At 42.9% G+C, this 72,089-nt stretch overlaps 2 protein-coding genes across 4 annotated transcripts; both read right to left on the minus strand.

Moving 5' to 3' along the window:
• Window positions 1–3,045: 3,045 nt before the first annotated feature.
• Window positions 3,046–56,696, minus strand: LOC139654940 (NACHT, LRR and PYD domains-containing protein 12-like). Of its 3 annotated transcripts, none has more exons than XM_071532215.1 (13): window positions 56,579–56,696; window positions 37,078–37,180; window positions 36,856–36,969; window positions 36,645–36,758; window positions 35,574–35,687; window positions 35,367–35,445; window positions 22,053–22,281; window positions 8,898–8,933; window positions 7,005–8,808; window positions 6,727–6,900; window positions 6,358–6,531; window positions 6,166–6,212; window positions 3,046–4,122 (listed from the first exon to the last, which is right to left on the minus strand). In XM_071532215.1, exons 2-13 carry the CDS (start codon window positions 37,164–37,166, stop codon window positions 3,590–3,592), a joined length of 3,507 nt encoding a protein of 1,168 aa, XP_071388316.1. In that variant the 5' UTR covers window positions 37,167–37,180; window positions 56,579–56,696; the 3' UTR covers window positions 3,046–3,589. The 3 variants fall into 3 exon arrangements, with proteins under 3 accessions (XP_071388316.1, XP_071388315.1, XP_071388317.1); XM_071532214.1 differs by lacking the exons at window positions 7,005–8,808; window positions 8,898–8,933; window positions 22,053–22,281; ... (4 more) ...; window positions 37,078–37,180; window positions 56,579–56,696 and adding exons at window positions 32,120–32,293; window positions 48,139–48,312; window positions 50,619–50,792; ... (4 more) ...; window positions 55,322–55,435; window positions 55,533–55,609; XM_071532216.1 differs by lacking the exons at window positions 3,046–4,122; window positions 6,166–6,212; window positions 6,358–6,531; ... (8 more) ...; window positions 37,078–37,180; window positions 56,579–56,696 and adding exons at window positions 41,122–42,170; window positions 47,318–47,364; window positions 47,587–47,760; ... (3 more) ...; window positions 53,160–53,388; window positions 53,928–53,968.
• A 739-nt stretch (window positions 56,697–57,435) lies between these two features.
• On the minus strand, window positions 57,436–69,202 carry LOC139654941 (protein NLRC3-like). The gene is made up of 9 exons (XM_071532217.1): window positions 69,114–69,202; window positions 68,677–68,790; window positions 68,408–68,486; window positions 67,028–67,244; window positions 64,916–66,719; window positions 64,596–64,769; window positions 63,850–64,023; window positions 61,436–61,482; window positions 57,436–60,312 (listed from the first exon to the last, which is right to left on the minus strand). The coding sequence occupies exons 1-9, from the start codon at window positions 69,200–69,202 to the stop codon at window positions 59,747–59,749; spliced, it is 3,264 nt and encodes a 1,087-aa protein (XP_071388318.1). The 3' UTR covers window positions 57,436–59,746.
• Window positions 69,203–72,089: the final 2,887 nt, after the last annotated feature.

Raw genomic sequence — 72,089 nt, forward strand, 5'->3', positions numbered from 1 at the left:
CACTTTTTTATCAGAGATTTATCAAGCTGCTCAACACTCACAAGCACATAAGTAGGCTACAGTACTCCCCCCCCCCCCCCCAAGTAAACTGTCAGCCTGTCAGAAACACTGCGGGGTCTTTACCTGGTGAACTCACATCCAGATTAAATCAAAGAGACTTTCTATAGAAAGTTTGACAAAAAACACTGAAGAAAACGCTGAGAGAGAAGATGCTGTTTTTTCTCCTTTGTCAGTCCCGGGTGTCTGTGAACACTTCACCTGAGGTGAAATCATAACTTCAGTATCAAAGTCCAGAAATTTCAGTTTGATAAAACCTTCTGTAAATAAGTAACAGACACAGTGGACGGACGTGACGCGCATTATATAAAAAAAAACAAAAAAAAACGTTCCTTTCCTACAGCCTGCATAGTAATCCTGTTTTCTCTAAGAAGTTAAACAGTTACGCCATTAACACACCATGTATTTCCACTAGGCTTCTTTCATGCTGCCTGTCTCAAATTCTAGCTTAAAGGTGGAGATTTATTGCTTCTATCTTCTATCTGACTAACAGTCTAGATTTTTCTGATAAACATAGCTGTGTGTGAAACTCATTACTTTCAAAATCAAAAGAAAACTGAGGTGGAAAATGTCTCGAGTCAAAGTCTGGTCTGAAGAATCTTGTTATTGGAACACTGTTGGTTTTTACAGTTTGTGCATGTAAACGCCTACTGTTTTATACCAGTCACTTTCCTGTCAGTCCAGAAGGGGGCGCTGCTGATCTCTGACAATAAATGTTTCCTGAAACTGCCCTTCATAAGAGTACAATAGTACAATATTATCTCCTACAGATCACCTATATACTACCACATTTACCATTCTACTGCTGTATCAGCAGGAAAATAGATTTTTGAACAGACTGCTCCTTTACTTTAAGAGCAGAAACAGAAAGCAGAGCAACAATATAAAAGTACAGAAAGCCAGCCGACCTGCACACATGCTGTAGTCAGCAGAATCCAGCAGAGGGCGGCCTCACTCCACACAAAAACCTCATCCAGAAGAGAACAGAGAGCCTGCCATTATCCCAAATGAGACATTGACAAGGAGATGAACTCCAATCCAGAAAACTGAGCATGTTAACACTCTCACTGTCAGCACTCTGGACTAAAGACAGTTTGTTCAGGCTGGAATTTATTGTTTCAGCTTTTGATCCAAGGACGGTCAGTCAGTGATAGATAGATAGAATGATAGATAGATAGATAGATAGATAGATAGATAGATAGATAGATAGATAGATAGATAGATAGATGCCTTTCTGTTCCAGTTTACGGGTATGAAGTTACCCCATCTGTCCACTAGACAAGATCATGGAGTTAGTGTCTTTGTAGTCACATATCAGCTTGTTGAGGAAAAAGTTCTTGAGTCAGAGGTTTGTCTAATTTGAATATATATTTATTAATAGGAGTCTCATGTGAGGAAGAGATGCACACAGCTCAGAGGCTATACACTTCTTCAAAGAGGAATAGAAAGACCAGTCCTTTATGTACCGTATCTTCCAAGGATGTACAGGGTGTGCTGACATTAGAACAGATAAGTTAGGGCTTCCACAGACATCTCAGGGACATCCAGGAGCCACTCTGATAACAAGACCTCAGGCACAGTTAGTTATGGCGCACAGGTTACAGTGAGGTGACCATTCATCATGAAACAGTGCATTCCCAGAGGGGGACCCCAGTTCAGCTGTTCATGTGTGTTAAATTTTTCTTCCACACAGCTAAATGTTTCTTGGGGGTTCAAGAGTTAAAAGCAGCTTAGAACATACAGAAGAAACTACAACTACACCATCTAAATAACTGAATGTGTGCTGCTTTGTTTTCATGAATAAAACTAAATACACACTTACACTTGGAAGAAAGAAAGAAAGAAAGACAACATTAAAATCACTGGTTAAACACACACATACTGCAGCGTAGACTTTAAAGATATTGATAAAAAATACACAAATAATACTAATTTTTTTGCTGTTTTCCTTTTAAGCTCAGAACCCTTCTGTTCCAGTTTACAGGTATGAAGTTTCCCCGTCTGTCCACCAGAGGGCGGTGCGCACCACAAATTTATTTATTTCATACTATAATGGAGGAGGGATCAGCAAAGAGCTCTCACTCTGCTGCTAGTACATGCGTGCGTGCGTGCGTGTGTGTGTGTGTGTGTGAGAGAGAGAGAGAGAGAAAGTCAGCTCAGTCATGCTGTGTGTAATATTTGGAAAGATTCAGTCAACTTTGTCCGATTTTTTTGCAATAGTTGCTGTTGCAATGTTGGCCTGATGGTGGCGCTATGGAGTGTGATCAATACTTCCAGAAACAATATAGTTTCAGCCCTACAGGCTTGAAGCTCTAGTGACAATAATAATAATTCACTTGTTTTCCAAGGTGTGAATGTTTCCCAGCAGTCCCATGTTCAATCAGACTCTGACCTCTAGTGACCGCTCTGCTGTACTGCAGCTGACCAACAAACCTCTTAGGGGAATCATCAACGAGCGGCCTCAAACTGGGGTCCGGGGACCGCCAGGGGTCCTTGAGGGGGTCAAGGGAGTCCCCATTAAAATAAGGTATAGTTTAGTTTCACTATAATCTCAACTCATTATAAATGATCGCAATTAGAGAAAATATAAGAATGAGTGTTGTAATCCCAGGTTTCACCACTCTTATCTCCCCATGAACCGTGCAGACACTTCTACAGTTCAATGCTGAATCAAAAACTAAAAATCCAGACCATATGGGTCTCTGACACTAAATCTGACCCAGTTGGTTCCACATTAAATCAGACAGACAGACAGATAGATAAATGGCTGTGTTTTACAGGTTTTAAAGCTGTAAAAAAAAATATATATATATATATATATATTGTAAAATCAACCTGTTTTTTGAATAAGGATGGATAAAGACAGTTCCAAAATGGTGTAAAAGTGGATAAATTGACGTCTTCAAAGGGTTTCATATCAAATATATTTTTTTATTTTTGGAAACATAATTACATATTTAAGTCAACAAATTATGCTTAAAACTGCTTGGTTGAAAAAAAGAAGATTAAACAATGTTCATTTAAGGGTTAGGGTTAAGCTTTATTTCTGGGAAACGATTGTAGAAAACAAGATAGATGTTTATCTTGGAGTGGAGAGATTAATTAAATACCAAATAAAACAAAAGTCCAAAGGGAAGATATTTGAACCTGTCAATCATCAAAACAGATTCTCAGATGAGCAACAATAACTTGATTCTTTCTGGTTAAATATCTAATTTATTTCATTTTCCAAATAAAATGTCCATGTTCCTGTACATGTGTGATGTTAAAACCAATTTCAGTTAGCCAACACACAGAATACACTCTATTTACAGACTGATGGATCATGTTTGTTTACTGTGAAATGAGAAGTAATCTTATATAACAATACAAACATTATTAATATTCTGTCTTTAAGTGTAGGTTGCGTGTGTATGTGTGTGTGTGTGTGTGTGTGTGTGTGTGTGATCCTGTCCAGACTGAACTATCATTTCAGCAGCTGTCTTTGGTCAGCAGTGTGAGTGTTTCTCTACACAGGAGGCGACTCTCCCTCCTAGATCTGACACAGAGACACTGAGGACCCAGACCCAAACTCAAACCCAGGATAGAGTGGTTCAGTGACTGTGGAGTGGAAGGTGTGGATGTGGATCAGTGTGTCAGAGGAAACTCTGTAGAAGGACAGAGAGCCAGCAGGCCAGTCCAGATACACTGCTACTCTGTTAGAGTCAGAGGAGGAGAGGGAAGATATGACTGTTGATCTGTTATTGTGACAGGCAGAGTAACCATCATTAGAGCAGAGCAGACTCCAGGACTTTTCATTCCCTCCAAGCCTGCAGTCATCACTGTCTCCTCTCCTACTGATTCCTCTGTATGTCACTCCTATACAAACCGCTCCATCCCACTCAACCTCCCAGTAACAGCGACCAGTCAGACCATTTCTACACAGAAGCTGTTTCCAGTAGTCAAATCTCTCTGGGTGGTCAGGATATGGCTGCTCCCCTATCACCTCTGTCACCGTTCTGTTGTCTTCAGACAGGAAGAGCTTTCTGTGTGCTGTGTTTGGGTCCAGAGTGAGTTCACAGGCATCTGTTGGCGTGAAGAAGACACAATATAGCAGCAGCTTTTTATCTAATAGACCTGTTGTATTTATTATTTGTTAATGTATTCCCAGTTTACATATTGCTGTGTCAATGACTTTACATCTGTAAGAGCCATTTATACGGAAACTAATTTGGATCTAGACTTTATATATTTCATTATCGAGATGTAGACAATTCTGTATTACTATTATTTTCTAACTTTTATTCAGCTGGTGTACCTACATTCATAAAATGCTTCATGCATAATCTTAATTGTCTTAAATGAATGCATCTCACTCACTGGTTCATAATTATAGCAGTGAAAAGTCATCTTGCTTCTTTAATTTAGTGGCGATAAGAAGCTGTTGAACATGGGAGCAATTTTTTTTTTCAGTGCTTGATTGGACTAATTAAATAAATAGTTAAACTAAGATCATGCAGTAAAGAATGTCTCCGTAGTCAGAGATCAGCTATTTGTTTTTTGAGGGTTCAACAGTTAAAAGCAGCTTAGAAGATACAGAAGAAACTGCGGTGGCCCTGAGGGGCAAAACACAACAACACAAAACACAACAACATTTCACAAAACACGACATTTCACAAAACACAACGATATTTCACAAAACACAACATTTCACAAAACACAATCACATTTCACAAAACACAACAACATTTCACAAAACACAACGACATGTCAGATTACAGAAAAGGTGGGACAACACTTTTTGTTTGTGACTGGACAGAACCCAAGTCCCTGGCGACAGTTCAATGTCATTTCTTGTTTCTATTGTGTACTACTCTCAGCAGTGTCCTTGCACGAATTTTAAACTGAGTTTGAAAGGATGGAAGAGGAGATTGAAATCATAAGGGAACATTTTAACAAAGGACATTCATATGATGTAATTCTTGATATGCTTTCAATATATCATGACATTAAAATGTATGTATGTATGTATTAGAATGTACTGTATTACGCCAACACTTCTAATACAGTTAATAAAGTTGCTTTTTATTACTTTGGGGTTGTTGTTTGTTGGTCTACATTTGAGCCACATGATTCTGTGGGAGAACCCGTCTATACAGCCAGATATGGCAATGCAAAACTGTTTTACAGTAATTTGTCATACCTGTCTACATGCCACAAGTAATTTGGACCCATAGAACAGTATGTGCGTCTAATAAACATACGACATGTCCGCGACAAGGTTCCCCATGGGCTCAGTTCACGAAGCATTCGCATTACCGTCTCCCTTTTAACACAGAGGCCATGTTTCTGCTTTAAAGTCAACCACAAGTCAATCATCTGTCCAGGTCCCACAGCTCTGATCAGATGGCCCTTCTGATGTCACTTGTTGAAGAGTAGCCACCCTGTCTCCTCAGTCCTAATTCTTTCAAGTGTGCTTTCAAGGTTCCATGGGACATTTTAATGTCATGATATATTGAAAGCATATTAAGAATTACATCATATGAATGTCCTTTGTTAAAATATCCCCTTATGACTTCAATCTCCTCTTCCATCCTTTCAAACTCAGTTTAAAATTTGTGCAAGGACACTGCTGAGAGTAGTACACAATAGAAACAGGAAATGACATTGAACTGTCGCCAGGGACTTGGGTTCTGTCCAATCACAAACAAGAAGTGTTGTCCCACCTTTTCCGTAATCAGACATGTCATTGTGTTTTGTGAAATGTTGTTGTGTTTTGTGAAATGTCGTGTTTTGTGAAATGTTGTTGTATTTTCTGAAATATTGTTGTGTTTTGTGAAATGTTGTTGTGTTTTGTGAAATGTTGTTGTGTTTTGTGAAATGTTGTTGTGTTTTCTGAAATGTTGTTGTGTTTTGTGAAATGTCGTGTTTTGTGAAATGTTGTTGTATTTTCTGAAATGTTGTTGTGTTTTGTGAAATGTTGTTGTGTTTTGTGAAATGTCGTTGTGTTTTGTGAAATGTCGTTGTGTTTTGCCCCTCAATGCCACCGTAAGAAACTGCAACTACACCATATAAATAACTTATTGTGTGCTGCTTTATTTTCATGAATATAACTAAATACACACTTACACTTCCTCAGACCTGGTTTCAAACTCTGGACTCCACCATGGTCCACACTAGGGGGATGAACAGATGATGTCACTCATATCCAACATTAAACAAACAATATTCCTCAGCTTCTCAGTCTGAGAGACAAAATGGCTGCCAACTCTAACCCCTCTATTAGACACTGCCTCTGCCTGGCAGCAAGCCTCTCCATACCTGAGAGAGCCCAGTCTCCATTTTGGATCCTCCAGTACAGCAGAGAGCAGCCTCACTCCTGAGGCTCCTGGATGATTGTAGCTCAGGTCCAGCTCTCTCAGATGGGAGGGGTTGGAGCTCAGAGCTGAGGCCAGAGAAGCACAGCCTTCCTCTGTGAGCAGACAGCCTGACAGCCTGTACACACACACACACACACACACACACCTTAGAAATCTAATCAGGGAAAGCTAAATGTTGGTATCACAACTGGTTTGAGAATAACATGGGCAGAAAAACCTGACACAGGTTAGGTGTTTATTTACTGATATTAACCTGAATGTAAACCAGGATTTAACTGGTCATGTCTTGAACAGGTTGAGGAATCCTGACCTGAGAGTCTCCAGTCTGCAGTGTGGACTCCCCAGTCCAGCAGAGAGCAGCTTCACTCCTGAATCCTGCAGGTCGTTGTTACTCAGGTCCAGCTCTCTCAGACTAGAGGACTGGGAGCTGAGAACTGAGGCCAGAGCTTCACAGCTTCTCTCTGACAGCTGACACACACTCAGCCTGAAGGAGTGATGAAGACAAGAAAAAATGAAAATATTTATGTTTTTCTCTTCTGTACAAAATATCACAATATATTTAATATCTCCAGTTATCTATGAACCTACAAAGATTTATTGGAGGCTTTGACCACTGGCAGCAGTCTCAGAAGAGCCTCCTCTGAAGCAGAGTATTTCTTCAGGTCAAACACATCCAGATCTTCTTCTGATGACAGTAAGATGAAGACCAGAGCCAACCACTGATCAGGGGAGAGTTTGACACTGGAGAGACTTCCTGATCTCAGGTACTGTTGGATCTCCTCCACTAGAGAACGGTCATTCAGCTCATTCAGACAGTGGAACAGATTGATGCTTCTCTCTGGAGAGGAATTCTCCCTGATCATCTCCTTGATGTACTGGACTGTTTCCTGATTGGTCTGTGACCTACTTCCTGTCTGTGTCAGCAGGTCTTGTAGGAGAGTCTGATTGGTCTGCAGTGAAAGACCCAGGAGGAAGCGGAGGAACAAGTCCAGGTGTCCGTTTGGACTCTGTAAGGCCTTGTCCACAGCACTCTGGTAGAGGTGTGTTAGTTTAGATTTGTCGCTTAATAATATAGAGCACCATGATGTTGATTGTGGTTCTGACAGTAGATTGACACCATTGTTGATGAATGACAGAGAGACATAAACAGCAGCCAGAAACTCCTGAATGCTCAGATGGACAAAGCAGAACACCTTGTCCTGGTTCAGCCCACGCTCCTCTTTAAAGATCTGTGTGAACACTCCTGAGTACACTGAGGCTGCTCTGATATCAATGCCACACTCTGTCAGGTCGGCTTCATAGAAGATCAGGTTGCCTTTCTCCAGCTGCTCAAAAGCCAGTTTTCCCAGAGAGAAAATCATCTCCCTGCTCTCTGTATTCCAGTGTGGATCTGTCTCAGCTCTCCCACGATACTTGACATTCCCCTGTTTGGACTGAACCTCCAGGAAGTGGATGTACATCTCAGTCAGGGTCTTGGGCGGGTTTTCTCTCTCACTGGTTTTCAATACATGGTCCAGAACTGTAGCAGTGATCCAGCAGAAGACTGGAATGTGGCACATGATGTGGAGGCTTCGTGAAGTCTTGATGTGGGAGATGATTCTGCTGGCCTGCTCCTCATCTCTGAATTTCTTCCTGAAGTACTCCTCCTTCTGTGGGTCAGTGAACCCTCTCACCTCTGTCACCATGTCAATGCACTCAGGAGGGATCTGATTGGCTGCTGCAGGTCGTGTGGTTATCCAGAGACGAGCAGAGGGAAGCAGTTTCCCCTTGATGAGGTTTGTCAGCAGCACATCCACTGAGGTTGACTCTGTAACATCAGTCAGGATGTTGTTGTTCTGGAAGTCTAGAGGAAGTCGACACTCATCCAGACCGTCAAAGATGAACACAACCTGGAACTTGTCAAACCTGCAGATTCCTGCTTCTTTGGTCTCAGTGAAGAAGTGATGAAGAAGTTCCACCAAGCTGTACTTTTTCCCTTTCAGCAGATTCAGCTCTCGGAAAGTGAATGGAAATGTGAACTGTATATCCTGGTTGGCTTTGTCTTCAGCCCAGTCCAGAGTGAACTTCTGTGTTAAGACTGTTTTCCCAATGCCAGCCACTCCCTTTGTCATCAATGTCCTAGTTGGTTTATCTCTTCCAGGTAATGGTTTAAAGATGTCTTCACATTTGATTGTTGTTTCTGGTCTCACTGGTTTCCTGGATGCTGTTTCAATCTGTCTGACCTCATGTTCATCATTGACTTCTCCACTCCCTCCCTCTGTGATGTAAAGCTCTGTGTAGATCTGATTCAGAAGTGTTGGGTTTCCTGCTTTAGCAATCCCCTCAAACACACACTGAAACTTCTTCTTCAGGTTTGATTTGAGTTCATGTTGGCATGCTGCATCAAGAGTTTCTAAATGAACAAACAACATCAATAAACAGATGTTATATTAAATGTGAGAAATGTGAATATTTCCCCATAAATGTGTTAATTTCACTTACTTACTGATGTTTGGAAAACGGGTCCTGTGTGTGCAGCTAAATGTGAAACAAAACTTTTGATTGTGATTTTGTGATTTTACACAAACATTAACAAGATAACATAACAACCAGATTATCCATGGGGATTGTGTTTATTGTAGGAACCACACGCTCCAAAAGGGACAAAGGACCATAAAACTCCCGCCTTCAGCTCATTCAAACAAGGCCTCACGACCCCCACTTAAAACATCTGTACTGTAAGGGGTTGGGCACCGGTGGGCTCAAAGGTGTGACGTCATCTACACTATATAAACAGCTGTTTACAGTTGTTCTATCTCTTTAGACTGCGGCTCAGCTGTGATCACCAAGGAGACAACTTCTGCAGAACTTCCAGGACCATAGACTACGAGTACTAGGCCTCTGATCAAGGTTTAACCTTACTCGAACTTAGTCTGTAACTCCTGCAACGGAAGGCGCACATGCGCCAACATTACTATAAGTAATTCATCTAATCGTAACCTGCGGAACGTGAGGCGACCGGCTTCCCTCTTCCTCCGTACGACTCCCGTCGACGAACTTTGAATTCAACCGAATTCCCCAAACTCCAGGACAACTGACGAGTTGTACCGGACGGACGTTTGGCTGTGGGCCAAAAGCAACGCACCGCGGGCCCGACAATTACGCACCAGTGAGGACGACTGTGAAGACACAAAGACGCTCCAAGTAAGGCTGAATCATCTGGGCAGAATTAGATTAGCTTTATTAATAGTGTGCAACGTATATTGGCTGTGTGAAACAGAATAACCTACCTCAGTAGAATTATTGAGGACGATGTTGATTGTACCTTTGGTATATTGATTGGTAATTACCACTGAGTCGGTCCGGCTCTAAACAAGTTGGTAACGCGCGCATAACTCTCTCTCTATCTACTAACTATTCGACTGCTCTACTAATCTCCGTTGTTGGACACAACTCCATAATTTCCTTCTAGTTAACTTTGACTCCGTTTGATAACTCGGGAAAACTAAGGCCTATAACGGTCCTCGCCGTTAAGGCCTCAGTTTATGACCCTTTGTTCTTTTCCCCCTCTCTCTCTTCTCCCCCACACACATACACACATACACACACACATACACACACACACGTGCTTACATACCAACACACACACGCACACACACACACACACACACACCCCTCCCTAAACGCTCCCATTGGGGACATATATTCGTTGTTGTGTTATTCTTAGATTTAGTGTTATAGTAATTACTGTGTGTTAGAAACCTGCTCTTGAATTGTGTTAATTGTTACTGTGTGATACATCTTTAGTACAATAAATCTGATTCATTGATGCATAGTGATTTGTTTATTGTCTTCATTTGTTCATTGAAGCCATCCTCTGCTATTTGAGAATTTATAGACCTTCAACCCTTGAATTGATAGGATAACATACCTATAACACTAGGTATAGTATCTAAATCAATTTAAGTCACTTTTATCAGAATTTGGTACAATTTCCTAAAATAAATTGAAATCCCAGATCTGAAATTAAATTTTATGAGACTGATTTAATTTAACCCTGCTGTACCTACATCATTGGCGTACCGCGTGAGGCATAGTATTGTTGGCTTCCCTGAACATTTGAATTATAATAACTATAACAATAAAATAAAAGAGTAATAAAACCTATTTTCCTTAGAATTAAACAATCCCCAAACCTACCGCCAGGGGGCGACCCCGACCTTTTAAAGGTAGAATACAACTGTGCTTACAGACAGCTGTACTGTGGTGATAGTTTGTAAATTCTCTCGGGAAAATATCAACCAACAATAAGTGTGTAACCACTCTAATTATAAACTATAATAAATAATTTTCCCCTTGGTAACTCATTTGGTAGGAACTAACAATACTACATGGTAAAATTAATAAGTATACAGGTCATAACCTATAACTTTCAGTAAATTACCCAATACAGTCTGGCTGCCTTAAACAAGTAACCTTTGGCTGGCAATACAGCAGAACACTGTTAGTAGTCTGTAGTGAGAAAAATTGCAATTAGTCTTGGCAATTTCCCGCTCAAAGTGATACACAGTGTGCTGCCCCACCTGTGCATTTTGTTGCAGCGCTGTCAAAACTTTTTTTTTAGTTTGCGCTCACCAGCGGTTTTAACCGCCCTCTTTTAGCTTACTGCTTACGGCCTAAGCTACATTTGAGTGACACATTCACTAGTGGGTACAGAGTACCCTACTTCTCATCTCCTCGCATACAAACTAAACTCGTACAATGAGTAACCCGGCCTCTCAGGCCACTGGAGATGCAAGAGGGGACCTCCCCGAACTAGAGAGGATCCCTATTTCTGAATTTGTGGCACAACTCATTAGACTGTCTGAAGCAGACAAGAATGAGATAGAACAACTCTCACCTGACGATTGTCAGGAAGAGATTAACCTCCTAACCCAACGTGTACAAGAACCCCGAGGTACAAATATTACCGTACAAGAGGCCGTGGGTAGGCTGTTTTTACTTCATAACCGAGCGATGAATTTAGAACTAACAAGCCTACAGGAGGAAAACAGGAACTTACACGCAGAGGTAAGAATGCTCAGTCAAGACACCCGCCGCTTGAAACGCGAACTCAGTCTGGTAAGTGAAGTTCCCGAGAGGACTAATGCGGCTCATTCCAGGGTAGAGAATGAGTTCACTCCAACAGGAAATGAGTCCCTACCGAACCTTTCTAAAGAACCCAGAAACGGCGACTCTGGGACCGATACTGAGGACTACCACACCCGCCGTGACTTGGCTCGTTTCACTGCGTCTTCCTTCGCACCCTCCACCAGGGGGCGCTCGGCAGAGAGCCACCGACGTACATCACAGCCCTTGTCCTCCCGCAGAGACAACGAGGTGCACTTCACCTCACCCTCCAGAAACAGGGTAAGGTCTGATAGTCCTCAGGGTCCTCGTTACTCCTCCTCGCGCCGTGAGAAGAGGTCATACAGCCCCATTTCAACCTCCCGAAGGAGGCTAGAAAGACCATATCGCGAGTACCACAGGGACGTATCACTCTCTCCTCCTAGGTATCAAGACTATGAACGTGGTCGTCACCGCTCATCCTCGCGGCCGTTTGAAGATGACTCCGAGTCCAGCCATTCAGATAGTGATCTCCCACGCGGAGTACCAGACGCACCTACGGGTCTCCGTGTGCGACAGCTGGACTCGCTAGCCAAAGACATAGAACGCTTTGACCCAGAGGACGGTAAGCATAACGTGGAAGACTATTTTAGAGAGATCGAACACTGTCTTTCTGACTTACCTCACGCCACGTCGCGTGAAAAACTCAAACTTATTTGGAAAACCACGTCTAGGGCTGCCCATGCGTTTATTGAGTCCCAACCTCTTTCCATTCGGGATAACTTCCGTCGACTGCGTAAAGTCATGACGGAGGAATTTTCTTCCTTTGCTGACGAAACATCAGCCACCATCTCGGCCATTCAGATAACCCAGAAGCGTTCCGAACCCCCTCGAGCCTACTTTAGGCGACTGAAGAACGCATACTTCCAAGGCAGCAATGCACCAGGCATTGAAAACGATCGTGGATTTCGGTCATTATTCCTCCACAACCTTCATCCTTGTGTACGTACACACGTTACACTCATGTGCCGACATGGCACTCCAGACATGCGGGAAATCCGAAAATTAGCTCAGATGGCTTGGGAAACCGTCATTCGGACGGCCGACCGACGAGAAGAAGATTCCCGGGTCCTTGAAGTCCAATCGTTTGGAAACCCTCGGCTAGAACTGGAGGGCTCCGAACCGCCCTCCACTAAAAACTCTGGTGCTAATGTTAACTGGAGTCGATCGGGCCGTCGCGAGACAAGGAATGCTAAAGATAAGCAGATCAAAGCCCAAAAGAAGGGAGATGAAATGATGGCCAATCGGGGCTATTCCTTTAAAGGAAGACAAGGCGAACGTGGCTACAGCCAGAACCGCCAAAACAGACGGGATGGACAAACACCCATCACCAACACACAGCTTAAAGCTGAACTTGACTCCATTAAAGACTTTATTGTGGAGTTCAAAAAGGGGATGCCTTCCATCGCCGGCCCAGCACCAAAGAACTCAAAGAACCACACTGACAAAGATGATGGTGCTTCTCCGATCGCATGACTAAGCCGAGAGACCCCTCCCTCACCGCCAAAGGTTTACCTGGTCGGTTGGGGAAGGGAACCCTCTGAGGAGCGCCATGACTCCTCAGAAACTGACCAACCCCTCTCGGTTCTGTCAGTCACCCAGTCTGCCCCTCTTTTGCAGTTTCTTGGGGACCTGGTCCACAAAGGAAATGCCAAACGCATCTACACTTCAGTCTTGATCGAAGGCGTCCTTCGAATAAACGCTTTACTCGACACCGGGTCAGAGATTAGCTTGATGTGTCTCACCACCTTCACTGAAGTCACTCAATCAATGAGGTCTGCCTTCCAAAACCCCAAAGTCGAAAACTGTAAGATAAACATTACAAGTTACACGCAAAACCAAGCTCCCCTCACTCAGCGAGTTTGGTTAGAATTTGGCTTCCAGGAGATGAAAATCACACATCCAGTGTATATCTCCTCTTTCGACACAGAGGAACTGTTGATCGGACAAGATCTGCTTGATAGACTGGCCCCACTAATTGACTGTCGTCAGGGACAACTGTGGGCCCAAGTCGCCATCCCAAAACCCGTCAGCTCAGTAAAGCTCAAAAGGCCTTCGCCGTGCGCCGCAGTGGTGTCTAGTCAAAAGCCCCAAAGCCCTCTTGCTACTACAGGTCACGCCTTGACCGAGTCAGACGTTGAAGGGATAAAGCTAGAATCAGAGGACGAGGCTCGGGAGCCTGCTCCCTTGATCGACGCGAAAACCCCACCTCCGACACCTGCCCTAGCTGACCATGAGTCATTTCTCTGTTCGTTGGGGGGTTCTAAAACCTCCCTCTACAGCCCCTTCATCACTAATGGCATCCAGGCAAATGGAATGAAAGTTCCAGATACTATCCTAACACTTTGGTCAGAGAAATCTGCTGTTAGTGAGAGCCTGTACTGTCGATTAAACCAGAATGAATCACGCCCACCTTTTGTAAAGAAAAGCCACCGGCTGCTGTCAGCTACTTATCCCCAGACCCCAGTCAAAGGGATTGGCATCTGTGCCCTCTCACTCCAAGTTGGGAAAAGGCAACTTTTTCATTTCATGAGCGTGGTTCCTCAGCTGTCCCACTCCATCTACCTGGGGGCCGACATTCTTGTTCGGTTGGGAGCACAGTTGGACACGATTAACCACGTCCTCTGGTCTCAAGCAAGTACCAAAAACGCTCAACTGACGGCGAGCCCCGAGTGCATGCGCTCAGGTCAAACCATTCCTCAGGCATGTCAAGTTTCAAGCGAGTTTGACGTCATCGTCCCTGCTAGAACGGTTGGAGTCCCCATCAGGCTCATGATCCTTAAGGGACAGGAGCTCTACTGCTCCGGTGCCTTTTTCCAACCCTCTTTTCTCTTCCTTGAGCTCAACCTAACGGTCTGCGGGACACCGCTGTTGGAACTTAAGAACCGTTCCGCTTACCTGCTTGTCCAAAACCTGACCAACACCAATATACATGTGACCGCGCGCCAACCCTTAGGGCTGATAATCGACAGCTCCTTTCATGATTTTGAGCTCACCATCCCGGTAATTGGCGAGATCCCGGAATCCCTGTTGGGACCTGGAAGTCTGGAGGAAACTCTCCTCACACAACCGACCAAGATGATCTCCATCGTTCCCCATGAAGCCATGGGTGGAGATACCATCTGTAAGGTTGACTTGAACCAGGAAAATGACTTGATGGTTTATACCATCTCTGCTCATAACGTCGACACGGCGGCAGGTGCCGACAGTGTCCCTTCTCCAGGTGAACCCTATCCTGGCTTCCAAGCGGAAGTGCAACAACAACTTGCAAAAGCTGACGCTCTGCAGACCGATGTTGAACGACAGGAACTACAAGCTGTGTTCTATGATTTCCAACACATCTTTTCCAAAGATGCATATGACTGTGGAGTCACTGACCTCCACACGGTGCGCATTCCCACCGATCCCAATGCGCCCTCATCATTCGTACGCCAGTATCGGATCCCTTTGGCCGCCTATGAGTCCATACAAGAAATCTTGGACGCCCTCCTAGAGAAGCGGATCATTCGTGAGTGTAATTCCACATACAACTCACCGTTGTGGCCAGTACTTAAACCTTCAGGAAAGTGGCGTCTGACAATCGACTACCGAGCCCTGAATAAACAAATCCCTCTTTCACGCTGGCCGATGATTCATCTTGATCTTGAACTTTCCAAAGTCAAAGGTGCTCGCTTCTTTTCCACGGTTGACGTGTCCAATGGCTTTTGGACTTTGAGGGTCGACCCCGTTGACCAATACAAGTTGGCTTTCTCTTTCGGAAATAGACAGTTTACCTGGAACCGATGCCCATTCGGTTACTCAAACTCACCGGCCGAGTTCAACATTTTCTTGCACAAAGCCATGAGTGACGCTGCTGCACGCGGAAATCTCATCTACGTGGATGACATTCTGATGCGCAGCCAGACCTTCCAAGGTCATTTGACTGAAATCCGTCATGTCCTCAACCAGCTCTCCACCGCAGGTGCAAAACTCTCATTGACCAAAGGCCAATGGTGTCGCACCAAGGTTGAGTACGTGGGCCTTTTGGTTGGAGCCGAAGGCATTGAACCCCAGAGCGGGAGAGTCCAAGCCATACAGAATATCAAAGCTCCGACCACGGTCTCTAAGTTACGAAGCTTCTTGGGAGTATGTAACTACTCACGACAGTTCATCGAAGGCTACGCAGAAATTGCCAAGCCCCTGACCAAACTGCTCAAGAAAGACAAAGTCTTCGCCTGGAAAGTGCCTCAGGAACAGGCCTTCCAAACACTAAAGCAAAACCTCTGTTCCGCTCCGTGCCTTGCCTACCCAGACAAGGACAAACCGTTCCACCTTGAGGCTAGCTTCTCGAAACACTGTCTCAGTGCTGCCCTCTCACAGAAATATGACCAAGATAAACGGGTGGTTGCATACGCCAGCAAACCACTAGACGATGTGGAGCTAAAGTTTTCAGACTGCGAAAAGGCCCTGCTTGCCACAGTCTGGGCAGTTGAACATTTTCGCAGCTACGTGGGGGGACAGAAAATCATCATTGAGACATGCCACCAACCTGTCTCGTTCCTAAATAGCCAACGGTTGAGAGAAGGCAGAGTATCCAACAGCCGCATTGCGACTTGGATGATGGCACTGCAAGGTTACGAGGTGGAGGTAAAATACGCCCAGAACCACAAAATGGTCCTAGGGCAGGGATTGGCCGAGTGCCAGCATTGTGACTGTGAAAGCCAGCCAGAGGCCTCGCTTTCTGTGGTCACTCCCTCCTTACCTTCCAATCATCACTACTATGACGAAAATGTCTGCCTGGATCTCCCCAAAGTCTTTGTGGATGGCTGTTCATTCCATCATGAGAGCCAGGTCCAGGCTGGAGTGGGTATTGTGTGGATAAATCGTGCCATCAATGAACCACAACAATATCGACTTGGGTCTAAGACCAGCCAGTACGCAGAGGTTGCTGGGATATTAATCGCCATGCAACAGGCCGCCAGAGCCAACCTTACCGAGTTGGTCGTCTGCTCAGACTCCAATTATGCTCGGCACAGCTTCGTTACCCACTTCCCAGTGTGGAAAGAGAATAGCATGAGAAATGCTAGGGGAAAAGAGGTCAAACATTCAGAGCTCTTTCTGGCATGTGACAAACTGGTCGTAAATCAGGGGATAATAGTGTACTGGAAGAAAGTCAAAGGACATTCCCAGACACCAGGCCCCGATAAAGACGGCAATGATGAAGCGGACCGACTGGCCAAGGCGGGCGCCCTGAGTGGTACCCCCTGGCAATTCCAAGAGGATTGGCTCCCAGAGGCCGAGACCCGTGCAGTGAACGCTGTCACCCGCAGTCAAAACCGCGGGGGTCAAAGCAACCCTAACAACGACCAACAAACCTTATGTTTGGGTCGTAAACCTGGCGATGAAGATCTTGTCAGCATGCAGCAACAAGATCCAGTGGTCAAGACCATTTACCAGTTTGTGTCAGACCCCCAGAAACATCCTATTCCACCGGCAATGTTGCAACAATCTAAAGATCTAAACCATCTCTACCAATTGCGACAGCACCTAAAAATTGCAAAAGGCCTACTGGTTTATGCCCCCGATGACCAGAACACACCCCGGTGGGTTGTGCCCACTGACCATCGGGGCGTAATGATCCTATATGCGCATGACACACCCTGTGGAGGACACAGAGGTGCCAGAGCAACCTGTAAAACTCTCCAACCGTTGGTCTACTGGCCATTCATGGCCCAGGATGTCGCGGAATATGTAAAAGGGTGCCTAGTCTGCTGCCAGTTTCAGCCCTCACAACCCTTGCATAGAGCTCCCCTGCGAACCAGGGGAATAACCTTTCCCTGGTCTAATCTGCAGATTGACTGGGTCGGCCCGGTCCCAAGGTCGTCTAGGGGTAACAAATACCTCCTCACAGTCACATGTGCCTTTACCAAGTGGATTGAGTGTCTCCCAGCACCCAATGACACAGCTGAAACCACGGCACTCTTGCTGATTAACCATGTTTTCAGCCGTTGGGGCCTTCCCCTGTCCATCGATTCTGACCGAGGCACTCACTTCACTTCCACAGTGATGACCGCATTATGGGAAATGCTGGCTGTTGAGTCCAAGTTTCACATCGCGTATCACCCCCAGTCGTCGGGCCAAGTCGAGCGTGCCAATCGCACCGTTGTGGGCATGCTCAGGAAGTATGTCAAGAGCAATGGTAAGGACTGGGACGTGAAGCTTGCACTGGTGTTGATGGCCATCCGGTCAACCCCGCACCGCTCGACCGGTGTCTCACCCTTTGAGATGATGACCGGGAGACAAATGACGCTACCGCTCCACCTTCTGTACAAACCAGAGGACCTTAGCGTCACCAGCGCATACACTGCACACCAGTACGTGGCTGACCTGCAGAAACACCTTCAGGCTACCTTTTCGTGGGCCCAAACCAATCTTGAGGCTAGCGCGGAAGGGCGAAAGTCTTACTACGACAAAAAGACTTCTGACCTCGAATACCAGATCGGTGACAAGGTTCTCTACTTTCGTTTTGCAAAACCAACAGGGGTCCCCAAGAAATTCCTGCCGAACTGGTCCGGCCCTTACGAGATCGTGGATAAACTCTCCCCAGTGGCCTATCGCCTACGAATCTCAAAACCAAACCAAGCGCCCGCATACAAATGGGTCCACGCTAATCAGATCAGGCCCTTTGTGCAATCAACTTTCCAAAGGGGGGTGAATGGCCAATCATAGCCACCATCACCTGCTATCTAGGTTGCATGCAGCATGACATACTTGCATGTAACTAATGCCCATCACCCAACTTAATTAAATAGTAACTTGCTCCATATTGATTTCAGGATGAACCTCACTTGGCTCCTGGGTGTCATCCTTATCCACTGGGTAACAACACAGCCCAACGATGTGGTGGAACCAGGACCTCCCACGGGCATCCTTCTCCAAGACGCTTCGGGTCTCCTCCTTACGAACTGCCGGGTCTACACACAAAGAGTTTACACTCGCCTAGACCCCTGGGACACGTACCGCAAACACATTAAGGTACCCCCTTCCATGGCTGATGGAAGGTCATCCGCAACCCGCGTCCAGGATACTATTGATCATGCCCAGCGAACGACTGTCCACATCCTCGAACAACTCCAGAAGTTCCTAGTTACTGAAGAAGAACTCAGTGGCACAAAACGTCAGAAACGATTCCTAGGGGGGTTATTCATGGCTGCCTCCGCTATCGGGTCGCTGTTCTCAGTAGGACTTTCTGCCGCAAATACAGTCAGTTTGAGTACCATTCGACAACAAGTGAGCGACTTGAGAGATGAAATGCCTGAGATCCAGCAAAAACTTACAATTCAACAACAGCAGCAACAAAGTATCAGTAAAACTTTGCAGGGAACTATTCTCACTGTCAATATGCATTCAGCGCTCCTCAATAACTCCCTGCATGCTATCGATAAGTTAGCCAAGGTTTTAGAATTTGAAGTAACGTATGTGCAGATTGTCCGAGACCTAATGCTGGACCTCCTCAGAGAAGTCAGTTCTTCTGTCACTAGCTTGAGTGGCGGAAAAATCCCTTCCTATCTGGTACCTCTTGATATGGTTGAAAACATTCTAAAACTGGCAACTACCACCACAGTCCAGACCTCTCAAGTACACCTAGCCTATAACCTCGGGAGTGCAATCCCTATCTTTGTTAATCCTCAAAACCTGGAAATAGGATTTATACTCAATCTACCTATAATTGAAAAGCAGAACATATACTGACTCAAGTCAGTATTGAATGTAGGTTTCTGGAGAGACAACATACATGTGCAAATTAAAACACCACCTATGTTAGCTTATCATGATGAAAACCCCTCAGTCTACTTCATTCCCAATCTAGACATGTGTAGCCTTACCAAGGATATCCATTGGGTCTGCCCTAGCAATCCATTCATTAGGGATACGACTGATAGATTATGCGGCCTCAAGGCCTCAACCAGAGAGCAAAAATGCCTGGCTAACATGTCTGTAAGAGATGATGTAACCGAAACCAGAGTTGAAAGAGCTGGTGACAAATGGTTCGTCAACACCCCAGAAACTGAAATTACATTATCCTACGACCGTCATGACACAGCCACTAGGATGAAAATCCCCAATCAAACAGTCTTTATCAAAGTTCCAGTCGGAGCTACCGTTCACATACAAGACACTGTCTTGCATCATCTCAGCCCAAACCAATACGACACAGAAATCGAGATGATCGATGCATTTCTCGGTCACAGTCTTGAGTTAGATTACTCCCTCCAGGAGCAGTTGCTCGCTGACGGCACTAAAACTGTCCAGTTCAGTGTGGATCAAACAGGACTCCGAACTACCCTCCTAAATTCTGTAGCCAGAAAATCATCTAACTATGGGCATTCCATTAGTATGACTGCTCTTGGACTTCTTCTTAGTGGCTGGGTCATCACTGCTGTCATTGCATACATGCTCCACCGATACATACAAGCACTGCATGCCAAAATAAACTCCCTGACTAACATTCCTGATCGCTTTAGGCATAGGCCTTGTGGGGTTATTCCTTTGACCTCCCCACGAGCCATAGCCGACCTTGAAGAATCAGCCTACTAATCTTCTTTATCTGCGGTGCCAGAGAAGTGATACCTGTTTTCATCTTCTCTTGATACTACCTCTATGCTATAGACCCTCAATGTTAGTTATGTGCCTTAAGGTCACGTTGAGTGATAGTATTTGTTTTACTCCTATTCTAGATTGTAGAAATAGCAAGGTTGTTACTTCTGCCCAGATGTGCTTCAGCCAGTTAGAACTGCCCAGATGTTTCTCAGCCTGTATGAACTGTTTAACCTTTCTGTCATCAAGGAGTGCCACCTAGTCTGGCTATACGGATCGTGTAGCCACTGTGCTCCTAAGGATTATGACCAATGCCCCAATCTCAGGACCAAGGGGGGATGTAGGAACCACACGCTCCAAAAGGGACAAAGGACCATAAAACTCCCGCCTTCAGCTCATTCAAACAAGGCCTCACGACCCCCACTTAAAACATCTGTACTGTAAGGGGTTGGGCACCGGTGGGCTCAAAGGTGTGACGTCATCTACACTATATAAACAGCTGTTTACAGTTGTTCTATCTCTTTAGACTGCGGCTCAGCTGTGATCACCAAGGAGACAACTTCTGCAGAACTTCCAGGACCATAGACTACGAGTACTAGGCCTCTGATCAAGGTTTAACCTTACTCGAACTTAGTCTGTAACTCCTGCAACGGAAGGCGCACATGCGCCAACATTACTATAAGTAATTCATCTAATCGTAACCTGCGGAACGTGAGGCGACCGGCTTCCCTCTTCCTCCGTACGACTCCCGTCGACGAACTTTGAATTCAACCGAATTCCCCAAACTCCAGGACAACTGACGAGTTGTACCGGACGGACGTTTGGCTGTGGGCCAAAAGCAACGCACCGCGGGCCCGACAATTACGCACCAGTGAGGACGACTGTGAAGACACAAAGACGCTCCAAGTAAGGCTGAATCATCTGGGCAGAATTAGATTAGCTTTATTAATAGTGTGCAACGTATATTGGCTGTGTGAAACAGAATAACCTACCTCAGTAGAATTATTGAGGACGATGTTGATTGTACCTTTGGTATATTGATTGGTAATTACCACTGAGTCGGTCCGGCTCTAAACAAGTTGGTAACGCGCGCATAACTCTCTCTCTATCTACTAACTATTCGACTGCTCTACTAATCTCCGTTGTTGGACACAACTCCATAATTTCCTTCTAGTTAACTTTGACTCCGTTTGATAACTCGGGAAAACTAAGGCCTATAACGGTCCTCGCCGTTAAGGCCTCAGTTTATGACCCTTTGTTCTTTTCCCCCTCTCTCTCTTCTCCCCCACACACATACACACATACACACACACATACACACACACACGTGCTTACATACCAACACACACACGCACACACACACACACACACACACCCCTCCCTAAACGCTCCCATTGGGGACATATATTCGTTGTTGTGTTATTCTTAGATTTAGTGTTATAGTAATTACTGTGTGTTAGAAACCTGCTCTTGAATTGTGTTAATTGTTACTGTGTGATACATCTTTAGTACAATAAATCTGATTCATTGATGCATAGTGATTTGTTTATTGTCTTCATTTGTTCATTGAAGCCATCCTCTGCTATTTGAGAATTTATAGACCTTCAACCCTTGAATTGATAGGATAACATACCTATAACACTAGGTATAGTATCTAAATCAATTTAAGTCACTTTTATCAGAATTTGGTACAATTTCCTAAAATAAATTGAAATCCCAGATCTGAAATTAAATTTTATGAGACTGATTTAATTTAACCCTGCTGTACCTACATTATTTACTTTACCAATCTGGAATTGAAGAGATGTAGTTTTAGTAATGTCTGTATTTACAGCAGAGGTTAGAAATGCAACCATTTCCATTTTCCCAACATTTCCCCTTTCCATCATGTTAAACCTGTTAAAAGCCTCTTACTGCTCTGCAGAGAGTCAGCCAGCTCCTCCTGCTTCATTCTCCTTAGGAACTGCAGTGTGAGCTGCAGAAAAGCCTCGCTGCTGCTCCTCCTCTGCTCTTCCTCCTCACTGTCCACCATCTCCTCATCCTCCCTCTGCCTCTCTAAGCATTCTGGGTAATCTGGACTCAGAACCCTGTGGAACCTTTTCAGCTCGTTTTTCACAAAGGTGACGATGTTCTCCTCAAGCAGCTGGAACAGAATAATATATGAATTAAACTTACTACTAAGATCTGGACACAAAATATCACCATCTTGCAGAAACTGAAAGCCCACTGATATAAAGAATGCAGCATGGAAACTATTATGGTCAGAATTATTGTTTTTCAGTTTCTTTGTAGCTGAAGTAAAAGGTGTTGTACATTTACACACCATAAATATGGAGTCCAGGTCTGTTTGATGCTCCTGGGCAGACTGACTACTGGGAACCTCTGACCTCTCCTGGTGGACTCTGCAGATAAAACATGATGTATTAGGTCATAATGTCTCTCACGCACGCACGCACACACACACACAGGTGATTAAATGTGTTGTGTTCTGTCATGATGAACTCCACTGTAAATGCTGCTCTGATTATTGGATGTGATGTTTTGAAAGACAAAACTCAATCGAGTATATATGAGGAGGACCAATTCTATATTTGAATGTGAATGTGACAACAGCAAAGCCAGTTGTTACCATCAGTTTAAAATAATGATCTTTGATCCATCGAGTGGTGTCCATCTTTAAACAGAATAAGTTCCAACATAGACTGGTCATTCTTCATGGACACACAGCTGGGTTCAGGGGAGTCTGGAGAGGAGTGGAAGAGCAGCAGGGTGGGAAATGGCTTGGTCAAAACCCTCACCATCCATGGATGGATGAGAATCATGCAGGGTAAAGCTAGCTCTTTTGAGTTCCTATATAAAGCTCCGTCATCTATCTCTTTTGAGTTCCTAGATAAAGTATGTGCTGAGGGGCCCTAGTGTTCTGCTTGTACTGTATGTGCCGAGGTGTCGGGGGGCCCTAGGGATCAGCTCGTACTGTATGTGCTGAGGGGTCCTAGTGATCAGCTCATACTGTATGTGCAGACTGCTGAAGTGTTGGGGGGCCCTTGGGGTCAGTTCGTACTGTATGTGTCGAGGTGTCGGGGACCCTAGGGTCAGCTCGGACTGTATGTGCCAAGGTGTTGGGGGCCCTAGTGGTCAGCCCATACTGTATGTGCAGACTGCCGAGGTGTCGGGGGGCCCTAGGGCTCAGTTCGTACTGTATGTGCTGAGGTGTCGGGGGGCCCTAGGGGTCAGCTGGTACTTTGTGTTGGGGGGCCCTAGTGGTCAGCTTGCACTGTATGTGCTGATGGCCATGGTGTGTTCAACATCCTTTGGCAGTCTCGGGCCGTGGGGCTTGAGGGTTCGGAGGCCCTTGGCTGTCCGAGGGCCCGGGCACTGGCCCCACTGGCCCAGGCCATCATCCAGCCTTGAGCCACAGTAGCTTGTGGATACCCCAAAACTACCAGGAAGGCACCAAAAAGAAAAGTATTAGCACACCGAAGTGTAATAAAGTTTGAAACTTGATGTACCTCATGCTGCTCTCTTCCCACTGAATGATTTCTCCTCTCACTCTTTTGTTCTCTAAACAAATTCCCCCTATCTTTCGCTTTAACTCTCATCCTGCTCCCTCTTACACAATTGTTCTAGGATAACAGGAATATTATACAGACACCAACGCCCTATTGGTTTACATTATGGAGACAGTGAAGCTATCTGTGTCCTTATGAAGAAGACGATTTTACTTTCTCAGTAATTCTAACATTCCAATGACTTACTTATTTTCAGAAGGATGTTCATCTTTAAATTTTATCGGGTCCAACATAGACTGGTCGCTCTTCATGGACACACAGCTGGGTTCAGGGGAGTCTGGTCTCTCCTCCTGGTTCCTGATAGAAACATATTATGAAGACAGTGAAGCTATCTGTGTCCTTATGAAAAAGACAATTTTACTTTCTCAGTAATTCTAACATTACAATGACTTACTTATTTTCAGAAGGATGTTTATCTTTAAATTTTATAGGGTCCAACATAGACTGGTCGCTCTTCATGGACACACAGCTGGGTTCAGGGGAGTCTGGTCTCTCCTGCTGGACTGGGCTTCAACACAACAGAGACAGAGCTTTTACTCTGAATAATGATGCTGTAATGATTTCACTGCTGAGCTCTGAGATGGAGAACAGTCATGGACAGTTAGAGATCCTCATCTTACCTCTTAGCTTTGGTCCGGCTGTCATGTTCCCCAGACAGAGTGGTTTTAGAGGGAGGGAGCCCCTCCTCTCTCTCCTCAGACAGACTCATAGTACAGCGAACACCTTTACACAAACACACTGGGCTGATTCATGACAACAAGGTTTCCATCACAGGATATTTTATTTCAAGGGCTGATTCTTCCTGTCAGCCCCATGTCACATATACAGAGTGTACGTAATACTCAGACCACCTGCCCTTTACATCAAATACACTGACCAGCTTCATCTAGAAAGGATTTTTAAGCCTCTGGGACAACTGAGACATGGACTGAGCAAAAGGGAGTTGAGTGAAAGGAAGTGTATTTTAGTATTGGCCAAGTGTTTTGTTCACTTGGTGAATCAACAGTGGAAGAAATGAACTTAAGTCAAGCTTATCCAAGCTGTCAGACTAGTTCTGAGACTTCCTGCATATTTCACCCAATGAAATGAGATTACAATCTAACTGGCTCTGATTTTGGTTTCCACTAAAAATACTACATGTAAAACATTTACACTATGTTAAATTTGCCCTCAGTGTCAGGTAATAATGTTGACAGTTATGGCACAATTAATTCTGATAAATATTTAGATCTGCAAAACATTAAAAGCACATTTCGAAAGACTTTAGCACCATCACCTCATCCCAGTCTACAGTCATCCAGTTATGCAGCACAATGTAGGACTCTATTCATCAAACATGTATAATGATCCCTGGTAGGGTCTTTACCTGGTGAACGCACATCCAGATCAAATCAAAGAGACTTTCTAGCTTCATCTGTAGAAGAAACACTGAGAGAGAAGACGCTGTCAGTCCTGGGTGTTTGTGGACATTTGATATGTGGCCACATCCTCATAACTTCAAACCAGTCTAACCTGTAACCACAAACCAAGTCTGTGGCAGAGAAATCCCCGATCAGGTAATGTAGTTCTACTATTTGTCCACTAGATAGAGTACATCAGATATTTATAATATTGAGACTAAGAACCAAAGGAAAAGTGAATGAGCTTTTGTGAAGTCACTGTTAGGTATTCTCTAAAATAGAATAAGTGAGGTAAGTGTGAATAAATCCTGTTTCACTGACTTTTATCAGCTTAAGTTACAAGGACAAGACAAGTTACTACTACTACTACGTCTGTTACTACTCCTACTACTATCACAACTACTACTTCTAAAAATCATACTAACACTAATAAATAAAATAGTAATCATATCAACTATATGTCATAACACTTTAAAACTACAATAATTGATTTAATGAATTATGTGATTTGCAGTCATTTGAAAAAGTATAATATATATACTGTAAATCATGAAGATATTTTAAATTCCAAAGCATGAATTCAAAACAAGTTCACAGATGATTAAAATTTGCAGGGAAAATGAGAATATAATAGGTAAACACAAGTGATATGAAAGCCTGTCAGTAAAATGTGTTTTCTGATCTGATCTGCAGTGTGACGGTGACTTCACCAGCCTCCGCTCCTTACGCAGGACCTTCCAGAGCCCAGGAGCCTAGATGGTAAAAAGGCCCTGTGACCTTTGACCTTTAGCCCAGACTTCAGAGTGTCTAGGAAGACACTGAGGTCTCTCCCCGGCCCGTCCATCTCTGCTGACCAGGTGAGGAGGGAGCTGAGGAGGCTCCATCCCAGCAAGACTGTGGGTGCTGATGGCACCTTGGACCCAGGGTGCTGGAAACATTGACCAATCAGCTGTGAGGCTCCTGCAGCTTCTCTTCAACCTCTCACTGAGCCTGCAGAGGGCGCCACTGCTGCAGACAACATCCTGTATCGTCCCCATGTCGAAGAAGGGCAGGTCCGGCATCCTGAAGCTGAGGAGGAGAGGAGAGGAGGATTGAAGCCGTCTGGTGAAAAATAACTCTGTTTTCTCTCTTTAACTGTTAATACATTTCTCTTTTTTTTGGTGAATTAGTGTCTGATACAGTCTGATACACCACTAGTCACAACATGTGACATGTGTGTTTGTCCTCCATATTATTATTGTTGTAGCCCAGTTAAATTTATCATAAGTTTGTCCTCCATAGCAGCACAACAGTGATGAATCTTTTAGTGAATTTAGCATGTAGACAGCTTTCTCACTTTTTTTTGTTTACATGCCATTAATATTCCAGTATTATTCTGGATTATTTCATTTTAGAGTTGGCACGTGTAAATGTCATTTTCCTTTTAGAAAAGCTTGCAATTTTTAGAAACCTCCACTAGCTTTATGCTAATATTAGCTAAGGCATGTAAACATCTTCTCCAGTTCACAGTTGGTTTTTGCTGTCAGTGTAAATTTAGTTTCCATGGTAATACAGGATATTCTGCTGTTTCATGTATGAATTTTCTTATCAGGATATGAATACACATATAAACAGTTTTGTCAGCAGTTTGACTAACAGCCATATGAGCATCATGAATACTTTGCGCATGTAAACATGCGTAGGACCTACTGTTTTATACCAGTCACTTTCTTGTCAGTCCAGAATGGGGGCGCTGCTGATCTCTGACAATAAATGTTTCCTGAAACTGCCCTTCATAAGAGTACAATAGCACAATATTATCTCCTGTAGATCACCTATATACTACCACATTTATCATTTTGCTGCTATATCAGCAGGAAAATAGATTTTTGAACAGACTGCTCCTTTACTTTCAGAGTAGAAACAGAAAGCAGAGCAACAATATAAAAGTACAGAAAGCCAGCCGACCTGCACACATGCTGTAGTCAGCAGAATCCAGCAGAGGGCGGCCTCACTCCACACAAAAACCTCATCCAGAAGAGAACAGAGAGCCTGCCGTTATCCCAAATGAGACTTTGACAAGGAGATGAACTCCAATCCAGAAAACTGAGCATGTTAACACTCTCACTGTCAGCACTCTGGACTAAAGACAGTTTGTTCAGGCTGGAATTTATTGTTTCAGCTTTTGATCCAAGGACGATCAGTCAGTGATAGATAGATAGATAGATAGATAGATAGATAGATAGATAGATAGATAAAATTCAAAGCCTTTCTGTTCCAGTTTGTTTTTTGGGGGTTCAACAGTTAAAAGCAGCTTAGAACATACAGAAGAAACTACAACTACACCATCTAAGTAACTGAATGTGTGCTGCTTTGTTTTAATAAATAAAACTAAATACACACTTAAAATTCCTCAGACCTGGTTTCAACATCTGCACTCCACCATGGTCCACACTGGGGGAAAAACAAAGGGAAAATGAGAATATACCCACAGACTGTATGGGTTGTAGCTGCTGCGGTAGCGGGTCAATCACACCTCACATTAAATCAAAGAACGCTTGCGCTAATTGGCTGCGAGCAAAACCGTACAAATAGTAATTTTTTCGAATGCAGCTATCGTTTGACTGGAGAAGTTACATAATTACATAAGTCAACAAATTACATTTAAAACAATGCTTGCTTGAAAAGAAGAAAATCAAACAATGTTCATTTAACTTTATTTCTGGGAAACAACTGTAGAAAACAACAAATCTCTTGGAGTGGAGAGATTAATTAAATACCAAATAAAACAAAAAGTCCAAAGTGAAGATATTTTAACCTGTCAATCATCAAAAACAGATTATTGATTATTTCTATAATTTATTTCCAAATAAAATCCACGTTCCTGTACATGTGTGCTGTTAAAACCCAGTTCAGTTACCCAAAACACAGAATACACTCTATTTACAGACTGATGTATTGTTACAGTTTGTTTCCTTGGACCCAAATGCAGACACAGACAAAAAGTGGATGGAAAAGGAAAAAAGGTTTATTGGAAGGTGGGTGGTTGGTTTGGGGGAATGAGACGAAGAAATGGGTTGAGGCAGAAGGCAGCGAGGTGGAGTGGTGTAGGTGATCCGGACCGAGCTGGCTGGCGGGCAGACGAGCAGATGAACTGACAGGCTGGCTGGTAGACAAGCAGATGAGCAGGCAGACAGGTGGACAAGCAGATGAGCCGACAGGCTGGTTGGAGTGGCATGGGCAGGCAGAGAGACACACAGAAAAATCCTGGACACAGGAGAAGCACGATTAGGTGACAGGCACGAAGGAACACAAGAATAAAAATCTGATGTGAGAGTGTCCGAGAGAGTGTCTACCACGACTTAGGCGGAACAATCTGGTGGTGAGTGGATGGAAAGCCGGGGGTGATATACTGTGGGCTGATAAGATGATGGGAAGCAGGTGAACAAACTGGAGACGAGCTGTTTGCAGGCAGGTGTGTAGGACAAGCTGCACTGGGAGCCAGGAGAACGAGGGGAGACCACACCCACACACAAACAAGACAGAGAGAGAGACAGACAGGGGAGCACTGGGAACACAGGGAAAGGGAAACACAAGGAAAACACAAGGGCTAGGCTGGGACCATGACATGGATCGTGTTTGTTTACTGTGAAATGAGAAGTAAACTTATATAACAATACAAACATTGCTAATATTCTGTCTTTAAGTGTTAGTATGTGTGTGTGTGTGTGTGTGTATGTCTGTGTGTAATCCTGTCCAGAGTGAACTATCATTTCAGCAGCTGTCTTTGGTCAGCAGTGTGAGTGTTTCTCTACACAGCAGGAGACTCTCCCTCCTGTATCTAACACAGAGACATAGAGGAACCAGACCAGCACCAGAACCCAGGGTAGAGTGGTTCAGTGAATGTGGAGTGGAAGGTGTGGATGTGGGTCAGTGTGTCAGAGGAAACTCTGTAGAAGGACAGAGAGCCAGCAGGCCAGTCCAGATACACTGCTACTCTGTTAGAGCCAGAGGAGAGGGGGGAGGGTATGTCTGTTCTTCTGTTATTGTGACAGACAGTGTAACTATCATCATAACAGATCAGACTCCAGGACATTCCATTGCCTCCAAGCCTGTGGTTTTCACTGTCGCCTCTCCTATTGATTCCTCTGTAAGTCACTCCTATACAAAGCTCTCCTTTCCTCTTGACCTCCCAATAACAGCAACCAGTCAGACCATTTCTACTCAACAGCTGTTCCCAGTAGTAAAATCTCTCTGGGTGATCAGGATGTGGCTGCTCCTGTAACACCCTTGTGACCTTTCTGTTGTCTTCAGACAGGAGGAGGTTTCTGTGTGCTGTGTTTGGGTCCAGAGTGAGTTCACAGGCATCTGATGGAGAGAACGAGACACAATACAGCTGCAGCTTTTTATCTAATAGAACTATTGTATTTATTATTTGTTGATTTATTGTCAGTTTGACAATTAATTTCTTCACACTTTCATGATGAAGGAATGAATGTGAACTGCTGTGTAAATGAACTTTCCATCTGTAAGAGCCATTTATACAGAAACTACAATACATTTAGGTTTTATATATTCTGTTATAAAGATGTAGACAATTCTGTATTACTATTATTTTCTAACTTTTATTCAGTTGGTGTAACAGAAATTACGAAAGTACTTCATCCATAAAACTATTTGTGTTAAATTAATGCTTCTCACTCTTTGGTTCATAATTATAGAGAAACATCATCATGCTTGTTTAATTTAGTGGAGAGAAGAAGCTGCTGAGCTTCGGAGCAAACTAATGAAATAAATAGTAAAACAAAGATCATGGAGTAAAGAATGTTTTTGTAGTCACACATCAGCTAAATGTTTCTTGGGGGTTCAACAGTTGAAAGCAGCTTAGAACATACAGAAGAAACTGTAACTACACCATCTAAATAACTGAATGTGTGCTGCTTTGTTTTCATGAATAAAACTAAATACACACTTACACTTCCTCAGACCTGGTTTCAACCTCTGCACTCCACCATGGTCCACACTGGGGGAAAAACAAAGATCGTCCAGAGTTACTCATATCCACCATTATAATGCCTGCGGTGGAAATTTAAACTTTCCTTTGCAGCACTTAAATTAATAGCTAAGCTGAGCACAAATCTGTTGGAATTTTTTGAAATGGGCCAAAGTGTGAGGCTTATGTACGGTGGCCCTGAGGGTCAAAACACAACGACATTTCACAAAACACAACTACATTTCAGAAAACACAACGACATTTCAGAAAACACAACGACATTTCACAAAACACAACGACATTTCACAAAACACAACAACATTTCACAAAACACAACAACATTTCAGATTACGGAAAAGGTGGGACAACACTTCTTGTTTGTGATTGGACAGAACCTAAGTCCCTGGCGACAGTTCAATGTCATTTCCTGTTTCTATATCTCAGCAGTGTCTTTGCACACATTTTAAACTGAGTTTGAAAGGATGGAAGAAGAGATTGAAATCATAAGGGAATATTTTAACAAAGGACATTCATATGATGTAATTCTTGATATGCTTTCAACATATCATGACATTAAAATGTCCCATGGAACCGTGAAAGCACGCTTGAAAGAATTAGGACTGAGGAGATGGGCGGCTCCTCTTCAACAAGTGACATCAGAAGGGCCATCTTATCAAAGCTGTGGGACCTGGACAGATGTTTGGATACAGAACTATGTGGTTGACTTTAAAGCAGAAACATGGCCTCTGTTAAAAGGGAGACGGTGATGCGAATACTTCATGAACTGAACCCATGGGGAACCTTGTCGCGGACAGGTTGTAGGTTTATTAGATGCACGTACTATTCTATGGGTCCAAATTACTTGTGGCATGTAGACGGGTATGACAAATTAAAACCGTTTGGCATTGCGATATCTGGCTGTATAGACGGGTTCTCCTGCAGAATCATGTGGCTCAAATGTGGACCAACAAACAAACTGTATTAGAAGTGTTGGCGTAATACAGTTAATAAAGTTGTTTTTTATTATTTCAGGGTTGTTGTTTGTTGGTCCACCTACGACCTACGACGTGTCTGCGACAAGGTTCCGCGTGGGTTCAGTTCACGAAGTATTCGCATCACCGTCTCCCTTTTAACAGAGGCCATGTTTCTGCTTTAAAGTCAATCACACAGTTCTGTATCCAAACATCTGTCCAGGTCCCACAGCTTTGATAAGATGGCCCTTCTGATGTCACTTGTTGAAGAGGAGCCGCCCATCTCCTCAGTCCTGACAAATATGTGAAATCAAAAATTATGATTTTGGTATGTATAGCCACATGCCTCGACAGTTCTCTCTGCAAATTTTGTTTTTTTACCTAACACTAAACAATATTCCTCAGCTTCTCAGTCTGACAGACAAAATTGCTGCCAACTCAAACCCCTCTATTAGACACTGCCTCTGCCTGGCAGCAAGCCTCTCCATACCTGAGAGTGTCCAGTCTCCAGTGTGGATCCTCCAGTCCAGCAGAGAGCAGCTTCAATCCTGAGGCTCCTGGATGATTGTAGCTCAGGTCCAGCTCTCTCAGATGGGAGGGGTTGGAGCTCAGAGCTGAGGCCAGAGAAGCACAGCCTTCCTCTGTGAGCAGACAGCCTGACAGCCTGCACACACACACACATGCACACATACACACTCTAATTCTAGCTAGTTCTAGCAAAAACTGTGACCAGCCCAAATACAAATAGTCGATCACATGATCTGCTTTGTGTTTTGATTTGGTCCAGTTTGAGAGTTCTCAACTGAATTTGTGACAAAATCTTAAAAGTCCTTTCTGGTATTTTAAGTCTCAAGAACAGAGGCACCGAGGAGAGGAAATACTGAAATCTAATCAGGGAAAACAGTTCACAGGGTCTAGAAAGTAGAGCTAAATGTTGGTATCATAATTGGTTTGAGAAACACATGGACAGAAAAATCCAACACAGGTTAGGTGTTTATTGATTGACATTTATCTGAATGTAAAGCAGGATTTAACTGGTCATGTGTTGAACAGGTTGAGGAATCCTGACCTGAGAGTTTCCAGTCTGCAGTGTGGACTCCCCAGTCCAGCAGAGAGCAGCTTCACTCCTGAATCCTGCAGGTCATTGTTACTCAGGTCCAGCTCTCTCAGACTAGAGGACTGGGAGCTGAGAACTGAGGCCAGAGCTTCACAGCTTCTCTCTGACAGCTCACAGCCACTCAGCCTGAAGACAAAGAACTTGTAAATTGTATATAATTATTTTCTCATGTGTAGAAAAGATAACATTATATATTTAATATATCCAATGATCTATGAATGCTCTGCCAAGGAACCGCGCCTGGTGCTGCCACCACAACAAGGCCCTAACTCTCTAGCCAGACTCTTCTTCTGTGGTTCCTCGGTGGTGGAACGAGTTACCAAACTATTCGATCCGCAGAGTACCTCTCGATCTTTAAGAAAATGCTAAAGACACCCAGCTCTTTGGTGAACACCTTCTCACCTGATGGACTGTGTAATCCAAACAACAACAAAAAACTCTTTATCTGCCTCTATGCACTCCTGTTGGACCAGAACTTAGCTTTATGGCACTTATTCTCTTTATTCTCTCCTGACTAGATCCTTGCTTGTGTTGTATTAAAATCTCATATGTACATCGCTTTGGATAAAAGTGTCTGCCAAATGGGAAATTGTAGAATTGTAGAACCTACAATAATTTATCAGAGGCTTTGACCACTGGCAGCAGCCTCAGAAGAGCCTCCTCTGAAGCAGAGTATTTCTTCAGGTCAAACACATCCAGCTTCTCTTCTGATGACAGTAAGATGAAGACCAGAGCCGACCACTGAGCAGGGGAGAGTTCGACTGTGGAGAGACTTCCTGATCTCAGGTACCATTGGATCTCCTCCACTAGAGAAAGGTCATTCAGCTCATTCAGACAGTGGAACAGATTGATGCTTCTCTCTGGAGAGAGATTCTTCTTGATCTTGTCCTTGATGTACTGGACTGTTTTCTGATTGGTCTGTGAACTACTTCCTGTCTGTTTCAGCAGGTCTTTTAGGAGAGTCTGATTGGTCTCCAGTGAAAGGCCCAAGAGGAAGCGGAGGAACAAGTCCAGGTGTCCATTTGGACTCTGTAAGGCCTTGTCCACAGCACTCTGGTAGAGGTATTTTAGTTTAGACTTGTCTTTTGATGGTGTAGACCACCAGGATGGTGACTGTGGTTCTGACAGAAGATTGACACCAGTGTTGATGAATGACAGAGAGACATAAACAGCAGCCAGAAACTCCTGAATGCTAAGATGGACAAAGCAGAACACCTTGTCCTGATACAGCCCACACTCCTCTTTAAAGATCTGTGTGAACACTCCTGAGTACACTGAGGCTGCTCTGATATCAATGCCACACTCTGTCAGGTCGGCTTCATAGAAGATCAGGTTGCCTTTCTCCAGCTGCTCAAAAGCCAGTTTTCCCAGAGATAGGATCATCTTCCTGCTCTCTGTAGTCCAGAGTGGATCTGTCTCAGCTCTCCCACGATACTTGACATTTCCCTGTTTGGACTGAACCACCAGGAAGTGGATATACATCTCAGTCAGGGTCTTAGGCAGGTCTCTTCTCTGACTGGTTTTCAACACATGCTCCAGAACTGTAGCAGTGATCCAGCAGAAGACTGGGATGTGGCACATGATGTGGAGGCTTCGTGAAGTCTTAATGTGGGAGATGATTCTTCTGGCCAGCTTCAAATGTCTGAATCTCTTCCTGAAGTACTGCTCCTTCTGTGGGTTAGTGAAGCCTCTCACCTCTGTCACCATGTCAACACACTCAGGAGGGATCTGATTGGCTGCTGCAGGTCGTGTGGTTATCCAGAGGCGAGCAGAGGGAAGCAGTTTCCCCTTGATGAGGTTTGTCAGCAGCACATCCACTGAGGCTGACTCTGTAACATCAGTCAGGATCTCGTTGTTCTGGAAGTCTAGAGGAAGTCGACACTCATCCAGACCGTCAAAGATGAACACAACCTGGAACTTGTCAAAACTGCAGATTCCTGCTTCTTTGGTTTCAGTAAAGAAGTGATGAAGAAGTTTCACCAAGCTCTCGGAAAGTGAACGGAAATGTGAACTGTATATCCTGGTTGGCTTTGTCTTCAGCCCAGTCCAGAGTGAACTTCTGTGTTAAGACTGTTTTCCCAATGCCAGCCACTCCCTTTGTCATCAATGTTCTGGTTGGTTTGTCTCTTCCAGGTAAGGGTTTAAAGATGTCTTCACATTTGATTGTTGTTTCTGGTCTCACTGGTTTCCTGGATGCTGTTTCAATCTGTCTGACCTCATGTTCATCATTGACCTCTCCACTCCCTGCCTCTGTGATGTAAAGCTCTGTGTAGATCTGATTCAGAAGTGTTGGGTTTCCTGCTTTAGCAATCCCCTCAAACACACACTGAAACTTCTCCTTCAGGTTAGATTTGAGTTCATGTTGGCACACTGCAGCAAGAGTTTCTGAATGAACAAACAACAAAGAACATCAATAAATGGATGTTATATTAAATGTGAGAAATGTGAATATCTCCTGGGAAATGTGTTCATTTCACAAATGTGTGGTATCTATTTATCTCATTTTGGATGGGTGGAAAAACTGTTACTGACTGTGTGTGCAGCTAAATCTGAAAGGCAACGTTTGGTGTGTTGTTGTTTTTTATATAAACCACTCTGTTCAGCATTTCACACCCACATTAACAAATCAATAATTTAACCAGATTATCCATGGGGATTTTGCTCATTTACCCTCCAATGTGAAACTAAAGTAGTACTGTACAGCAGAGGTTAGAATTGCAACCATTTCCATTTTTCCAACATTTCCCCTTTCCATCATGTTAAACCTGTTAAAAGCCTCTTACTGCTCTGCAGAGAGTCAGCCAGCTCCTCCTGCTTCATTCTCCTCAGGAAGAGCAGTGTGATCTGCAGAAAAGCCTCTCTGCTCCTCCTCTGCTCTTCCTCCTCACTGTCCACCACCTCCTCATCCTCCATCTGCCTCTCTAAGCATTCTGGGTAATCTGGACTCAGAACCCTCTGGAACCATTTCAGCTCGTTCTTCACAAAGGTGACAATGTTCTCCTCAAGCAGCTGGAACAGATTAATACATAAATTAAACTTCCATACTAAAATCTGGACACAAAACATCAAGCACCATCTTGCAGAAACTGAAAGCTCACTGGTCTAAAGAGTGTAGCATGGAGAGTATTATGGTTAGAATGGTTGTTTTTCAGTTTGTTTGTAGCTGAAGTAAAAGGTGTTGGGGTTTTTTTTTACACACCATAAATATGGAGTCCAGGTCTGTTTGATGCTCCTGGGCAGACTGACTACTAGAAACCTCTGACCTCTCCTGGTGGACTCTGTGGAGAAAACCACAGAGGAAACTCAATCAACAGAGTATGAAGGCTCTGACCAATTCTATATCTGATGACTGTGAATCTGACAACAGCAAACCCATCAGTTTTCATCATCAGTTTTAAATAATTACTTTTGCTCAATAGATTGGTGTCCATCTTTGAACTCAGTAGGTTGATTCATAGACCTGTCACTCTTCATGGACACACAGCTGGGTTCAGGGGAGTCTGGTCTCTCCTGCTGGATCCTGATAGACAGAGAGGAAGATCACCAGGGTGGAAAATTAACTTTTTAGTCAACCAGCCACAGTAGCTTGTGGATACCCCAAAACTACCAGATAGGTATCAAAAAGAAAAGTATTAGCTCACCAAAGAGTAATAAAGTTTGAAGCATGATGTACTTCATGCTGCTCTCTTCCCACTGATTTATTCTCTCACTCTATTTGTTCTCTAAACAAATTCACCTTAACTCTTATCCTACTCCCTCTTACATGATCCTTACAGGATAACAGTAATATTATACAGGCCCCAATGCCCTGACCTTTCCACTGGTTTATGTTAGTTGCTTGTAATTTTTGATGATCTAGGAATTAAAGTTTAATTAAGTAATGTTGCCTCTTTTCCATGATCAATACGGAGAGCTAGATTAGTGGTGACAGTGGATCCCAGAGCAGCTGATGTTGGAGGCAGACTGATGTGGATGGGTGTTTGCTGAACAGTGGAAATGTTCTACATCTACTACTGCATTAAAGACACTGCAGAAACACACAAATCCACCACTTTAAGTAAAAGCTGGAGCACCCTGATAAAATAATAGATGAAAATAAAAGTTTTACATTTAAACTTCTCTCAAGTGAAAGAAACATCACTAAAGAAAGGAGTGAAAGTATTCAAAAAAGTAATCAAAGTAAAAGTAATTCATGTCCAGGAAGTTTTCTATGTTCAACGCATTAACCTCTGTAGGTAAAGCTGAAAAGATCAGTGGTCCAGCTCTGCTCCCTCTGACTGCTCTCTATAAGTTCGCTGATATTAAACTGGAACATTTTTAGCAAATTATTACATTTTCTGTGCCAAATGTTACAAAGTAACTGCATGTGTCATTTACACAGAATGGTGTAAAAAAAAAAAAACTTAAAACAGGATATTTGCTTGTAAGTGTAATCAAGTAAAGTGCCCTAAACTATCCAACTATTTTAAATTCTTACCTTTTGTCAGTAGAGTGTTGTCCATGTTTGAAGTAAATACAGTCCAATATAGACTGGTAGCTCTTCATGGACACACAGCTGGGTTCAGGGGAGTCTGGTCTCTCCTCCTGGTTCCTGATAGAAACATATTATGAAGACAGTGAAGCTATCTGTGTCCTTATGAAGAAGACAATTTTACTTTCTCAGTAATTCTAACATTAGAATGACTTACTTATTTTCAGAAGGATGTTCATCTTTAAATTGTATAGGGTCCAACATAGACTGGTCGCTCTTCATGGACACACAGCTGGGTTCAGGGGAGTCTGGTCTCTCCTGCTGGACTGGGCTTCAACACAACAGAGACAGAGCTTTTACTGAATAATGATGCTGTAATCATTTTACTGCTGAGCTGAGATGGAGAACAGTCATGGACAGTTAGAGATCCTCATCTTACCTCTTAGCTTTGGTCCGGCTGTCATGTTCCCCAGACAGAGTGGTTTTAGAGGGAGGGAGCCCCTCCTCTCTCTCCTCAGACAGACTCATAGTACAGCGAACACCTTTACACAAACACACTGGGCTGATTCATGACAACAAGGTTTCCATCACAGGATATATTATTTCAAGGGCTGATTCTTCCTGTCAGCCCCATGTCACATATACAGAGTGTACGTAATACTCAGACCACCTGCCCTTTACATCAAATACATTGACCAGCTTCATCTAGAAAATATTTTTAAGCCTCTGGGACAATTGAGACATGGACTGAGCAAAAGGGAGTTGAGTGAAAGGAAGTGTATTTTAGTGTTGGCCAAGTGTTTTGTTCACTTGGTGACTCAACAAGGGAAGAAATGCACTTCAGTCAAGCTCCAAGCTGTCAGACTAGTTCTGAGACTTTCTGCATATTTCCCCCATTGAAATGAGTTGAGATTACAATCTAACTGGCTCTGATTTTAGCTTCCACTAAAAAAGTACAGGTAAAGCATTTTTAGATAATGTCAATTTTACCCTCAATATCAGACATTAATGTTGAAAATTATGGCACTCTAATGAATATTTAGATCTGCAAACAAAGAAACACATTTTCAAAACACCATCGCCTCATTCCAGTCTACTCTACAGTCATCCAGTTACAGATAGAACACAATATGGAACTTTATTCATCAAACATTATAATGATCCCTTGTAGGGTATTTACCTGGTGAACTCACATTCAGATCAAATCAAAGAGATTTTCTAGCTTCATCTGTAGAGGAAACACTGAGAGAGAAGACGCTGCTTTTTCTCCTTCATCGGTCCCGGGAGTCTGTGAACATTTGACCTGAGGGTGCGGTCACATCCTCATAACTTCAGATTCAAAGTCTAGAAACATCAGTATGATGTCAAACCAGCCTAACCTGTTGCCACAAACCAAGTCTGTGGCAGAGAAATTCCCGATCAGGTGATGTAGTTCTACTATCTTAATATCAGTCCAATAGATGGTGCACATTGACCAAATCAGATATTTTTCTTATAGAGAAGAACCAAGGGAAAAGTGAATGACTTTTTGTAAAGACACTGTTAGGTGTTCTCTCTAGTGGAAAAAGTGAAGCAAGTTTGAATAAATGCTGCTTTCACTGAGTTTTATCAACCAAATGACAAGCAGTGTGAGTCTGAAATCTGAGATCTGTATAGTTTATCTGTCTAAAGAACACCTACGACAGTAAAAAGGCCCTGTGACCTTTGACCTTTAGCCCAGACTTCAGAGTGTCTAGGAAGACACTGAGGTCTCTCCCCTGCCCGTCCATCTCTGCTGACCAGGTGAGGAGGGAGCTGAGGAGGCTCCATCCCAGCAAGACTGTGGGTGCTGATGGCACCTTGGACCCAGGGTGCTGGAAACATTGACCAATCAGCTGTGAGGCTCCTGCAGCTTCTCTTCAACCTCTCACTGAGCCTGCAGAGGGCGCCACCGCTGCAGACAACATCCTGTATCGTCCCCATGTTGAAGAAGGGCAGGTCCGGCGTCCTGAAGCTGAGGAGGAGAGGAGAGGAGGATTGAAGCCGTCTGGTGAAAAATAACTCTGTTTTCTCTGTTCAACTGTTCATACATTTCTTTTTTTTTGGTGAATTAGTGTCTGATACAGTCAGCCTAGATAAATCTCACATGTTGTGACTAGTGGTGTGTTTGTTCTCCATATTAATATTATTGTAGCCCAGTTAAATTTATCATAAGTTTGTCCTCCATAGCAGCACAACAGTGAATTTAGCACGTGAACAGCTTTCTCACTGAGTGTGTTTACATGCCATTAATATTCCAGTATTATTCTGGATTATTTCATTTTAGAGTTGGCACGTGTAAATGTCATTTTCCTTTTAGAAAAGCTTGCGATTTTTAGAAACCTTCACTAGCTTTATGCTAATATTAGCTAAGGCATGTAAACATCTTCTCCAGTTCACAGTTGGTTTTTGCTGTCAGTGTAAATTTAGTTTCCATGGTAATACAGGATATTCTGTTGTTTCATGTATGAATTTTATTATCAGGATATGAATAAACATATAAACATTTTATCAGCAGTTTGACTAACAGCCATATGAGCATCATGAATACTTTGTGCATGTAAACACACGTAGGACCTATTGTGTTATACCAGTCACTTTCTTGTCAGTCCAGAAGGGGGCGCTGCTGATCTCTGATAATAAATGTTTCCTGAAACTGCCCTTTATAAGAGTACAATAGTACAATAATATCTCCTACAGATCACCTATATACTACCACATTTACCATTCTACTGCTATATCAGCAGGAAAATAGATTTTTGAACAGACTGCTCCTTTACTTTAAGAGCAGAAACAGAAAGCAGAGCAACAATATAAAAGTACAGAAAGCCAGCCGACCTGCACACATGCTGTAGTCAGCAGAATCCAGCAGAGGGCGTCCTCACTCCACACAAAAACCTCATCCAGAAGAGAACAGAGAGCCTGCCATCATCCCAAATGAGACTTTGACAAGGAGATGAACTCCAATCCAGAAAACTGAGCATGTTAACACTCTCACTGTCAGCACTCTACTGGACTAAAGACAGTTTGTTCAGGCTGGAATTTATTGTGACAGATAGATAGATAGATAGACAGACAGATACATACATACATACATACATACATACATACATACATACATACATACATACATACATATAGAAAGAAACACACACATACTGCAGCGTAGACTTTAAATAATAGTAAGGTGCAAGGTGGCCCCAAAAAGTGCTACAAGGATACCCTGAAAGCCTCCTTGAAGAGCTTTGGATTTGATCTGAAAAGCTGGGAACCCCTAGCTCAGGACTGACCTGCCTGGAGAAGAAAAGGAAGGTGCAGTCCTCTGTGAGAGCAGGAGAAGCTCCTCTGCTATGCTGAAGAGGCAGCAGCGCAAATCTGCCAAGGAAGGACTTGTGGCTGCACCTCAGAGCTCTACATCCTCCCTGACCTGTCCAGTGTGCCACAGAGAATTCCGGGCTCAGATTGGTTTGTTCAGCCATCTGCGCACTCACCAAAACCCAACTAAATGAGACGTGCCATGGTCATCATCAACTCTGATGGACGAAAAAGAAGTGTGTGTGTGTGTGTGTGTGTGAAAGGAAGCTCAGTCATGCTGTGTGTAATATTTGGAAATATTCAGTCAGATGCTGTTGCTCGCGCTATGCAGCGTGATCAATAATTACAAAAATAAGCTTCAATCCTGTAGGGCTGAAACAATAGTTTCACAGGTTTTACAGGTTTGAAGCTCTAGTGATAATAATAATAATTGTCTTGTTTTCCAAGGTGTGAATGTTTCCCAGCAGTCCCATGTTCAATCAGACTCTGACCTCTAGTGGCCGCTCTGCTGTACTGCAGCCTGACCAACAAACCTCTGAGGGGAATCATCAACCAGCGGGTCTCAAACTGGGGTCCGGGGATCCCCAGGGGTCCTTGAGGGGGTCAAGGGAGTCCCCAGTAAAATAAGGAATAGTTTAGTTTCACTATGATGTAAATTCATTAGAAATTATCCCAGTTAGAGAAAGTAATTGTTGTAATCCCAGATTTCACCACTCTTATCTCCCCATGAACAGTGCAGACACTTCTACAGTTCAATGCTAAATCAAAAACTAAAAATGTCTAATTTTTCTTTCAATATTCCTTTACTTATTTACTACTTTGCTCCCGATTTATTTAATAGTATTAATTTATCTATTGAATGGTTTATATTGTTTTGTTCTTTCTAAACTTTTTTTGGGGTTTCATTACACTATATTATTATTATGTATGACTGTCATTAAGGGAGACACTCCATAAGCCCCTCTGTGTTTCTTTGGTCTTCCTTGCATATACTCTTTATGATGTTGGTATACATTATGGATATTTTGTTTGAACTACTCTTTTGTGCTAAATAAATAAAAAATAAAAAAAATCCCGACAATATGGGTCTCTCTTCATATAAAATATATTTGTTTATTCGACAGAAACAATTACATATTAAAGTCAACAAATTACATTTAAAACTATGCTTGCTTGAAAAAAAGAAAATCAAACAATGTTCATTTAACTTTATTTCTGGGAAATGATTGTAAAAATCAAGATAGATGTTTATCTTGGAATGGAGAGATTAAATAAACACCAAATAAAACAAAAGTCCAAAGGGAAGATATTTTAACCTGCAAATCATCATCAAAAACAGATTCTTGATTATTTCTTGTTAAAGAAAATAAAATGTCCATGTTCCTGTACATGTGTGATGTTAAAGCCCAGTTCAGTTTCCCAACACACAGAATACACTCTATTTACAGACTGATGGATCATGTTTGTTTACTGTGAAATGAGTTGTAAACATACATATATAAAAATACAAACATTATTAATATTCTGTCTGTGTGTGTGTGTGTGTGTGTGTGTGTGTGTGAGAGAGATCCCGTCCACTGAACTATCATTTCAGCAGCTGTCTTTGGTCAGCAGTGTGAGTGTTTCTCTACACAGGAGTTGACTCTCCCTCCTCTGTCTGACACAGAGACACTGAGGAACCAAACTCAAACCAGAACCCAAACCTAAACCCAAAACTAGGGTACAGGGGCTCAGTGAATGTGGAGCGGAAGGTTTTGAGGTGGATCAGTGTGTCAGAGGAAACTCTGTAGAAGGACAGAGAGCCAGCAGGCCGGTCCAGATACACTGCTACTCTGTCAGAGTCAGAGGAGAGGGAAGGTATAGCTGTTGATCTGTTATTGTGACAGGCATAGTAACTGTTACCAAGGCAGAACAGACTCCAGGACCTGTTATTAAATCCAAGCCTGCAGTCATCACTGTCTCCTCTCCTTCTGATTCCTCTGTAAGTCACTCCTATATAAACCTCTCCTTCCCACTCAATCTCCCAGTAACAGCGACCAGTCAGACCATTTCTACACAGCAGCTGTTCCCAGTAGTCAAATCTCTCTGGGTGATCAGGATGTGGCTGCTCCTCTCTCACCTCTGTCACCTTTCTGTTGTCTTCAGACAGGAGGAGGTATCTGTGTGCTGTGTTTGGGTCCAGAGTGAGTTCACAGGCATCTGATGGAGAGAACAAGACACAATACAGCAGCAGATTTTTAACTAATAAACCTGTTGTGTTTATTATTTGTTTATTAACAATTTGACAATTATTTGACAATTAATTACTTAACACTTTCATAAACACATTGTGTCAGCCATCCTCTTCATTCACAGTAAATTAATGACATACTGACATACATACTGCTGTGTAAATGAACTTTCCATCTGTAAGAGCCATTTATACAGAAACTAAATTAGATTTAGACAGTATTTTGTTAGAGAGATGTAGACAATTCTGTATTACTATTATTTTCTAACTTTTATTTGGCTATTTATACAAAATGCTTCATTCACGAGTTCAGACCACACTAACAACAGAATGCGGTTTGAATGTTTTAGGTTTTTGGTTAACACGGATTGTGATGTTTGGTCATAGATGATAGCTTCTCCTCAGATATGGGTGAGACATTGACTGTGGTGTGGGGAAGGCGTCGGCAAAGAATCCGCCGTAGCTCCTGGGCTCGGCAGATTCCCTTGAGGACCCAATGAAAGAATTGAGAGAGAGAGAAAAAGAGAGAACAGAGGGAGGGGTCATGGAAGAACGAGGACAAACAGGGGTGCAGGGCATGTGGCCCTGCTCCTGAACCTCAGCTAATTAGCTCCAATTCACAAGCTAGGACCACACCAACAACAGAATGCAGTTTGACAATTATTCAACAATTATGTTAGTTTGTATGTGTATGTTAGTGCAATTGATAGCTTCTTCTCGGATATGGGTGAGACGTTGACTGCAGAATCCGCCGTAGCTCCCGGGCTCGGCAGACCCGCCTAAACCTTCCTCTTAAAATAGAGATGACTACAACAAACAAAGATCTTTCACATCCAAGCAGATGACTTGGATCACATGCTCTAGAACTCTACTGCAGGAAGCTGTAATAGCGGCTCCAATACGACAGGAATGGCCGGAGAAGTGGTTTGGTCTATGGTTGAGGCAGTGAATTGAAGAAAGCGAGCAGGAACATGGCTTCCAGGGTGCAGGTATTATGTGGGTTGCTGTAACGGGATCGAATAGTGTTGATACAAAGGGAGAGAAGATCGGCTGGGGAGATGACGGGAAGGTGGAACGGACTCCTGATGTTGGAGACCTCTAATGAGCTGAGTCAGAGTGAATGAGTATGGATTTCTTAGACCATTTGTGTCCCTGTAGAAGAGCAGCAACGACAATGGGGTAGATTTCATAAAAAGCAGAAGAGGGGCAACGAGAGCTTTGGGAAAATGGGTTGAATTCTGGAGGCCATTCTGCTGAGAACTATCTCCCTCTGCAGAAACCCAAAAAACAGCAGAAGGGGCAGCATCACTGTAGAGCTGGATGTTGTCTGGATGATGGTCATTGCAAAAGAAAGTTATGCTGTTGCAGTTGGTGAGGTGTTGCCATAGACGGAGTTCAGCTCAACAGGAGCTCTCAAGGGTAGCGGTGTCAATGAGTGAGGATGCTGAGGATGAGTGTGTTAACAGGTGGGAAATGAAGGAACACCCTTGTCGGATAATACAAAAAGCAAAATTGAGGTGACCGAGGAGTAAGAGGAGTTGACCTTTGGTGCAGCGCGATGCAAGGAGGAAATTGGACAGCAGTAGAGTGATTCAGTTGAGTTTTTCGATAGGTAACGAAGAGGATCAAGATCAAAGTTAAGGAATTGAAAAACATCAGTAACTGGCTGTCGGAAAATAAATTGTCTTTGCACTTTGGGAAAACTGAATCTATATTATTTGGTTCAAAAATAAGGTTGAGTAGGTCCTCGGAGCTCAGTATTACAGTGGGAGACACTCTGATTGCAGCCAAAACTTGTGTTAAATACTTAGGCTGTGAGTTGGATAGATCCTTGAGTGGAGAGATCATGGGACAAAGAGTTATTACCAAGGTAAACCAGAAAATCTGATTTCTGGCGCATAAGGTCAGAAAAAATGTTAGCATCAGTTTTAATTCAGCCTCACTTTGACTACACCTGTACTACATAGTACAGTAGCGCCCCCAAGGGGAACAGCTCAAAATAAACTAGTCAGGGTGGTATTGAACGTTAGTCCCATGACTCATGTTGGCCCTTCTGAATTTAAGGAATTAAAATGGTTGACGGTAGAAAAGTAAGGCAGCTGAAATTGAGACACATAAGATCCTGCAAGGTAATGGGCCAAGGTATTTTAAGAATTATTTTATGCTCGTTAGGGACTCTCATGGCTATTCAACCAGAGGCAGGGCCACAGATATTGTGCCATGTAGATTTAAGATCTGTTCTGGGCAAAATACCTTTTTGTACATGGCAGCGGTAGAGTGGAATAGGCTTCCAGTAGAGATAAAATCAAGTCAGTCTTGTCATAGATTTAAAAGTGAATGTGGGGAATGGTTATTTGACCAAAATGAAAGAATTACTTAGAAATGTATATGAGTGTAGGTATGTAGGTACGAGTGTAAGTAGGAGTATATGTACGGTATGTATGTATGGTACAGGGTACTTTAGTCATCTGTGACTTGTCTTGCTATCTTTGTCTGCCTTGAAAGAGGACCACAACGGAAATAAGTTATCTTCATCCAGCCACTCCAGCCCTCAGTCGTGAGGGCCAGGTCGTATCTCCCCCTGTGCCTGCTTCCTTTGTTTCCGATCTGTCTCATCTCTTTTATTCTTTTCTGTCATCTCTGTGTCCACAGGCTGCACAAAACACCCTTGTACATGCATCTCTTCAACCCAGCCACTCTGACATCTGCTTTCTCCAAACTTGGCGCCCCCCTCTCCTCAGAGAAAAAAGGACCAGCACTTCACTTGAATTCCTTGGCATCACACTGGATTCTGTCTCTTTTCAAGCCTCACTGCCCGTCGAGAAAATACACTGCATCTCCCTGTTTCTTTCGAACTACCTCCTTGCTCACACATGCACCTAACGCCAGCTACTTGCTCTGCTCGGCCATCTCAATTATGCCATACGCACAATCCCTCAAGGTTGATCTTTCCTCTCTCATCTCCTGTCCATAGCCGCTGCTGTACCAACGTTTCCTCTCCTCCTGGAATGGCATAACCTTCTTTTACGAAGACCACATCACCCAGCCTGAGGACATCCAGCTGTATACCGATGCAGCTCCCTCTATCGGATTTGGCAGCTATTACGGAGGGAGGTGATTCTCGTCCGAATGGCTGCCTGAATTTCCTTCCCTCTCTCTTTCCTCTGCTCTTCACAAACTGTACCCCATTGTGGTAGCAGCGCTCCTTTGGGGGCACAAGTGGTCCAAGAAGGCCATTCTAATGCATACAGACAACACTGCAGTCGTCAACATAATTAATAAAGGGCGGTCTCACTCACTGGACATCATGCAGTTCATGCGCAAGCTTACTCTGGTCTCAGGTCAGCACCAATTCATCATCCGCGCCAATCACATTCCCGCTTACAAGAACACCATCATTGACTCCCTGTCTCGCTTCTCATTCCAGAAATTCAAACTCTTGGCGCCAGACTCTGACTCCCATCCCACTCCAGTTCCACCATTTTCAGCCACCATCTTCAACTAACCCCGCAGCTCCAGCACCTGGTCTCAAAATCCCAAGAAGCCATCCTCAATAGCCTTGCTCCCCGAACACTGTCATCATATCTTACAGGATGGAACTGCTTCAAGGCCTTTCACACATGCCACAATCTGCCATTTCCTTCCTTAGATGTTTTAACCCTAACTAATTTCATCACCTACGCCAATTCAATCCTCCATGTCAGAACTTCAACCACCCACGTCTACATCAGTAGCATCAACTTCTTCATCAAAGTACTCACCGGTGCCCCATGCCCTTCTGTCTCTCATTCCCACATCAGCATGCTAATAAAAGGTCTTCAAAAGGCCGAGCCGCAACTCCCATCGAAACGGTTACCCCTCACTACAGACCTCCTCACACGTTGCATCCAAACCCTTCGCTCAGGATACTTATCCCCCTTCATCGAGCCACCCTCGAATCCATGTTCCTCCTGGCCTTCTTTGGGTTTATGCGATGTTCAGAATTCACCTCCACCACCACCATCTACGATCTGTCTCGCTATGCAAGTCTTTCTGACCTCTCTGTCCACACTCCCTCATCTTCAACCTCAAATTCAGCAAGACCGACCAACTTGGCATGTCACATCCCATTGTCCTGTGTCGCCTAGATTCATACTTAAGCCCATTCGAACCTTTATACAACTACATAAATTCAAGACTAGCTCGCCACGCTTCACCCCGAGACCCTCTTTTCACCACTGAGTCTGGAGGGATCGCAGCACGCTTCTGGCTCCACCAACATCTCCACCGAGTCCTATCAAAATCAGGAATATCCCCTGAACTATACTGCAGCCACTCATTTCATATCAGAGTTGCTTCCACTGCTTCTAGCCAAGGAATTCCTGACCATACAATCAAAATTCTGTTGGTCATCTCAAGCCTACCACAGCTACATTTGCAGCAATCTCAGTGACATTCGAAAAGCCCATGCTCATCTCTGCGTATGAAGCTCTCTATGGGGGATATGATGGAGCCAAGAAGTCTCCCCATCAGCAAGACAGTGCCCCCACCCTGAGTCTCAATTCCCTGTTCCTCAAACTAACCATCAACCCCAACTCATCCGACCCCCTCGCTTCATCCCTTCATCTTGACCCCTGATTCATCCCTCCACCCCCGACCCTTGTCTCATCCTTCCATTCTCGACCCCTCTTTCCCTCAATGAACCATCTAAATACATCTCATAGTGGCGTGTTAGTGAACGTATATTGAGGATTAGATGATATTGGCATCCCGCTGCCAAAAACCCAGTACATAGAGGGCAGCTGCTGTGAAATAGGTGGAAGAGTGGACGATGAAAATGGAGTCCCAGTGCAGCTGATAGGTAGCAGAGGGGGCTACCTATCAGCCCTGCTCCAGTAAACTACTTTTTTGCAGTGTGTCATTGGATTTTATTCTTGCATAATTAAACAGTAAAACTACTACTACTATCAATGGAGTGAAGAATGTCTTGCACCCATCAGATATATGTTTTTGGGGGGTTCAACAGTGAAAAGCTTAGAACATACAGAAGAAACTGCAACTACACCATCTAAATAACTGAAGGTGTTCTGCGTTGTTGTCTTTGCTTTGTCATGAATAACACCAAATACACACTTACACTTCCTCAGGCCTGGATTCAACATCTGCACTCCACCATGGTCCACACTGGGGGGAGAAACAAAGTCAGACCAACAGATTCTCTTTGATGATGGAAACATGGGCAGTAAATAACCTTCTCTATGAAGGATTTTCCAGAAGATGTAACTAATACCCACCATTAAATATTAAACAATATTCCTCAGCTTCTCAGTCTGACAGACAAAATGTCTGCCAACTCTAATCCCTCTATTAGACACTGCCTCTGCCTGGCAGCAAGCTTCTCCATACCTGAGAGAGTCCAGTCTCCAGTGTGGATCCTCCAGTCCGGCAGAGAGCAACTTCACTCCTGAGGCTCCTGGATGATTGTAGCTCAGGTCCAGCTCTCTCAGATGGGAGGAGTTGGAGCTCAGAGCTGAGGCCAGAGAAGCACAGCCTTCCTCTGTGAGCAGACAGCCTGACAGCCTGCACACACACACACACACACACACACAGAGAGACCATCACAAATACAAATATAAATAGATCACATGAAGTGCTTGTTTTTTTCATTTGGTCCAGTTTGAGAATTCTCGACTGAATTTGTGACAGAAAATTGGAAGTCCTTTTTGGTATTTTAGGTCCCAACAACAGAGGCGTCAAGGAGAGGAAATACTGAAATCTAATCAGGGGAAGCAGTTCACAGAATCTAGAAAGTAGAGCTAAATGTTGGTATCACAACTGGTTTGAGAATCACATGAGCAGAAGAATCCCACACAGGTTTGGTGTTTATTCACTGACATTAATCAACATGTAAAGCAGGATTTAACTGATCATGTGTTGAACAGGTTGAGGAATACTGACCTGAGAGTTTCCAGTCTACAGTTTGGACTCCCCAGTCCAGCAGAGAGCAGCTTCACTCCTGAATCCTGCAGGTCGTTGTTACTCAGGTCCAGCTCTCTCAGACTAGAGGACTGGGAGCTGAGAACTGAGGCCAGAGCTTCACAGCTTCTCTCTGACAGCTGACACACACTCAGCCTCAATGGATATGAAAAGATATGGAAATGTTATTCTCTTAAATGTAAATGTCATGATTGTCTATTACTGCTACAAATGATCAACTTTATTCATGTCGATCTTTTCTAAAAGCAGACAGTGTACTTTCCATGGTGCTGTACTCACTCACTGCGCTGAGTATAGCACTAACAATGCCAGGGATGCTGGTTTGATTCCCACTGGGGTCACCCATGCTAAAAATGTACATGGTACTGTAAGGTGATTTGAAAAATGATCCACCAAATAGCATATGCTATGCTATACATTACAGAAAGCCATGAAAAAGAATAGCAAATATGTAAAGACGCAATGCAAGATGCAAGACTTAAAAATTAGGAAACACTTTCAATAGAAATGGTTTTAAAAAATAATTACATCAAATCAAAACATAAGGGGTGAAGACACAAACATTACACAAAAGCAAGTCTATAATTGTTTTAAATGATATAAGATATTAGAGATGTCCTTGAAAAATTGGCGATTTGATGTATTGATTGAAAGACACGGTGATCATAGTCAAATCATTGGAGTATGTATTTATTTAATCCCCCCTCCACATTTATGCAAACTGGTGTGAAAATGATTCGCCGTAAACAAGCGCCGTTCACCACTTACAGCAGTGTGGCACTCTGTTAGAAAGCAGCTGGTCAGCAGTCATGTCTGCACAGTTGGGAATTACTTTAAACTGGAGGGCAAAGGCAGTCAAACAGCTAATTGTACTGTTTGTAGTGCAAGGGTATGGAGGGGTGACCGCAGCAGAGCTAATTATAATACTACTACTTTAATCAGGCACTTGAAGAAACAACATTTGGGTAGAGGAGTACAACAAGTTCTCACAGACAGTAGGCTAGCTCACAAGAAGTCTGCACTGAGACAGCAAACATTAGAGGATGCGCTGAAAAAACAAGACAAATTTCCCTACCACGGCGAAAAAGGAAAAAACAAAACAAAACAAAAATGTAGGAAAGCATAATGTAGCTTTTGGTGTTTATTGGAGCATTTGGGGCAACTCAGACTTTGCCCTCCTGCTGCTCTACTAAAAGGTATGTGAAAACCTTTTCGACTGTTTGATTTGAACGCCATTACTTTCATTACAGGCATTTGGAGTTCAGTCTGACCCATGTCACTGTTGAGTTTGACCACACACTGGATTGATTCCAGCTTTACTTTACAAAGTGTAGCATTGAAAAATAAACACTTCAATTTAAGAATGAAAACTAGAAAATGTGCTCAATAGAGCACAGACCTCCTGTCTGACAACCACCTTTTGGTAATATGCCACGCCCAACACCATGCCCCCTTTTGGCCAATTGACATGAAACATTAATCAGTTCTTCCTTGGTCCATAACCAACCTTCATACCAAGTTTTGTGCAAATATGTGCCAAACTTTTTGAGATATCCTGCTAACAGACAGACGGACGGACAAACATACAGACGCAGGTGAAAACATTACCTCCTTGGCGGAGGTAATGCCCAGTAAAAAAACAAACAAACACTTAAAGCACTTAAATGAACCAAAAAAGGCTTGATTGACTATTGTTTGACTATGGGCTTTGCTTGACAAATCTTGTTCAACCAGGAAAAATGTTAATCGGGGAAACCCCTAGATGATACTGAATTTGTCAGCTTAAACTCCTCAGGAAGGCATTCCACAGAGTAGGGGCCCTGATGGCAAAAGTGAAATCACCTTTAGTTTTGAGTCTAGACTAAGGGGCAGTCAGAAGGAACACAAAATCTCAGCTTGCTCTCTGGCTCATAGGGAACTAAGAGCTCTGCAGTGTAACTTGGACCCAAAACTTGCCATGCTATAAATGTGATCAGTAAAATCTTAATATTAATTCCATATCTAACTGGTAACCAGTGGAGAGACGCTAAACTTGGGGATATATGCTCCCTTCTTAGCACTAGTTACAATCCTAGCAGCTCTACTCTGAACAAGCTGGAGACGTGACAGTGAATTATGATGGAGACAGGAATAAAGAGAGGTGCAATAATCTAAATGACAGGATATCAAACCATTGATAACCTTTTCGAAATCATCCAACTTCCTAGCTGTGTATAAGAAGATGGATCAGAATAAAACACATTATGGAAAATTTCGAGAATTTTGTTTGCGTGAAAATGAAAATACAAGTGTATAATGGCTCTGAAATATTGATATATAACTTGCAGGGTCACCCTTTGCAGATTCAGGAATACTGACCTGAGAGAGACTGTTTTCAAAGTAGGGACCTGAGTTTCGAGAAAGGTGTCAAATCAATTGAAAAAAAATTAATTGGTTCTTACTTGAGAGTCTCCAGTCTACAGTGTGGACTCCCCAGTCCAGCAGAGAGCAGCTTCACTCCTGAATCCTGAAGGTCGTTGTTACTCAGGTCCAGCTCTCTCAGACTAGAGGACTGGGAGCTGAGAACTGAGGCCAGAGCTTCACAGCTTCTCTCTGACAGATTACAGTCACTCAGCCTGAAGAAGATTTAGTGATGAGGACAAACAAGAACATTGAACATATATTTTTTCTCTTCTGTACAAAAGATCACGTTATATACTCGATATACCCAGTTACCTATGAACTTACAAAGATTTATTGGAGGCTTTAACCACTGGCAGCAGCCTCAGAAGAGCCTCCTCTGAAGCAGAGTATTTCTTCAGGTCAAACACATCCAGCTTCTCTTCTGATGACAGTAACATGAAGACCAGAGCCGACCACTGAGCAGGGGAGAGTTCGACTGTGGAGAGACTTCCTGATCTCAGGTACTGTTGGATCTCCTTCAATAGAGAACGGTCATTCAGCTCATTCAGACAGTGGAACAGATTGATGCTTCTCTCTGGAGAGGGATTCTCCCATATCTTGTCTTTGATGTACTGGACTGTTTCCTGATTGGTCTGTGAGCTACTTCCTGTTTGTTTCAGCAGGTCTTGTAGAAGAGTCTGATTGGTCTCCAGTGAAAGGCCCAGGAGGAAGCGGAGGAACAAGTCCAGGTGTCCATTTGGACTCTGTAAGGCCTTGTCCACAGCGCTCTGGTAGAGGTGATTTAGTTTAGATTTGTCTCTTAACAGTGTAGACCACCAGGATGGTGACTGTGGTTCTGACAGTAGATTGACACCAGTGTTGATGAATGACAGAGAGACATAAACAGCAGCCAGAAACTCCTGAATGCTCAGATGGACAAAGCAGAAGACCTTGTCCTGGTTCAGCCCACGCTCCTCTTTAAAGATCTGTGTGAACACTCCTGAGTACACTGAGGCTGCTCTGATATCAATGCCACACTCTGTCAGGTCGGCTTCATAGAAGATCAGGTTGCCTTTCTCCAGCTGCTCAAAAGCCAGTTTTCCCAGAGCGATAATCATCTTCCTGCTCTCTGTAGTCCAGTGTGGATCTGTCTCACCTCTCCCATGATACTTGACATTCCCCTGGATGGACTGAACCACCAGGAAGTGGATGTACATCTCAGTCAGGGTCTTGGGCAGCTCTCCTCTCTCACTGGTTTTCAACACATGCTCCAGAACTGTAGCAGTGATCCAGCAGAAGACTGGGATGTGGCACATGATGTGGAGGCTTCGTGAAGTCTTGATGTGGGAGATGATTCTGCTAGCCTGCTCCTCATCTCTGAATCTCTTCCTGAAGTACTCCTCCTTCTGTGGGTCAGTGAACCCTCTTGCCTCTGTCACCATGTCAACACACTCAGGAGGGATCTGATTGGCTGCTGCAGGTCGTGTGGTTATCCAGAGGCGAGCAGAGGGAAGCAGTTTCCCCTTGATGAGGTTTGTCAGCAGCACATCCACTGAGGTCGACTCTGTAACATCAGTCAGGATCTCGTTGTTCTGGAAGTCTAGAGGAAGTCGACACTCATCCAGACCGTCAAAGATGAACACAACCTGGAACTTGTCAAACCTGCAGATTCCTGCTTCTTTGGTCTCAGTAAAGAAGTGATGAAGAAGTTCCACCAAGCTGTACTTTTTCCCTTTCAGCAGATTCAGCTCTCGGAAAGTGAACGGAAATGTGAACTGTACATCCTGGTTGGCTTTGTCTTCAGCCCAGTCCAGAGTGAACTTCTGTGTTAAGACTGTTTTCCCAATGCCAGCCACTCCCTTTGTCATCAATGTTCTGGTTGGTTCATCTCTTCCAGGTAAGGGTTTAAAGATGTCTTCACATTTGATTGTTGTTTCTGGTCTCACTGGTTTCCTGGATGCTGTTTCAATCTGTCTGACCTCATGTTCATCATTGACCTCTCCACTCCCTCCCTCTGTGATGTAAAGCTCTGTGTAGATCTGATTCAGAAGTGTTGGGTTTCCTGCTTTAGCAATCCCCTCAAACACACACTGACACTTCTCCTTCAGATTGGATTTGAATTCACGTTGGCATGCAGCAGTATGAGTTTCTGAATGAACAACAAATAATAATAACAAACAACAAATGAATAATTTGTTGTTTAAAATAAATTTTTAACATGAGAAATGGAATATTTTCTGGTAAATGTGTTAATTTCACAACTTCATGGAATCTATTTAGCTTGTTACGTTTGGATGGATAAACAGGTCTTGACTGTGTGTGCAGTTAAATGTGAAAGCCAACTTTATGTGTGTGTGTACTTTGTTTTCTTTTTGTAAACTACTGTTGTCAGCATTTCACACTCAACAAATCAACAACAACAAATCAATAATTTAACCAGATTATCCATGGGGATTGTGCTCATTTACCTTCCAATCTGTTATTGAGGCAATGTAGTTTTAGAAATGTCTGTATTTACAGCAGAGGTTAGAAATGCAAACATTTCCATTTTCCCTCCATCTCCCCTCTCCATCATGTTAAACCTGTTAAAAGCCTCTTACTGCTCTGCAGAGAGTCAGCCAGCTCCTCCTGCTTCATTCTCCTCAGGAAGTGCAGTGTGATCTGCAGAAAAGCCTCTCTGCTGCTCCTCCTCTGCTCTTCCTCCTCACCGTCCACCTCCTCCTCATCCTCCATCTGCCGCTCTAAGCATTCTGGGTAATCTGGACTCAGAACCCTCTGGAACCTTTTCAGCTCGGTCTTCACAAAGGTGACGATGTTCTCCTCAAGCAGCTGGAACAGAATAATACATAAATTAAACTTCCATACTAAAATCTGGACACAAAACCAAACACAAAACACAAAATCAAATCCATCTTGCAGAGATTGAAAGCCCACTGGTGTAAAGAGTGTAGCATGGAGACTATTATGGTCAGAATGGTTGTTTTTCAGTTTGTTCATAGCTGAAGTAAAAGGTGTTGTTGTACATTTACACACCATAAATATGGAGGCCAGGTCTGTTTGATGCTCCTGGGCAGACTGACCACTGGGAACCTCTGACCTCTCCTGGTGGACTCTGTGATGTATTAGGTCAGATAATGTCACACACACACACACACACACACACACACACACACACACACACACACACAGGTCGTTAAAAGTGTTGTGTTCGGTCAAGATGAACTCCAATGTAAATGCTGCTCTGATTATTGGATGTGATGTTTTGAAAGAGGAAACTCAACAGTGTACGAAGAGTCAGACCAATCCTATATCTGATGACTGAATTTGACAACAGCAAATCCATCTGTTGTTATCATCAGTTATTTTACCTTTGATCAATAGAGTGGTGTCCATCTTTGAAGGCAATAGGTGGCTCCATAGACCAGTCACTCTTCATGGACACACAGCTGGGTTCAGGGGAGTCTGGTCTCTCCTGCTGGATCCTGATAGACAGAGAGGAAGATCACCAGGGTGGGAAATTCACTTTTTAGTTAACCAGCCACAACAACTTGTGGATACCCCAAAACTACCAGGTAGGTATCAAAAAGAAAATAATTATCACACCAAAGTGTATTAAAGTTTGAAGCTTGAAGGACCTCATGCTGCTCTCTTCCCACTGATTTCTCCTCTCACTCTAGATAAATTTCTCCTGTCTCTCCCCTTAAAGGATGCGACTGGTGTTTTTAAATACATTTCTTACCGTCAACAAAATCAACAATACGTTTGCTTTACTCCTGTTACTTTCTGACTTCCCACGTACCGTTTTTAGCTGTCAACCCAGAAGTCATTGGCTCCAACTGTAAGCTAAAACCCTTGAAATAAGGCTCACAAAGACATAGTTTACATTTTAAAAATAGCTAACTGTTACCACGAAAAGTCAGGCTGTTGTAATTATTACCAAATCAAATTCAAATGGGAACAAATTCTTCATTACGCCGGAACTACTTTCCTGAGATTGCAAAGTGTTTACAGCCGGCTTATTAAGTTGTTTGAGGAAAAAGTGGTCCGGCCCGGTGCATGGTGATGATGAAATATGCTGCAGAGCAGCAGCATGGCTCTGTGACGGGTTTTTAATCGTTTTGTAATACAATGCAGTTCTATGGCTGCTGGGACATGGCTGCATTGGGCACCGGCTACATGGACCAGACTTGCTGGCAAAACAAAATTGTTGATTTTGTTATTTTCATAGGATTTGTTGACGGGAAGCAATGCATTAAAAAACACCAGCCTTATCCTTTAAGTCTTATCCTACTCCCTCTTACATGAGCGTTCTAGGATAACAGGAATATTGTATAACCACCAAACCATGACGTTTGCACTTGTTTATAGCCTTGTTCCAGATTCCTGAATCTCGTCCCTGCACTCTTCAGATTTTGTGATTCAGAGAGTTTGGTGTTTCCCTCGTCAACGGCTTGTCCTTGCTCAGAGAAACAATCGAGCCAATCAGAGCCTTGGCGGGCGGGACTAAAGTTTGAAACGTTCCTGCAACGGTTTGTCGTTAGTGTTTCGGCAGAATAATATTTGTTGAAATCACCTCCTTATCCAACAGATTGTTTTTGCACAGATGATATTTTTGTCAAAAACGACCAACATTCTTAGTGAAGTTAGTAAATACTCCCAGCATCATGTGACTGAGGTAACGTCAGAGCGGCCGGATACGTCAGTCACTAGTGATTGGTTCAGGAAAATACCCCCCCCCCCACCTCATTTCCATTTAATCAACCTTTTCTCAGTAGAGTGTTGTCCATGTTTGAAGACAAGAGGTGGCTCCATAGAACAGTCACTCTTCATGGACACACAGCTGGGTTCAGGGGAGTCTGGTCTCTCCTGCTGGATCCTGATAGAAACATATTATGAAGACAGTGAAGCTATCTGTGTCCTTATGAAGAAGACAATTTTACTTTCTCAGTAATTCCAACATTAGAATGACTTACTTTTTTTCATCTTTAAATTTTATAGGGTCCAACATAGACTGGTCACTCTTCATGGACACACAGCTGGGTTCAGGGGAGTCTGGTCTCTCCTGCTGGACTGGGCTTCAACACAACAGAGACAGAGCTTTTACTCTGAATAATGATGCTGTAATGATTTCACTGCTGAGCTGAGATGGAGAACAGTCATGGACAGTTAGAGATCCTCATCTTACCTCTTAGCTTTGGTCCAGCTGTCATGTTCCCCAGACAGAGTGGTTTTAGAGGGAGGGAGCCCCTCCTCTCTCTCCTCAGACAGACTCATAGTACAGCCAACACCTTTACACAAACACACTGGGCTGATTCATGACAACAAGGTTTCCATCACAGGAAATATTATTTCAAGGGCTGATTCTTCCTGTCAGCACCATGTCACATATACAGAGTGTACGTAATACTCAGACCAGCTGCCCTTTACATCAAATACACTGACCAGCTTCATCTAGAAAGGATTTTTAAGCCTCTGGGACAATTGAGACATGGACTGAGCAAAAGTGGGTTGAGTGAAAGGAAGTGTATTTTAGTATTGGCCAAGTGTTTTGCTCACTTGGTGACTCAACAAGGGAAGAAATGCACTTCAGTCAAGCTCCAAGCTGTCAGACTAGTTCTGAGACTTTCTGCATATTTAACCCATGAAATAAATTGGGATTACAATAAAAAGTTGGTTAATCAATAGAAATCGATCTAAATCGATATCTAACGTTGCGCCTAATGTAGGCTACACATCACGTCATGTCCTTTACTTTGCGATGCACAGACAGTAACACTCAATCCGACATTCCTCTGCTGTGAAAACGGAAGTGAAACTTAAAACTCCACCGTTTAACAAATGCGAGTTTCTTGCAAAATGTATTTGGAAAAAAACAAAACAGTAACTTGACACTTTTAAAATGGAGATTTATAAAACTGCTCAACACTCATATGCACATTAGTGCAGCGCAACGACTGATAGAGTAACCGTAAATAGGACTTGACGTCCCCCCCCCAACCTGTGGGAAATACCGGATTACCTGTGATTTTGCATCCAGATCAAATCAGACTTTCTATCTTAACCTGTAGAAGAAACACTGACAGAGAAGACGATGCTTTTTCTTCGTCTCCTCCTGGGTGTATGTGAACATTTGAACGGTCACTTCCTCATAACTTCAGTATGAAAGTCCAGAAACATCAGTATGACGTCAAACCAGTCTAACCAGAGGCACGTTCAAAGTTTGCACCGCTTTGCTACTGTAGCCAAGTGGAACTAGGAACACAAGTCAGGTGGCCTATCGGGCGTAGTATAGGTGTGGCACCTGTCTTTCCTCATGTGTATTTCCGGGGTTGGGACGGGCAAGTTTTTCTCTTTGTTTGAGCCAGAGACAAGACGCGCTGACAGCGTGGCTCGTGCGTTCCGTTTTCCTCGTGAGTGAATATTTACATATTCGGTAAAGTTTGTTCTTGAACTTTGGTAAAGTGTGTGGATTGCTGCATACCAGATCAGGTGCTGTAGTTCTACTCTCTGTCCACTAGATGGAGCACATTGACCACATTAGATATTTTTCATATAGAAACTTCCAAGGTGGTGTCCTCTCCAGTAAACTAACTGAAGCAAGTGTGAATAAATTCTGCTTGCACTGACTTCTATCAGCTTAAATGACAAGCAGTGAATGACACTACTATAAAAGTGTGTGTGTGTGTGTGTGTGAGGGGGGGGGGGGGGGGTCTCTGTCCATCTGGCATCTACATAGATCATCTCTCTGAAAAGGCCTACTGAAGAACAACTACTTATCACAACTGCTACTCATATAAAGTATATTTGTTTATTTGTTTATTTTAAGGAAACACAATTACAAATTACAGTCAACAAATTACAAAATACTATGCTTGCTTGAAAAGAAGAAGATCAAACAATGTTCATTTAACTTTATTTCTGAGAAACAATTGTAGAAAACAAGATAGATGTTTATCTTGGAGTGGAGATTAATTAAATACCAATAAAACAAAAGTCCAAGGTGGAGATATTTTAACATGTCAATCATTAAAAAAAACAGATTCTCAGATGAATAACAATAACTTGATTCTTTCTGGTTAAATGTTTCATTTATTTAATTTTCCAAATAAAATGTCCATGTTCCTGTACATGATTGATGTTAAAACCCAGTTCAGTTACCCAACACACAGAATACACTCTATTTACAGACTGATGGGTCATGTTTGTTTACAGTGAAATGAGTAGTAAACTTATATATAAATCCAAGCATAATATTCTGTCTTTGTGTGTGTGTGTGTGTGTGTGTGTGTGTGTGTGTGCTGTGGAGCTTCAGCAGCAGGGAGATACACAGCTGACTCTACACTGGACTTCCAGCACCGTGGACAGCACCAGCACATGAGGAGACTGGTCCAAGTATGGGAGGGGCAGAACCTCCATGTGCAACTATTGCAGACTGCTGCCAATCTGTCAATCAGTTCCTCACAGCATAAGAAGCAGGTCAGTCTCTTCTAGAGTCAGTGTAGCAGGTGAGAGCTGAACCGCACTGAACCTCTCCAGTGAGCCGGTAAGAGTCAACAATAATTGTGCTGACACCTGTTTTTCTGTCTAAGATTGATATTTAATGTGGATGACGCCCGGCGGAGCTGATAGTGGAATGGACTCAGGATAAGAGAACGAAATGCGGACAAACCATAGACTGTAAAAAAAGATAGGTGTAGTGAGTGTGATGTCACCCATAGTTTTCTGAAGGGTCGTTTTGAAGCCAAAAGATCAGGTTTACAATCGCCGCCATGGCCGAAAGTCAGTTTGTTGTCTGGACTGTGGGTGTGACAGGCAGCTCAGTCATGCTGTGTGTAAAATTTGGAAAGACTGAGTCAACTTTGTCAGATTTTTTTTTGTAGTTGCTGTTGCAAGGTTGGCCTGATGGTGGTGCTGTGGTGCATGATCAATACTTAGAAAAACAATATAGTTTCAGCCGTACAGGTTTGAAGCCCTAGTAATAATCTTTAGAGCCATTTCTTTTCTTTACCTTTTTGTGAATAGTTTAGAAGAATAGCATCACCTGGTGGCTAAATCCCTGTTTTCACCAGACACAAATATAGGAAGGGAGAAATCACGGGGCTTTTACCATTAAATTGATCCAGGTGGAAGATGCCGAGAGCGTAGAAGTTTTCAACCGTGAAATTATGGAACCTGTTTTGTTATTTTGATTACTTTTCCTGTTATTTGATTTACTCATTATCATACTGAAAATACCAATTTCAGTTTTTTATTTAAACTTTGTGGAAGGCTATTTTTTGTTACATCACAAATTCACCTGCTACTCCATTCATCATTTTCATCACTATCATCATTATATCATTATCATCATCGTCATTACGATCAACAACCAGCATTAACAGACTGTGAGTAAATTAAGTAACCTAAGTAACCAGCTCAAGAAAACATGTTGAGACCATGTTTGGCGTCTATGACCGTGTGGCATGTGGAAATCTTTAGGAGTCTGCCGCTACAGTATCATAATAATTGTCTTGTTTTCCAAGGTGTGAATTTCCCAGCAGTCCCATGTTCAGTCAGACTCTGACCTCTAGTGGCCACTCTGCTGTACTGCAGCCTGACCAACAAACCTCTGAGGGGAATCATCGACCAGCAGATCTCAAGCTGTTTTGAGGGCCGTTTTGAAGCCAAAAGATTGGGTTTACGATCGCTGGCATGTTGACATTCTTTGGAGCCGGAGCAGCCAAAGCGAGCCTGAGGGTCGTCCCCAGAGCCACAGCTCCACCTGCTATTGGTCCGTAATCAACGACCTGTCAACCACTGGACAGGCAACCTGTCAATCACTAGGAAAACAACCCCGTTTTATAACCATTATATCCATTAATCAAACAATTATTTTGAAAATCACCATAAGGACACACATTAGAAGAAGTGAAATTAGCTACTGAGGCCAAAACCTCTTGTCGAATTTATTTTTTTATGAAGTCAATACATTAATAAAAATGTATTGACTTCATAATTTGAGTGAGAAGTTGGGTTGTGGTCCCATTGTCCCATTGGGGGGGGGGGGGGTTGCTCCCCAGAGTGACTCACCACAGTGTGTGTATGTATGTGTGTGTGTGTGTATGTGTGTTTGTGTGATCCTGTCCAGAGTGAACTATCATGTCAACTGCTGCCTTTTGTTTCTCTACACAGCAGGCGACTCTCCCTCCTATATCTGACACAGAGACACTGAGGAACCAAACCCATACTCAAACCCAAAGCCAAACCTAAACCTAAACCTAAACGCAGGGTAGAGTGGTTCAGTGAATGTGGAGTGGAAGGTGTGGATGTGGATCAGCGTGTCAGAGGAAACTCTGTAGAAGGACAGAGAGCCAGCAGGCCAGTCCAGATACACTGCTACTCTGTTGGAGGCAGAGGAGGAGAGAGGGGAATGTATGGCTGTTTGTCTGTTATTGTGGCAGGCAAAGTTAGTATTACCAAGGCAGTACAGACTCCAGGACTTGTTATTAAGTCCAAGCCTGCAGTCATCATTGTCTCCTCTCCTTCTGATTCCTCTGTAAGTCACTCCTATACAAACTGCTCCATCCCACTCAACCTCCCAGTAACAGCGACCAGTCAGACCATTTCTACACAGCAGCTGTTCCCAGTGGTCAAATCTCTCTGGGTGATCAGGATATCGCTGCTCCTCTCTCACCAGTGTCACCTTTCTGTTGTCTTCAGACAGGAAGAGCTTTCTGTTTGCTGTGTTTGGGTCCAGTGTGAGTTCACAGGCATCTGATGGAGAGAACAAGACACAATACAGCTGCAGCTTTTTAACATAATAAACCTGTTGTTTATTATTTGTTAATTCATTAACAGTTTAACAATTAATTTCTTAACACTTTCATGATGACACATTGTGTCAGCCATCCTCTGCATTCACAGTAGGATTTGAATGAATGGACTTCACATGATGCTGTGTAAATGAACTTTCCATCTGTAAGAGCCATTTATACTGTATTGAAGAAATCACCAATCTCTTTTGTTTGACTTCCTCACTTCCTTCACTCCTCACTTCACTCTCCGCCCCATTTAGTGCACTTAGTATTTCTTTAGCACTCCTTAGAAGCACCAACAGAGGTCCCTGTTCCTCACTACTCAAGGTACAACAGCACTGCTCTCTCCCTTTTATTCCTTTTGTCATGGGGCGGCAGTCAGTTCACCTTCTCTGTGCGTGAGTACTGGTAAGTCAAGTCAAGTCATTTCAAGAGTGACTTGATTTTGATTTATTGTATTAATGTACATTGTTGTCTCATTTTCTTTGTCTGCTTTCCAGATAACTACCACTCCAAATCATCTGTGTTCATCAGCCCATGTGTGTCTAACTGTTGTTTTTTCTACTTCATTGAGCTTCCTCATTCATATACTGGCATTCTAACCAATGCCCCCTGATGATACTCACCAGCCATTCCTAACTCCTATTTAATATATACAGAAACTAAAATAGATCTGGACTTTATATAATTCATTATAGACATGTAGCCAATTCTATATTACTATTATTTTATAACTAGTATTCAGTTGGTGTTACCTATATTCACAAAATCCATGCATAATCTTAATTGCCTGAAATAAATGCTTCTCACTCATTGGTTCATACTTATAGCAGAGAAATGTCATCATGCTTGTTTAATTTAGTGGAGAGAAGCTGTTTAACTAATAATTCTATAATAATTCTATAAATAGTAAAAAAAAAAAGAGTAAGTGTCTTTGTAATCACGCATCAACTATATGTTTTTCTGAGGGGTTCAACAGTTAAAAGCAGCTTAGAACATACAGAAGAAACTGCAACTACACCATCTAAATAACTGAATGTGTGCTGCTTTGTTTTCATGAATAAAACTAAATACACACTTACACTTCCTCAGACCTGGTTTCAACCTCTGCACTCCACCATGGTCCACACTGGGGGGATAAATAGATGATGTCACTCATATCCGTCATTAAACAATATTCCTCAGCTTCTCAGTCTGACAGACAAAATGGCTGCCAACTCTAACCCCTCTGTGGCCCAATCCCAATGTCCCCCCTACGGACTGAGACCTGAGCCATCACAGACTTAATTGATGTCACCTGTGTGTGCAGCTGTAGAGCCTGAGTGTGAGAAGTCATCAGGGTTCGAAATGGTATAGGAGGAATGGGACGGCACTTTGTGGCATCACATGTTGCCTTGACAACGTCAGACGTCACTATCACCCATCAAGTAATCAATTTGTAATTTACTCTTTGTTTGCGCTTTTGTCTAAATAGCATTATTAATCAAAAATGATTTAAAAAAATGTTGATGAATAATGTTAAATAGGCCTAGGTATATGTTTTGCAACATTGCAAAGTTTATATACTGTGCTAATGGATCTAGAAAATACTCTTCATTCTACTAGAGGTTAACCTTCACTACATCATTACAATATGTCAAAAAAAAAAAAAAGATAACAAAAAAGAAACAGTAGGAGGCACATTAAAAGCAAAAGGTACTTTTAATAAAGCTTAATGAGCACAAATAAGCACATAAGAAAAGCTATATTACATGCTGCTTATATTAGCAGCATCTAACATCCTTCTTAAACATTTACGAAAACTTAACTTTCTTTTTTCTCAAATGAGTTGTTTATTCCGTTTTAATGTTGCAATGTTTTCTAGCTGTAGCATGTAGTTTCACCCTTTCAATCCTGTTTCTCTCTAAGTTCCTGTTAATTTTTTTTTTTATTGGCTGATATTTTCCACATACATGAATATTAAAATCACAAACGCTATGAACTGTGGGTAATTCCCTCAAGAAAAGTCTACAGTAGGCATGGGCCGGTATGAGATTTCTACGGTATGATAACCTTAGGCAAAAATACCACGGTTTCATGGTATCGCGGTATTGCGCACCTCTAATGTTAATGTAACCTACATCTGTAATGACAGTTAACTGTTGCAAAAATGTGTGTGCTTTGGTAATATATAGAACTATTCTTACTGGATTAAACAAATTTAAACAATTTATTTAATCTAATTGATTTTATGTAAAAACACATAATAATAATAATAATAATAATAATAATAATAATAATAACAATATCAAATAAATGCTTATCTTTTGTAAAATAGGGTGGACACACAATATTGATTGTTTCAATGTTGATGCGCACGCACATACACACAAACACACACACTCGCTCTCTCTCTCTCCGAATAACACACACACACACTCGCTCTCTCTCTCAGTCTCCGCATGGCCACAGTTTGTGCCTCATTTTTCACCGGCAGGTTCGAGGAGTCTTTCATGGTCATTATGTATGTATGTCTTCAGCGCAATACGTTTTGTTAAACGACCTGCTGGCTCTGTGGCATTTTGCTTTGAATTAATTCCGACAAAATTCAATGGTTTGCCCTGCGCAAGACGTTCGCTCAGTGAAGTAACGTTAGGGGGAAAAAAACTAGCTGATGTTAGCTAGCTAATTAGCCATGTTATCTACCTCGGTAGCTAGCCTAGAGTATTTATTTCACTAATGTCAGCTAGCTAGCTAGGCACGGTAACTCCCTAGTCCCATGACCATGAAAGACTCCTCGAACCTGCCGGTGGAAAATGGTTTCTGTCCGATGCACGCTCAAGTTAATTTCAAGATAACGTTACCTTGAATTTGGCAAAGAGCGATGGGTGGTGCTCCCGTAGATGTGCAATCATGTTGGATGTATTGCCTGAGTCCGTGTTTTTTCGATAACCGAAATATTCCCATACAGCCAACTTAGTCTTTTTCGACGCGGGGAAAAGTTCAGGGGGTTCACCTCCTTCGGCCATTATACGTTACACACAGGTTGGAAAAAACAGCTGACTGACTGCTGAGTGCTGACTGCTTGGTACGCAACCGAGGGGAGGGGCATGTTCCTCTGCAGTCTGCACGCAACCTGGGGGATTCCCTGCTCTTTCTCTCTTTGAGAATAGTCATTTTAACTTGGGGGAAAAAAAATAGCTCATACCGTCGGAACGGTATGATGGGAAATATTAGTGGTTTTAGAACCGTGACTTTTTCAAACTGTGGTATACCTTGAAACCGGAAACCGGCCCATGCCTAGTCTACAGAAATGCGGACTTGCTGAAGGTCTGCATAAAGGGCTCATAAAGTCTGCCAGTGAGCCCTCGCACACTTACCCATTTCACAGTGGGACGAACCTGAACCCTCGCGGACTTGTTGGGAACGCGCGTCAAAGTCCGTGAGTCTGTGAGTGCGGACATTGGGATTGGGCCAACTTGACACTGCCTCTGCCTGGCAGCAAGCCTCTCCATACCTGAAAGTGTCCAGTTTCCAGTGTGGATCCTCCAGTCCAGCAGAGAGCAACTTCACTCCTGAGGCTCCTGGATGATTGTAGCTCAGGTCCAGCTCTCTCAGATGGGAGGGGTTGGAGCTCAGAGCTGAGGCCAGAGAAGCACAGCCTTCCTCTGTGAGCAGACAGCCTGACAGCCTACACACACACACACACACACACACACACACCAAGGTACACTACAGGTACATGTTAGATTTCCTGATTAGTACACTACTATGAAATTAATTGGAAAAATAGAGTCGAATGCTTACACAAACTGTAATGATCCCAAATACAAATAGTTGACAAAATGATCTGCTTTGTGTTTTCATTTGGTCCAGTTTGAGAGTTATCAAGTGAATTTCTGACAAAATCTTAGAAGTCAGCCCAATGGACAGAATCTATCCATCAATAATACTGTCCGTTTCCCGACGGATCAGTGTGGCCGCAGCTAGTGGATTCCAACACACGCGCCGTGGGCCTGTATAGGATCTGGACTTGCTAAGTCTCAACAACAGAAGCAACAAGGAGAGAAAATACTGAAATCTAATCAGGGAAAACAGTTCACATGGCCTAGAAAGTAGCGCTAAATGTTGGTACCACAACTGGTTTGAGAATCACATGAGCAGAAAAATCCTACACAGTTTAGGTGTTTATTCACTGACATTAACCTGAATGTAATGCAGGATTTATCTGGTCATGTGTTGAACAGGTTGAGGAATCCTTACCTGAGAGTCTCCAGTCTACAGTGTGGACTCTCCAGTCCAGCAGAGAGCAGCTTCACTCCTGAATCCTGCAGGTCGTTGTTACTCAGGTCCAGCTCTCTCAGACTAGAGGACTGGGAGCTGAGAACTGAGGCCAGAGCTTCACAGCTTCTCTCTGACAGCTTACAGAGACTCAGTCTGAAGAAGAATCAGTGATGAAGACAAACAAGACCAGTGAAAATATATTTTTTCTCTTCTGTAGAAAAGATCACGTCATATATCATTATTATTATTATTATTATTATAATACATTATAGAATATATCCAGTTATCTATGAACCTACACAGATTTGTTGGAGGCTTTGACCACTGGCAGCAGCCTCAGAAGAGCCTCCTCTGAAGCAGAGTATTTCTTCAGGTCAAACATGTCCAGCTTCTCTTCTGAAGACAGTAAGATGAAGACCAGAGCCGACCACTGAGCAGGAGAGAGTTTGTTTGTGGAGAGACTTCCTGATCTCAGGTACTGTTGGATCTCCTCCACTAGAGAACGGTCATTCAGCTCATTCAGACAGTGGAACAGATTGATGCTTCTCTCTGGAGAGGGATTCTCCCTGATCTTCTGCTTGATGTACTGGACTGTTTTCTGATTGGTCTGTGAGCTACTTCCTGTCTGTGTCAGCAGGCCTCGTAGAAGAGTCTGATTGGTTTTCAGTGAAAGACCCAGGAGGAAGCGGAGGAACAAGTCCAAGTGTCCATTTGGACTCTGTAAGGCCTTGTCCACAGCACTCTGGTAGAGCTGATTTAGTTTAGATTTGTTGCTTGATGGTGTAGACCGCCGGGATGTTGATTGTGTTTTTGACAGCAGATTGACACCAGTGTTGATGAATGACAGAGAGACATAAACAGCAGCCAGAAACTCCTGAATGCTCAGATGGACAAAGCAGAACACCTTGTCCTGGTTCAGCCCACGCTCCTCTTTAAAGATCTGTGTGAACACTCCTGAGTACACTGAGGCTGCTCTGATATCAATGCCACACTCTGTCAGGTCGGCTTCATAGAAGATCAGGTTGCCTTTCTCCAGCTGCTCAAAAGCCAGTTTTCCCAGAGAGAAAATCATCTTCCTGCTCTCTGTAGTCCAGAGTGGATCTGTCTCAGCTCTCCCATGATACTTGACGTTCTGCTGTTTGGACTGAACCACCAGGAAGTGGATGTACATCTCAGTCAGGGTCTTGGGCAGGTCTTCTCTCTCACTGGTTTTCAACACATGGTCCAGAACTGTAGCAGTGATCCAACAGAAGACTGGGATGTGGCACATGATGTGGAGGCTTCGTGAAGTCTTGATGTGGGAGATGATTCTGCTGGCCTGCTCCTCATCTCTGAATCTCTTCCTAAAGTACTCCTCCTTCTGTGGGTCAGTGAAGCCTCTCACCTCTGTCACCATGTCAACACACTCAGGAGGGATCTGATTGGCTGCTGCAGGTCGTGTGGTTATCCAGAGGCGAGCAGAGGGAAGCAGTTTCCCCTTGATGAGGTTTGTCAGCAGCACATCCACTGAGGCTGACTCTGTAACATCAGTCAGGATCTCGTTGTTCTGGAAGTCTAGAGGAAGTCGACACTCATCCAGACCGTCAAAGATGAACACAACCTGGAACTTGTCAAACCTGCAGATTCCTGCTTCTTTGGTCTCAGTAAAGAAGTGATGAAGAAGTTTCACCAAGCTGTACTTTTTCCCTTTCAGCAGATTCAGCTCTCGGAAAGTGAACGGAAATGTGAACTGTACATCCTGGTTGGCTTTGTCTTCAGCCCAGTCCAGAGTGAACTTCTGTGTTAAGACTGTTTTCCCAATGCCAGCCACTCCCTTTGTCATCAATGTTCTGGTTGGTTTGTCTCTTCCAGGTAAGGGTTTAAAGATGTCTTCACATTTGATTGTTGTTTCTGGTCTCACTGGTTTCCTGGATGCTGTTTCAATCTGTCTGACCTCATGTTCATCATTGACTTCTCCACTCCCTCCCTCTGTGATGTAAAGCTCTGTGTAGATCTGATTCAGAAGTGTTGGGTTTCCTGCTTTAGCAATCCCCTCAAACAAACACTGAAACTTCTTCTTCAGGTTTGATTTGAATTCGTGTTGGCACAGAGGAGCAAGGGTTTCTAAATGAACAAATGACACATATCAGTGTGGATGTGATATTAAATGTGAGAAATGTGAAACCTTCCTTGTAAATGTCTCCATTTAACAACTCCATGGCATCTATTTAGCCCATTACTGGTAGGTATTGACTATTATTGTGTTCTCTTTTAATGTAAACCACTGTGTGCAGCATTTTACACCCACATCAACAAATCAATAATTTAACCAGATTATCCATGTAGTTTTAGTAATGTCTGTATTTACAGCAGAGGTTAGAAATGCAAACATTTCTATTTTCCCACCATCTCCCCTCTCCATCATGTTAAACCTGTTAAAAGCCTCTCCTGCTTCATTCTCCTCAGGAAGTGCAGTGTGATCTGCAGAAAAGCCTCTCTGCTGCTCCTCCTCTGCTCTTCCTCCTCACCGTCCAGCACCTCCTCATCCTCCCTCTGCCTCTCTAAGAATTCTGGGTAATCTGGACTCAGAACCCTCTGGAACCTTTTCAGCTCGTTCTTCACAAAGGTGACGATGTTCTCCTCAAGCAGCTGGAACAGAATAATATACTGCACATTTTCTGACCTCATCAACAAAAATATTAATAATGCACGTGTCTTATTCTCCACTGTTGATAGGCTGACTAACCCCCAAGTGAAAGTAGCCCCTGAACTGCTCTCTTTGTAATGACTTGTGTCACCTTTGTATTTACACAAAACAAATCTAGCTAACATGTCCCAGTTGATTACAAAACACTAGGAGAAGTTGTGTTGCATCTAAAGTCTTCTACCTGCTGCCTTGACAGTCTACCGACAAGCCTTTTTAAGAATGTTTTTGATTGTATTGTATCAGATTTACTGCAGATAGTCAACAGTTCCCTTTTATCAGGTGATTTCCCTAAGGCCTTGAAAACTGCAGTTATTAAACCTCTTCTGGAAAAGAATAATCTTGATGCCTCAATAATTAGTAATTATAGGTAACATATCGAATCTGCCGTTTTTAAGTAAAACAATTGAAAAAGTAGTCTTCCTACAACTTAAAGGAATAGTTCACTATTCCTTTAACAGTTTCCTAACCTCCAATAATACTCTTGATATCTTCCAATCCGGATTCCGGTCCCAACACAGCACTGAGACCGCTCTAGTAAAGGTTTTAAATGACATTTGTTTTAATACGGACTGAGGAAAAATCTCAGTTCTAGTTTTATTGGACCTTAGTGCTGCGTTTGATACAGTAGACCATGACATACTGGTAGGCAGACTGGAAAAATGGGTAGGATTGTCTGGCACAGTCCTAAACTGATTTAAATCTTACTTACAAGACAGAGACTACTTTGTATCTATTGGTAACTGTAATATTTATTTATTTTTATATTTTCTTTTAAATGTGATTTTAATGCACTTTCACTTTTCTTCATCTTTTTAATCTTCTTTTTATCTATGTCTTTATTTTTTTATTTATTTATGTAAAGCACTTTGAATTGCCGTCGTGTATGAAATGTGCTATATAAATAAACTTGCCTTGCCTTACATATTAAACATCCATACAAAAATCTGGACACAAAACAAACATAAAACACAAAATCAAATCCATCTTGCAGAGTCTGAAAGCCCACTGGTCTAAAGAGTGTAGCATGGAGACTATTATGGTCAGAATGGTTGTTTTTCAGTTTGTTTGTAGCTGAAGTAAAAGGTGTTGTTATTCATTTACACACCATAAATATGGAGCCCAGGTCTGTTTGATGCTCCTGGGCAGACTGACCACTGGGAACCTCTGACCTCTCCTGGTGGACTCTGTGGAGAAAACATGATGCACAACACAAGATGAACTCCACTGTAAATGCTGCTCTGAATATTGGATGTGATGTTTTGAAAGAGGAAACTCAATCAACAGAGTATGAAGAGCCGGATCAATTCTATATCTGATGACTGAATTTGAAAACAGCAAACCCATCTGTTTTCATCATCAGTTTTAAATAATTACCTTTGATCAATAGAATGGTGTCCACCTTTGAAGTCAATAGGTCGATTCCTTGACCGGTCACTCTTCATGGACACACAGCTGAGTTCAGGGGAGTCTGGTCTCTCCTGCTGGATCCTGATAGAAACATTTTATGAAGACAGTGAAGGTTTCTGTGTCCTTGTCAAGAAGACAATTTTACATTCTTAGTAATGCGAACATGACAATGACTTACTTATTTTCTGAACAATGTTTATCTTCAAAATTTATAGGTGGACCCATAGACCGGTCACTCTTCATGGACACACAGCTGGGTTCAGGGGAGTCTGGTCTCTCCTGCTGGACTGGGCTTCAACACAACAGAGACAGAGCTTTTACTCTGAATAATGATGCTGTAATGATTTCACTGCTGAGCTCTGAGATGGAGAACAGTCATGGACAGTTAGAGATCCTCATCTTACCTCTTAGCTTTGGTCCGGCTGTCATGTTCCCCAGACAGAGTGGTTTTAGAGGGAGGGAGCCCCTCCTCTCTCTCCTCAGACAGACTCATAGTACAGCGAACACCTTTACACAAACACACTGGGCTGATTCATGACAACAAGGTTTCCATCACAGGATATATTATTTCAAGAGCTGATTCTTCCTGTCAGCCCCATGTCACATATACAGAGTGAACGTAATACTCAGACCAGCTGCCCTTTACTTCAAATACACTGACCAGCTTCATCTAGAAAGGATTTTTAAGCCTCTGGGACAACTGAGACATGGACTGAGCAAAAGGGAGTTGAGTGAATGGAAGTGTATTTTAGTATTGGTCAAGTGTTTTGTTTATTTGGTGAATCAACAGTGGAAGAAATGCACTTCAGCCAAGCTTATCCAAGCTGTCAGACTAGTTCTGAGACTTCCTGCATATTTCAGCAATGAAACGAGTTGAGATTATAATAAAAAGTTGGTCAATCTTGATCTAAATTGGTCTGTAACGCTGCGCCTAATGTGCGCATCACGTTTGTCACTTGGCGATGCACACAGCTGTAGACTGTCGGCTACTCAATCCAACTGTGAAACCCAAAGTGAAACTTAAAATTCTACAATTTACTCCAAACTCGCATGTGTTTAAGGGCATTTGTAAAGAAGTAACTTCACACTTTTTAATCAGAGATTTATAAAACTGTTCAACACTCACAAGCGCAAGTGCACTGTTAAGCCCCCCCCCCCCCCCCACACACACACACACACCCACACTCCTCACCTACGCCAAGTAAAGTGTCAACCTTACCTGCTGAACTCACATCCAGATCAAATCAAAGAGACTTCTAGCTTCATTTGTAGAAGAAACACTGAGAGAGAAGACGCTGCTTTTTCTCCTCCGTCAGTGTCTGTGAACATTTGAGGTGAGGCTGCTTTCACATCCTTATAACTTTAGTATCAATTCCATAAACATCAGTATGACATCAAAACTTCCCGTAAAAAACAGACACAGTGAACCGACCGACTTCCATGGAACCATTAGATAACAAAAAAAAAACATTTCCTTTCCTACAGCCTGCACAGTAGCCTAATCCTGTTAAAAAAGCTTCTGCATCCAATACTGTTACCCATAATTAAGCAATATCACACTCCAGGTCGTGCAGGAGTCCTTGAGGGGGTCCAGGGAGTCCCTACTGAAATATGGAAAAGTTCACTATAATGTAAATTAACTAGAAATCACCCCAATTGACTATTGTAATCCCAGGTTTCATCACTCTTATCTCCCAATGAACAGTGCAGACACTTCTACAGTTCAATGCTGAATCAATGTGGGTTCCTGACATAAAATCTGACCCAGTTGTGTTTCAGTCAGACAGACACATAGACAGATAAACAGCTGTGTTTTACAGGTTTTAAAGCTGTAAAGAGTCTGTAAAATCGACCAGTATGTTGAATAATGATAGATTTAGAGAGTTCCCAAATTGTGTGAAACTGGGTAAAATAAGGTCTTCAAAGGGTTTCATCTAAAAAACACGACAACCATCCATTTATGAGTTAAACTGACCTGTATTTTGAGTTAGGATAGGTTAAGAAAGTAAAAATGTTGGGTAAAATTGGTTTTGAAAAAGAAACTAGGACAGCACTCCAAATTGACTTTTTATTTGCCACACGTATAGTTTCTTTTTCATTATCCACTACTTTAAGGATCCAGCACCCAGTTGTCATGGTATTATCGTGAGTTGAGTGCGTTGTATCTTATTTTTTTGTAAAATGGGTTTTAACAGATGTGACGTGTAATTCTGATGAAAATCATTATAAAAATACAAAACTTGTCTTGTCTCATGAATCCAGGCCTTTATGAATCCACTGAACTCACACTGGGTAAAACAATGTACTGCTGTGTTTAATGAAATGCTGCCCTCTGCTGGTTATAGCAGAAAATACACATTACATTCATCCTGGCATGGATTTACAAGTAACTGCATGTGCCTGAAACACAGAATGAAGTAAAAAAAAAACAACAACAATAAAAACAGAATATTTGCTTGTAATTGTAATCAAGGAAAGGGTCCTAAACGATCAAGCTATTTTAATTTCTTACAATAATACAGAACTATATATTGTTTTTGGGTTTTTTTATGAATATTTTTCTGGGGGAAAAAATTGCTTTGTCTTTGGTCTGTACCAGATCAGTTGCTATGGTAACAGCATGAGGCAGAAGTGTAGATATTAACTGAAGTTACTGTAGAGAAGTTTTATTTAACAACAGACTGAATGAGTTAAACTGCTGTTGTCCGTCTTCCCCACTAGGGGGCGGTAATGCTGCTGTAGAGGATCTGTACCGCACTGTGAGGCCGAGAGTGGAGACAGAAGAGAGAGAGCAGCGCTGAAGAAGAGAAATTAAAACTGAAGAATTTGTCTCATCTAAACAGTAAAAGCAACAGAGCTGCAGTTCACTGCTCTCATCAGCAGCTGGACTTCACTGGGAGACCAGGGAGGATCGCTGTCTGGCTTTATTTTACACATTCTCCGCTCACTTTCTCTCCTTGATCGATTGCCAGCAAAGCCGAGAGGTTAGCTGAGGTTCAGTTAGCTTTGATGGAAAAGATAAAAGCTTTCATGACACTGACTTTGGTTTTATTGATTTATGTGACTGTGAAAGTGAGGGGCAATAATGTGGGAAAACATACAAGTGGAATGGTCTCTCTCTCTCTCTCTCTCTCTCTCTCTCTCTCTCTATCTATCTATCTAACTTCAAAACTGAAGAGAGGAGGATCGGCTGTTTGTCTCTGTTCTGTTTGATATGAGATGTGTTGAACAGTCAGAATCAGAATCCTTTTATTATCCAAGTATATTGATGAAATGAATGTTAATTAGATCCTCCAGAATATTGTAACACTATGTAGTGACCATTGTTAGAACATTCTGATTTGGAATTTTTACTCAGTAATTTGTAATTTTATTTTATA

Source organism: Centroberyx affinis, unplaced genomic scaffold (genome assembly GCF_046629955.1).
Source record: "Centroberyx affinis isolate AG114_WGS23_722 - 3 ecotype Tasmania unplaced genomic scaffold, CSIRO-AGI_Caff_v1 ptg002174l_1, whole genome shotgun sequence".
Lineage (NCBI taxonomy): Eukaryota > Metazoa > Chordata > Actinopteri > Beryciformes > Berycidae > Centroberyx > Centroberyx affinis.

Bases quoted from the DNA above. Each gene is read 5' to 3' on its own strand.
- LOC139654940 (XM_071532214.1), bottom strand. From the start codon at position 55,585: ATGAAGAGTGACCAGTCTATGTTGGACCCTATAAAATTTAAAGATGAA. The intron at 54,042-55,321 runs GTTGATTAAATG...TCTGTCTATCAG, and splicing joins CAACACTCTACTGAGAAAAG to GATCCAGCAGGAGAGACCAG. The intron at 52,709-53,162 runs GCAGTAAGAGGC...TTGTTCATTCAG, and splicing joins GCTGGCTGACTCTCTGCAGA to AAACTCATACTGCTGCATGC.
- LOC139654941 (XM_071532217.1), bottom strand. From the start codon at position 69,202: ATGAGTCTGTCTGAGGAGAGAGAGGAGGGGCTCCCTCCCTCTAAAACC. The intron at 66,720-67,027 runs GTTTAACATGAT...TTGTTCATTTAG, and splicing joins GCAGGAGAGGCTTTTAACAG to AAACCCTTGCTCCTCTGTGC. The intron at 64,024-64,595 runs GTAAGGATTCCT...GTGTGTGTGTAG, and splicing joins TGTAGACTGGAGACTCTCAG to GCTGTCAGGCTGTCTGCTCA.